At 34.2% G+C, this 72,089-nt stretch overlaps 1 protein-coding gene and 2 long non-coding RNA genes across 8 annotated transcripts; all 3 read right to left on the bottom strand.

Annotated features, from left to right (window-relative positions):
• Positions 1–54,496: 54,496 nt before the first annotated feature.
• On the bottom strand, positions 54,497–59,147 carry LOC139839982 (uncharacterized). 4 transcript variants are annotated; one of them, XM_071830204.1, is made up of 5 exons: positions 57,948–59,146; positions 56,605–56,686; positions 56,315–56,445; positions 56,134–56,205; positions 54,497–54,824 (listed from the first exon to the last, which is right to left on the bottom strand). In XM_071830204.1, the coding sequence occupies exons 2-5, from the start codon at positions 56,636–56,638 to the stop codon at positions 54,807–54,809; spliced, it is 255 nt and encodes an 84-aa protein (XP_071686305.1). In that variant the 5' UTR covers positions 56,639–56,686; positions 57,948–59,146; the 3' UTR covers positions 54,497–54,806. The 4 variants fall into 4 exon arrangements, with proteins under 4 accessions (XP_071686305.1, XP_071686306.1, XP_071686304.1 ...); XM_071830205.1 differs by lacking the exon at positions 54,497–54,824 and adding an exon at positions 54,915–54,949 and having other exon boundaries at positions 57,948–59,147; XM_071830203.1 differs by lacking the exon at positions 54,497–54,824 and adding an exon at positions 54,987–55,315 and having other exon boundaries at positions 56,601–56,686; positions 57,948–59,147.
• A 191-nt stretch (positions 59,148–59,338) lies between these two features.
• LOC139841174 (uncharacterized) lies at positions 59,339–63,265 on the bottom strand. 3 transcript variants are annotated; one of them, XR_011757396.1, is made up of 4 exons: positions 62,164–63,265; positions 61,613–62,056; positions 60,635–60,890; positions 59,339–60,531 (listed from the first exon to the last, which is right to left on the bottom strand). It is a non-coding gene; the product is annotated as an uncharacterized lncRNA (long non-coding RNA). The 3 variants fall into 3 exon arrangements; XR_011757397.1 differs by having other exon boundaries at positions 59,339–60,890; positions 61,613–61,690; positions 61,930–62,056; XR_011757395.1 differs by having other exon boundaries at positions 59,339–60,890.
• A 96-nt stretch (positions 63,266–63,361) lies between these two features.
• LOC139841175 (uncharacterized) lies at positions 63,362–64,694 on the bottom strand. The gene is made up of 3 exons (XR_011757398.1): positions 64,391–64,694; positions 64,192–64,288; positions 63,362–63,834 (listed from the first exon to the last, which is right to left on the bottom strand). It is a non-coding gene; the product is annotated as an uncharacterized lncRNA (long non-coding RNA).
• Between the last annotated feature and the right edge of the window lie 7,395 nt (positions 64,695–72,089).

Raw genomic sequence — 72,089 nt, 5'->3', positions numbered from 1 at the left:
CTTGCATTAGTGAGTCTGATTAATAATCGTAAGAATGCATTAGCAAGTCTGGACTTCGACCTTAGCTGCATGTTATAAGTTTTGCTTATCATTCCTAGTAGAAAATTTTCTGCTTATCATTCCTAAGTATAGACACGTCTTTCTGCATTTATTGCATAGATAGGGCATAGACAGATTCATATCTTAGCATATCTGTTACTATAAACTTTGTCTGACAGCTTCTGAAGATTCCTCCGTAATCTAAGGGATTTTGGTATTGGATATACATATGTAAGTTATGTATTGAAGCGTACCAAACTAAATCCTATAACCTATTTCTTATCAAAAATACTTTATCTGACCGTGCAAGATGAAACTCGCAACTAGTTCAAATTCCTCGAATTCTGATAGCTATTCCGATATGGATTTCCACTCGAACTCCGAAAGCAGTGTAACCGGAATGGATCAACCAATTAGCTATCATCAATTCTGGATGAATTGGGGATGGATTCATAGTCGACTTAATCAATGGAGACGCGAAGAAGGAGATCCTTTCCACCCAACATATTGCCCTATTGGCGAAGAACCTGAAGCACTTACCGGCGAACCAATCCGAAACACCATTTCGCCCTCATTTCCAGAATAGCTCGCGATGATTACATAATATCTACAATTCTAAACCTTATTCATCCGTTTGTTCAAACCGCCAATCATTCCGGAATAATAAGAGAAGTCAACGAACTCCGTGCCCGAGTTGTAGCCTTGGAAAATATTGTGCAAAACGTACCAGCTTCAGCAACATCACCGGCACCAACAGTAGCATCAGCATCGGCACCCATACCATCAACATCACATGCCTCAATATCACCATCTGTACTTCGAGCATGATCTTCGTTCTACATATCATTCTACATCGATTATCTTCGTTTTACGTATCGTTCTACCTCATTTATCTTCGTTCAACATGGCGATTATGTAATCTCTAATGTTTTAGAGATTATGTACTATAGTTCTAACTGTAAATCATATAAGTTTAATATCATATTGACTCATTTAAATCCATGATTTCATCTGAAGAAAATATACATGTAGGTATATTTTCATAAAGATTGTAATTAAAAATTTCCTTGTACAAACTGTTAATCATGAAAATATTTTAACGGGTAGGTAATACCCGAGGAATATTTAGACTTCATATTAACATATTATATTGTACATTCTTTGATTCTGATTCAACAATCATGAACTATTCTATTTGCATTCGCAGATATACCTATCCGTTCACCGCAGAATAACCATTTTTATTCAATTTCATATTTGGATTTTGACCTATCAGAATCCAACAAGTGGCATAATGAAGAAAACATTTGACAAAATAAAATTTGTAAGAAACAAAAAAATTAACTATGAGAAATTTTGTTAAGAATCCACGCTAACAAAATCCTAGCTAACTGTTCCTAGCTAACTGTTAATTTCTTATTACATTTTATTTATCGCATTTTATTTATCGCAATTTTAATTCTCGTAATTTTTTTTATCGTCATTTAATTTCTGTTATTTATTTTATGCACTTTAAATATCGTCGGATAAATCGGGACACGTATACAATGTTTTGACATATCATATCGACATCATATATATATATATATATATATATATATATATATTATTTGGAATAATCATAGACACTCTATATGCGGTAATGTTCGAGTTAGCTATAAAGGGTTGAGATTGATTCTCAAATAATATATATACTTTGAGTTGTGATCGAGTCTGAGACTTGTATACAATGGGTCACGACATGTATTAATTAATTCAAATATAATATATTAAACTATATATGAATTATTGAACTGCTAACTGTGGACTACTAACATTGAACAATTAAAATGAATTAAAATATTGATTATAACATATGAAACTAAACATTTCTTCAAGTTTGCCACTTGATTTCATCTTAAACAATCTTTTGTATCTTGACGATTACAATCTGCGTTCAAATCCTTCGAAATTCTTGAAACACCCCGGATTGATAACCAATGATTCAGTTATGATAACTTTGAATTCCGATGAAGCAGCAAAACTATAGATGGTCTTAATGGCCAAAAGTTTGATGATAAAGAATGGAGTGTTGGGAACGCTCGATAGAAAATTTGGTACTGAAAAACGGTTTGAGCAAACCACGAAGGAGACCGAGAACTAATACAAGGACCAAACTCTGTATTCAAAGAATCCAGATAATTATGTATCCGATGAAATCTTTAGAGAATATCTTGCTCCGTACTCATGTTAAATCTTGTGGAAAATCTTTCTTCATTAACCTTCGATCTTAGAAATTCTAAAAATATCATCATAAATATCTTCGATATTTCTGAGGATATTTTCATAAATATTCTTGTCCGAAATTATCTATCTCTTCGTGCTATCTGTGTTACATCATAAAAGAAACTGTGTTAGTTTCTATCCTTCTGTAAAATTTGAGTTTAATTTATGAATGATTCTTGGAGAAGTGTTGGAAATTGAAGCATGAGTTAGTATAATATAATGACACTTGGCTAACGTGATTATATTACAGTAAGTCATGTTAAATTTCTAATGGAACGTGATAATTCACAGACAATACCGTCATCATGTGTCATTTTACATAACTCTTTCATTCTAATTAACCTCTGAACATATCAAGAAAATATATTCTTGATAGTTCTATCCTAAGTGATACTGGTAATTTAACAAATCAAATCGTGCTATTACTTTTCCTTTCTGCCTATAAACTTAGTTATGTTCTTTCAAACTTCATACCTACAAACCAAGATGTCTTGATCTCTTTACTTCAGGTCGGGAAGAGGAAACAAATTCATGAAGCTTCTAGTATAAATCATAGCAAATAGAATAGATTATTAACTGTGGATTCCAATAATTATGGAAAGACAGATGCAAGAAAAGATTATGAAAACCACTACCCCAATAGGGAGGTAGAAGTAAACAAATTCCTTCGATGGGAGTTGGAATAGAAGGATGATTGCTGCGATACTCAGAATGAGGTCAATGATCAAAACTGGATTAAGCATTCTCACAATCTTTTGGAAGTATGAAGTGAGGAAGAAAATATAGAAGTGGTAAAAATAATGGGATGGAAGAGAAATATCAGACGTAGTAATTGAGGCAGATTACCGTAAAATAATAGAAGTGGTAAAAATTTATAGCGAAATATCAGACGTAGTAATTGAGGCAGATTACCGCATTTAATTAAAGAGGATCCTAAATTTCCTTAATTACCGAAAAATCAAATCTTATATAGATTTCGAAGATTATCTCTAAATTCCTTGAATTCTGGAATTCAACCATGACTACGTCAAAAGTTAATACGAAACTTTTCACTCTTTTGTGATAGCTTCACTCGTACGCTTCACATGATCGAATCGTTTTTTCTATATTAATCAATAATGATAAAACTCTATTTTACAACTCATATTCGTCATGAAAAACATTTTTATTGTTAGTCATGACAACCTCTATCAAATTTCGGGACGAAATTTCTTTAACGGGTAGGTACTGTGACGACCCAAAAAATTTCGACTAATTTTAAACCAAACTCTCAATACGATTTTGTATTTTTGACACGATAAGAAAAGTCTGTTAGGTTAAGTCTCAAAATTTTTGAACCGTTTCATATATTCAATTGACCTTCGACCATTCTCGACGATTCACGAACAACTATTTGTAATTAGATATGTGTGTGTGTATATATATATATATATAAATAATAACTGGAAATATAATTTGAAATATTATATGTTGTTGTAATTAAATGTAATTATGTAAAATAAAATAAAAATATGATATTATGAAAATTATTATTTAAAACGTATCTATATATATAAATAAGGTATATTAAATATATATATTGTGATTTCGAATCTATTCAGTAAACGACAGTAACGCTCAATTGTCATTCGATTGATATTAAGCAAGTTAAATTCAAACTTATATAATTTTTAAATAAACGGTGATCCGAAAATGAGTTATATGAATCATAGGCCTATTAAAAAAATATTTAGAAGCTAAATAATAAATTTTAACACTTTTTGTATTTTACCCAGAATTGAGAGGGACAGTTGATGTAATTTTTATTTAATAAATTAATGATCAAATTTTATACCATAATAACTAAAATAAATAAATATAATTACTGTAAAAATTTGGGATTTTTCGGAATACTTTTATTCGTCACTGATTAACAACGGAGCTTGAAATCCATTCTGTAAAAGAATAATTGAGGGCGGCTAAGGGTTATAAACGTTTTAAATTTCTAATTGATTAGTAATAATATTATACTCTTATTATTAAACTAAAGGGTTTGTATGTTTATCATCACATATACTTTATATAATATGCCAATCTGAATTATACGCACGCATCCAATCTATTACTGTATATGATTGTTATATGATTGATACTCCATTATTCTATGTCTACTACATCTTTAAGATTCCATCTATATAGCATATGGATACAGAGATATATAAAGTGATGTCTCCTCCTTTTCATTTTTTTTTTCTTTTTTTGTAAACCCCACAACACCAATCATGAATCATAAAATTTCTAATTATTCGATTACAAGCCACCCCACTTGTTTCATTTGATAAATTGTATCCGGTGCAATTCCAATTGAAATATATATATATATATATATATATATATATATATATATATATATATATATATATATATATATTACTGTATAATTAATGACTTTCAATCTATATTTATATTATTTATTATTATTCACCCGTAAAAAGAAAGGAAGCACGATATTGATATTATTGAATGAAGTTACTGTGCTTAATTGAATTATATCATTGAGTTTACTATTTCAAATGCTTCTTTTTCAATTGCACATCACTATCAATATATATAAATATAGATAGCATACTTCTATATAAAGATTTAGAATACAGAGATTAAAACCAACACCCCACCTTCTTTCTACTTATATTTACCAAAAAGTATCCCCACCATCAACATTTTCTCAGGGACTATCGGCTAATTATGTCCTTTCTTTTAGTTTTCTTTCTTTTATCACATGAGTAGGGATTTTTCAATGAATGCAACAAAACTATAAATTATATTTAATGAGATTTACTGTACATGCTTTTCCTTTCTCAATTATCTCTATATATATTTACATACATAGGAGTTATATAAAACTCACAACCGATCAAGCTTTCCACTTGGCTTTCTTCTTCTACTTCACCACCTTACACCACCATGATTATTATCACCTTCATAAATCACCTCCATAAATCACCTCCAAAAACTACCACCAAAACCCGATCACCATCAACCACCTCTCTATCTCATTATGATCCTAGTTGGAGCAACCAAAGCTTCATCACCACCCTCGATCAACAAAACGCTACACTCCTGTTTTAACCACGATAACCACGTGCCATCGTGAACCCATTAGAACTACCATCACCTAATCACCACCACTATACCTATCATTATATTTTTTCCTTTTACGTGACCACACCAAAACCCACTTCAACTATTATACTTGCTCGGTGTGGTTGATCAAGTAGAAACCACCCAAGAACGCTAACCATTACTGCCACCACCACTCGCGTATAATTACTTCTGTTTAAAAAAAACCCTCAAACCACCTTGAAAATAGTCCCTATCATCTACGCGTTTTCTGTTTACAATCATCACAACATCACGATCATTACTATTTGTTTCTGTTTCTTCGAATACCGCTGCTGCACCTGCTTGTGTTCGATGAAAATGATGATGATTTCAATGATAAGTGACGATGAGATTATAATACTGATGATGATAGTTGGTGATTAACGAAGAATGATGATTATGGTGATTCGATGTGAAGATGAACAGTGGAAGACGATGAATAATTATGAAATAGCGATGATGAAGGTTTGTTGCAGTTGCTGTTCATACTCCCGTTTTATGTTACATCGACGATAGTGATGATGGTGATGATTGTTGACATACGATGTTAAAGATAAGAAAGTGATGTGTGAAGCTGTTAAACGAAAAAAAAAGACGACGATGATGCTGCAATTATCATGAAGAAGATGATAACAACGATGATGGAGATGATTGGGTCTGTGAGTTTAATAATGAAGGAGAAGAAGTAGCAGCAGGAGATTTAGGATAAAATGATTTAGGGTGTTAAATAAAACAGAAATGAATAATCACCGTAATGGTTAGGGGTATTTCTCTTGAACGAGAGGTCCTGAGTTTGAACCTGTGCTACTGCATTTTTTTTAATCATCAAATAGCTGCACAAGTTGGGCCAAGTATGTTGGGCTGTGTTCTTATTCCTATTGGGCAGAGGACTAGAAATCCTGTTGGGCCGAGATTTTATTTCAGTTGGGTCGAATATGATGTTGGGCCGATGACAGACTAGACATAGAATCAGAATTACGGTGTAAATGATTTTGCGTATGAGATTTCATTAGATAAATGGAACGGACGAGTGGTTTAAGGGTGTTTCGGGTGAACGAGAGGTCTCGGGTTTGAGCCCGGGCATAGGCATTTATTTTGGAACTTTTTCTTCTTGAGAGGTAGTTATTATTATTACTCTTATTATTATTATTATTATTATTATTATTATTATTATTATTATTATTATTATTATTATTATTATTATTATTATTATTATTATTATTATTATTATTATTATTATTATTATTATGTTTATTGATATCATGATTTTTATTATTATTATTAGTATAATTTACATTATTATCATTTATATAAGTATTATAAGTATTATCATAGTTATTATTATTATTAGTATTAACATGATTTTAAGATTATTATTAACATTAGTATTAGTAGTACCATTAAGAATTAATATAAGGATTATCATTATTATTATTAACTTATAACATTCTATTTATTTTTACTAGTATTATCATTATTATTAGTATTATAAGTATTTTCATTTTTATTAACATTATCATTATCAGGGTTATTATTACTATAATTATTATTATTAAAAAAATATTTTCTATTATTATTATTAAAAGATAATACCACTTTTTATTTAATATTATTAATTTATCAAATAACTATTAAAACTATACTCAATACATATAACTTAACAATATTAATATTGTTTTTTATCAAGGAAACCTATAATTTTTTAATATATAAATCATATCCCTAATTATATATAAATTTGTCCGATTACAACTATACGTGTTAATATATATTTACTTGATATAGGTTCGTGAATTCAAGGCCAACCCTGCATTGTTCAGTTCAGTCGTATGCATATTTTTACTACAAGATATCGTATTGTGAGTTTCATTTGCTCCCTTTTTCAATACTTTTGCAATATATATTTTTGGGACTGAGAATACATGCGTTGTTTTTACAATTGTTTTACGAAATAGACACAAGTACTTAAAACTACATTCTATGATTGAATTATCTTATTGAATATCACCCTTTTGCTTGGTAATCTAAGAATTAGTGAACGCCACTAATTGACGCGAATCCTGCAGATAGATCTATGGGCCTAACGAACCCCATCCAGGTTATGTATGCTTTAGTACTTCGATTTTTATATACAGATGAGTGTACCTGTATATTTGGGGATATTCTATATGCATTTGTTAATGTCGGTTACCAGGTGTTCTTCATATGAATGATTTTTATACAGATGAGTGTTCCTGTATTATATTTTTTTGCAGATGAGTGTTCCTGCAGTTAATTATGAAAGATGAAATCTTGTGGTCTATTAAGATATTGAAATGATTGTTATGATAAACCTATGAACTCACCAACCTTTTGGTTGACACTTTTAAGCATGTTTATTCTCAGGTATGAAAGAAATCTTCTGCTGTGCATTTACTCATTTTAAAGACATTACTTGGAGTCGATCATCGCAATGGGACCAAATGTTGATGACTTCGTCCAGATGGATTAGGACGGGGCTTGACACTTACGATGAATGTTACTTAAACATGATGTTTACAAACTTGAAACTAGACATGGCAATGTCTATAAACAGATGAAATAAAAAGAACTTTTTGATGTCACTCACAGTTGAAGCTTGACATCTTACAAACAGTTTATTACTTAGCATTTGATATACGCAAACTTTTGTATAAGACCCTAATATTTATTATGCGGACGTGTAATTATGCTACATAGAGTGCAGGAAGTATTGCATAATTAAACCAAGCTCAGATTCTGCCCAGACATGGGTGCGCGCCGCGCACTAGCCCAGCGACAGAATCTGTCTTTTTCTAATTTTGAGTTTAATGAGGGGCTTTTTGGTCTTTTCACTTAAGGCCGGATCTGTGGGATTTATCAGTTGGTTTGGATCTAACTTTGGATCATTTTTACATCCATTCATCACTCTCATCTTCAAACCCTAGAGAGAGAAGAGTTTTAGAGAGAGGAAGCTTCATTTGGAGAAGAAAGAGTTGGATTCTCACCAAAGCTCGGGTTTTTAAAGTTGTTCACCTCGTTCCTAGCTACGTTTTGGTTGTTGTGGTAAGTTCTAACTCCGAATTTCATTGTTTGATTTGATATTCAAAGTTAGGGTTTGAACTTAAATTGTTAAGAAACCCATTTAAACTCATGGAGTGGGTTTAGTGATGCTAGTAATCGGGTTTATTGTTATTGTTGGTGGATTATGGGTTGGTGAACCAATTGGTTATGATTGGAACTTGTAATTGGGTTTAATCACTAGGTTTAGTGATTATGGATGTGTTAGAACCCATTTGTGCATTTGAAAGATTAATTTTGGAATTGGGTCAAAATTAGGGTTCATGGGTGATTATGAGAATTATAAGTGTTTTACACTTATGATTGGGTTAACTTGGCATATTAGGACCATTGTCACTAGTGTTAGTGATTATTGGTTAGTTTGAGCGCGTTTTGTGCTTGGAAGTGCTTTTGGGTCGAAATTGCACTAAGTGTCGAATTGGGTTGGTTTGTAAGTCAACCCTAATTGTGTTGCTTGTTTCGTGATAATGGAATAGGTAATTTCCATTGACGTGTTGCGGATTACTTGGAAGCATTCATCAAGGCGACAAGGTGAGTGTTAATATCCTATGTGCATATGTATGTGTAGGATGGGTGCGGGTTGGGTGAAGCGGTTCTCGGTTATAGAGATCACTTCACATATAGGTTCATGATGGCTCGGTTTGCACGATCATCTTATTGTTAAGTTGTGAATTTCAGTTAGAGCGGATTCATGGTGACTCGATTTATACGGTCATCTTATTATTAAGGTTAAGTGTTTAGCCTTGGGTTGTAGGTTCGGGGATATTATATTATCTTATGTTTTGATATTGATGTGTTGTAGCTAACCCTTCGGGTGTAGCTTGGTAGTGTTGTTCATAACGTTGTGAGTGAACTTACATTGATGTTGTAGCTAGTGGTATCACAATTGTACGGTAAGCTTAGTTTTGCTTGCTATATGCTCGGATGATCCGGTATGTGTTATTTGATATTGTGTGGCGTGTCCATTTTATGCATATATATATATATATGTAGTATATTCTCACTCACTAAGCGTTAGCTTACCCTCTCGTTGTTTACTTTTTTTTATAGATTTGCTTGGATGCGGTGGCTCGAGTAAGCGTGGGAACTAGTGGCTCGCGTAGTTGCTTTAGAAGATCTTGCTTTTGGATTGGATAGGATTGGGTAGCGTATCCCCAATCACCATGCTCGGTTTTATTTTGTATTAGAAGTTGTGTGGTTGAAAACTTGTATTTTGTACGAAAGTCGTAGAACGGCCAATGTGGGCCCGGTCTCGTAAAACTCATTTTATTATTGGAACGTGATAGTTAACTATTATAATATGTTGTGAAAAGCCTTTGGTCTAAATGTGTCGGGAAGTCGAAGATCTTTTCGCGTAAAATGGAAAAAGTGGACAGAAGCTGCCAGGCACCAGTGCACGCCGCGCACTTGGTGTGGTGCGCTCGGCGCACCCTTCTGCCCAGTTTTAATTTTTTTTTATTCCGCGATTTTGGTTGGTTAACGGGTTAGGATGTTACAAGTGGTATCAGAGCATGGTCTAAGGGATTTAGGTGACTTGAGATATGTGCCTAGACTTAGACTTTTGTGTGTGCTTATTTGTTGCGGGACTTGTAGGATTACGGGTAGGAATGGGTTATAGTTAGTGCCTTGTTTGTAAGTGGACTAACGTTTATATTAGTAATGCGAATATTATTAATATATTATTGTGTTGTGATAATAATTCTCGCGTGTGTTGTTGTCGCGTGGAATTTGTTTGTGTTTGTTTATGACATCAAGCGAGGCGGTCATTGTACTAACAAGTTGATACGCCGTGTAGGCGTAATAAGGACTTGCAAACCTTATTATGGGTGCAAATCATGTCTAACAAGTGATGTACGACGAGTGTTTAGCAAGATGGGACGGTGTTGTGCGTGTGGTTTATACGTTCGTGATCTAATCGTTTGCATTCCTTAGAATGAAAACGGAAGATGGATGCGGAACGAGTGAGCCTATTCACGAAGAGAAGGATGAGTTAACGTTAAAGATTGAGGCCGTGTTTGAACAATATGTCTCGGTTTTCACCGGCAAAGTTTGGGAAGTAACCAAGGAGTTGGTCGAAGGACAAATGACGGAAATGGTCCGAGACCAAGTGACAAATGTTGTAAAGGAAGAGTTTGAAAAGAGGTTTCCCAAACCTTAAGGTAGTGATGATGAAGATGTACTTGCAAGGTTAGGATTACATGGTGCTCATGGTAAGAGGGCACGAAGTACGCCTGAAGGCGTCGGGAATGTGAAGAAGAAGAGTAAGAAGGGTTACAAGCTCACGTGCTTTAAGTGTGGGGAACGGGGTCATTTGGCACAAGATTGTAAGGTGGTGCCTTTAGGCTCAATCAGGTGTTTCATTTGCCGGATGGAGGGACACCGGAAGTCAGAGTGTTTCGAATCGCATGACGATCGGGTTAGGAGGTTAGAGCGCGAATACATGATGGGTAGTGGAGCACGGAAGCCCAACAGCGCTACATCAGGTACCTTTAGTACGAAATTATATGTTGTTCGTTTGTAATAACATGCGGTATGTGGGTAAGTCTTAGCTAAACTTTATTCTTCGTTGGAGATAATTCGTAGCAAGCGCGCAGTTTACGTTTATGGCTCCGGTTTGCTCTCAGTAGAGCGTATAAGTGGTGTGTTGTGCCTTGATCCTATGGTGCGAATCCTTGGGTGCTTAAGCATTTTGGTTGGTATCGGGTCATTAAGCTCGTTTGAGTGAGACCCTTAAAGTCTCAATGGTGTTGTGCATGTTATTGATATGGGTGACGTTCCTAATGGAAGTACCCTATGGTGACGTTTGATTGTCGGGCGAAGGGCGTAAGACTTGGTGCAACCAAGCATTCCTTAGTATTTGGGAAATGTTTCTACCAAACCATGGAAATGGGTTTTGGTGTTCGGTCGTTAAGTGCGTGTTCGCTTTCGTGTTGAAGTTGATGAACCATGAGGTTCGTCGGGTGGATTGAAACTCTTGAAATCGAGTGTTGATCTCGATGCATGTTGGTAAAGGAGTCTACGTGACGCGACATTAGGTGCCTTTTTATACCTACTAGCATGGTGTTCGACTCCGATTGTGTTGCGGTTACATTGTACTTAGGGTACCGAAGTGAAACCCTTAGGTTCATGAGCGATCGGGTGAAATTCGACAAACTAAAACAATTGGATGATTGCGAGTGTATAGTTCGTGTAATTTGTGGTACACTTTTTGTTCGAAGTGTTTAACGACAGGTTAGGATCCTTGGTATACTCAAAGTTGAAGCAAGACGTGGTGATGGGCCGTGTGAACCCAATTATTGGTAAAGTCTACCTTTGGTAGCATTGTGCGGGTGTACGAGATGCGGTTATGGAACGTAGTTCCAAGTGGGGGAGTTACACTCCCGCACGAGGAGGTTTTAGTGTGAGATTTTGGACAATGCTTTTGGTAGATCCGAAATTTGTGTCGGGACCTAGATTTGGTCGATTTGTGGTAGGGTACAATTTCGGTTAAATTGTACTTAGGCTTTTGGATTTGAAATATCACCAAGGTAGTAATGTGGTAAATCTCGTTGAGAGATAATGGACGGGTATGGTGAGCAAGGTGAAATCCCTTGGTTATGGGATGTGCATATCGGATCCTCTTTTAGAGAATTATTGTTTTGTGCCTATGTTTGATATAGGCAGTTCTTGCTCGATTGTGTGAATGGTTAGTGGTATCCGTTAGGATTCACTATGGGGTAGCAGAGCGCGATGTTACGCGAGGCCAAAAGGGGTCGTTGATTGGTGGAGCATGACCTTCGGGGTCCTCTGACTTCATCATGAGATCATTGATTGGTGAAGCATGACCTTCGGGGTCCGCTGACTTCATCATGGGATCGTAGATTGGTGGAGCATGACCTTCGGGGTCCTCTGACTTCATCATGAGTTCATTGATTGGTGAAGCATGACCTTCGGGGTCCGCTGACTTCATCATGGGATCGTGGATTTGTGGAGCATGACCTTCGGGGTCCTCTGACTTCATCATGAGATCATTGATTGGTGAAGCATGACCTTCGGGGTCCGCTGACTTCATCATGGGATCGTTGATTGGTGGAGCATGACCTTCGGGGTCCTCTGACTTCATCATGAGATCATTGATTGGTGAAGCATGACCTTCGGGGTCCGCTGACTTCATCATGGGATTGTTGATTGGTGGAGCATGACCTTCGGGGTCCTCTGACTTCATCATGAGATCATTGATTGGTGAAACATGACCTTCGGGGTCCGCTGACTTCATTATGGGATCGTGGATTGGTGGAGCATGACCTTCGGGGTCCTCTGACTTCATCATGAGATCATTGATTGGTGAAGCATGACCTTCGGGGTCCGCTGACTTCATCATGGGATCGTTGATTGGTGGAGCATGACCTTCGGGGTCCGCTGACTTCATCATGAGATCGTTGATTGGTGAAGCATGACCTTCGGGGTCCGCTGACTTCATCATGGGTGTAGTGTTATATCGGTGAAGCATGACCGTTGACGGGGTCTGCTGACTTCATTCGGTGTTGAGATTTGGGAAGTGGGTCGCGTGTAGTTTTCTGCCAGCATTCTTGTTGTTGGATGTGTGATCTATTGGTTGTTTTATACGCCAATGGCGGGGTCGTAAGGACCACGTTGTGTGAACTAACGGTGGTTTTATACGCCGATGGTGGGGTCGTGGGGACCATGTCGTGGGATTAGTGAGGCGATAGCCGTGTTTCGCTCACATGTTGTTACGGGTGTAACAATAGTCGATTTTTGTGCACCTTGGGTTTAGCATTGCGATAGTCGTTTTGGACGCTTTCGGTCGTAGCCGTTGCTTATGATGTTAGGATAGTGGCGTATTGGTTGTATTTCGCGCTACAAAGGATGTTTAGTGGTAAGTGTACTCCGTAAGGATTTTTGTGGTTCGATCTTCAATGTTCGGATTGTTGACTTTAGGTTGAGACTTGGTCGCTTTTAGCGTTGTCCTTGGTAAAGGTACGTTAAGGAATTGATATCTCGGTTCGAGATTTGCTGAGTTTTCCCGATGTGAGGGATTGAGTAAGGTTTAGTGCACGGATTGTGACTTGATAAATCGCGTGTGACGATTTTGGTTGTTAAAAGCGATTCGTTGGAAAGAATTGCCTAGGAAAGTCGGTTTGGGACTTATGTTTGAGGACCGTGGAGTGTCGTCCGTTCGGTTAAGTGACGAGGATCACGAGGACGTGATCGATTCTAAGTGGGGGAGAGTTGTAAGACCCTAATATTTATTATGCGGACGTGTAATTATGCTACATAGAGTGCGGGAAGTATTGCATAATTAAACCAAGCTCAGATTCTGCCCAGACATGGGTGCGCGCCGCGCACTAGCCCAGCGACAGACTCTGTCTTTTTCTAATTTTGAGTTTAATGAGGGGCTTTTTGGTCTTTTCACTTAAGGCCGGATCTGTGGGCTTTATCAGTTGGTTTGGATCTAACTTTGGATCATTTTCACATCCATTCATCACTCTCATCTTCAAACCCTAGAGAGAGAAGAGTTTTAGAGAGAGGAAGCTTCATTTGGAGAAGAAAGAGTTGGATTCTCACCAAAGCTCGGGTTTTTAAAGTTGTTCACCTCGTTCCTAGCTACGTTTTGGTTGTTGTGGTAAGTTCTAACTCCGAATTTCATTGTTTGATTTGATATTCAAAGTTAGGGTTTGAACTTAAATTGTTAAGAAACCCATTTAAACTCATGGAGTGGGTTTAGTGATGCTAGTAATCGGGTTTATTGTTATTGTTGGTGGATTATGGGTTGGTGAACCAATTGGTTATGATTGGAACTTGTAATTGGGTTTAATCACTAGGTTTAGTGATTATGGATGTGTTAGAACCCATTTGTGTATTTGAAAGATTAATTTTGGAATTGGGTCAAAATTAGGGTTCGTGGGTGATTATGAGAATTATAAGTGTTTTACACTTATGATTGGGTTAACTTGGCATATTAGGACCATTGTCACTAGTGTTAGTGATTATTGGTTAGTTTGAGCGCGTTTTGTGCTTGGAAGTGCTTTTGGGTCGAAATTGCACTAAGTGTCGAATTGGGTTGGTTTGTAAGTCAACCCTAATTGTGTTGCTTGTTTCGTGATAATGGAATAGGTACTTTCCATTGACTTGTTGCGGATTACTTGGAAGCATTCATCAAGGCGACAAGGTGAGTGTTAATATCCTATGTGCATATGTATGTGTAGGATGGGTGCGGGTTGGGTGAAGCGGTTCTCGGTTATAGAGATCACTTCACATATAGGTTCATGATGGCTCGGTTTGCACGATCATCTTATTGTTAAGTTGTGAATTTCGGTTAGAGCGGATTCATGGTGACTCGGTTTATACGGTCATCTTATTGTTAAGGTTAAGTGTTTAGCCTTGGGTTGTAGGTTCGGGGATATTATATTATCTTATGTTTTGATATTGATGTGTTGTAGCTAGCCCTTCGGGTGTAGCTTGGTAGTGTTGTTCATAACGTTGTGAGTGAACTTACATTGATGTTGTAGCTAGTGGTATCACAATTGTACGGTAAGCTTAGCTTTGCTTGCTATATGCTCGGATGATCCGGTATGTGTTATTTGATATTGTGTGGCATGTCCATTTTATGCATATATATGTATGTAGTATATTCTCACTCACTAAGCGTTAGCTTACCCTCTCGTTGTTTACTTTTTTTTTATAGATTTGCTTGGATGCGGTGGCTCGGGTAAGCGTGGGAACTAGTGGCTCGCGTAGTTGCTTTAGAAGATCTTGCTTTTGGATTGGATAGGATTGGGTAGCGTATCCCCAATCACCATGCTCGGTTTTATTTTGTATTAGAAGTCGTGTGGTTGAAAACTTGTATTTTGTACGAAAGTCGTAGAACGGCCAATGTGGGTCCGGTCTCGTAAAACTCATTTTATTATTGGAACGTGATAGTTTTAACTATTATAATATGTTGTGAAAAGCCTTTGGTCTAAATGTGTCGGGAAGTCGAAGATCTTTTCGCATAAAATGGAAAAAGTGGACAGAAGCTGCCAGGCACCAGTGCGCGCCGCGCACTTGGTGTTGTGCGCTTGGCGCACCCTTCTGCCTAGTTTTAATTTTTTTTTTATTCCGCGATTTTGGTTGGTTAACGGGTTGGGATGTTACATTTTGAGATTAAACCTTAGCGGTTTATTCAGATAAACGATTTTGAGAAATGATTTTCGACAAACGATTTATGGAAACTGTTTTATGAAACATACGAGAACTATTTACTCAAACCTGTAGATTCACTCAACTTTATGTTGATACGTGACCCGGGAATTTCCGACCAAATTTAAACTTTGTTTTTTGATTTCGACACGATAAGCAAAGTCTGAAATGTTGAGTCTCAAAAAGTTTGAACTGTGCAATTGACCTTCGACCATTCCCGACGATTCACGAACAAATGTTTGTAAATAAATATGTATATATAAATACATATATTTATAAATATAAATATAAGTGTGTATATAATATATTAAATTAATAAAATACACTTTAATCAATTGGAATTAAAAATGTAAAATAATATATAGAATAGTTAAGTTGCAATATATATATATATATATATATATATATATATATATATATATATATATATATATATATATATATATATATATGAATTCTATACATAAGTCATAATATATATCTTGTAATATATATAAAAATTATAATTATTAAATAGTCAATATATGTTATTGTATAATGTATATTATACAATTAGTAAATATAATGTAAATAATAAATTGTAATATTAATATATTAAATGTAATTACAAGTTGAAATATTGTTGTTATAGTAATATCTTTATTACTTTCATTATTACTATTTATATTAATATTAATATCGATATCAATATTATAACTATTATTAAAAATGAAAACATGTAGCTTGTTATATCTTCATTATTACTGGTATCATTATTAGATATTATTATTATTAAAAATCATTAATTTAGCTATCATTTTAATTATTATAAAAATGATACAAATTATTATTATCATTAATATTATTAATATCAGTATTAACATTTTTATTAATAACTATTATTATACTTGATATTAACATTATTATCATTATTATCTTAATATTATTAATAATATTAAAAGTATTAATATTATTAATATATTTACTAATTAATTATGTATTACATATATGAAATCAAATAACAAAATCCAATCAGTTTAACTTATCTATCGAATTATATATGATTTGATTCCCTGCCTCTAAATTATTATCTATCAATTTCAACTCAATTACCAAACAAAGTGGTTACACATTGCTGTCATCTAACAAACACCTTTATCTATAATATCTATTCTATATTATGCACATCTTGGATATATACAAAATACAGCTCGATTAATCAACAACACCCACTTGATAACAACTCCATTACCATAACATTATACTGATAGTATTCTGTCTCTGTCCCATTTGAAATTGATATGGTTAGTCGAGAACAAACCAATACAACACCATGAGGCACCATCAAGCTTCTTCAACCATTCGAACCTAAGTACTTCTCGTATCCTTGTTCTTGATTGCTACAACAACTCCACACTCGTACCTCACCGGAGAGCCACCATTTCCTGCTATTCACCCACATACCATCGTGAACACCACAACTACAGACCATCATAACAAACTCATGAATTAACAAACTCATTACCTTTCTTTCCTTCTTTCTTTCTTTCCATGCTATTTTTCTGTTGCTCATCCAGAAAGACACTACCATCAAACGTTTTAAATAGCTGCTAAACTGCAACCTTTCCTTAACTGATGTGCTGCTCTCTTTCTTTTTCTTCTCTGCATAATCAAATAACACATACCATTAAATCTCCTATTAAACCACTGCAATGTTTTATATTTCTGTATCACCAATGAAGTCTGCATTCACCTCAACACCAATCTCTTTCATATAATGGTCATCAGGAACATTACCAAAGATTTTAATATAGTTAATGAAAGCAATCTTAGGCAAAGGTTTAGTTGCAACACATACCTTTAATTTATTTGTTGTAGCTCTAGTCTTGATGATAACGAAGATTAGAACCAAACCACCACTTCTGTTGCTGTTTCCAACCTGTTTTCTATTTTAGTAAACCTAAAACCGAACCCAATTGTCAAATTATCATCATCAATTGAGGTTACTGATTCTGTTTCTTTTGACCAACCGAAAACAACCAAAACAAACACCCCATTCTTCCTTCTACTTGTTTCTTCCTATTTTACAACCTAACCCAAATTATATATGTACTATTACTAGATTTTTTTTACTTTTCTGTTTCAATCGAGCCCCAAATCCAAACCCTTCGAGTAACCCTAGTAACTACTACTCGTGTTCAAGTCATTTAAAAATACAGGATATATTTAAATGGATAAAGAAATTAGGAGAATAACAATGAACCAATTACCTAATTGATCGATTGATGAAGCGATTACACGATCGATTGGTGAAGGATGATGAGTAACGATGATGATGAAGCCCGATGATGGTATTGAACGATGATGATGAAGACCTATTAAACATTTATGAATCTTGATTTGATTTATCTGTTGAAGAATCAAAGAAACCCTAAATTGTGATACGTTTTCCTGCACTCCACCTCTACTATGCTCGATCCACTTTGATGACCGACAACTGACATATTTGGAGTATAAATGAATCGGGTAACCCGATTAATGTACTGATCGTGGGCCTAATTTGTCTGTTGGGCTAGAATTAATCATGGGTTATTGTTGTTGGGCCATGTTTTCATTTGGGTCGTGATTATTTATCTGAGCCGAGTCCTTCTGCTGTTGTTGTGTAGAAGATAAATGAAAACAGAATATAACAGTTAAATAAAATTAACTATGATTATAATCAGAATAAGGGAAGGCAGAGGGACAGTTGGAGTGTGGTTGTTGAAGCGAGAGGTCACGGGTTCGAGCCCTGCAGGGGGTCTTTTCTTTTTAGGATCCGTTTTTATGAGGTAGTTCTCAAAATTATTATTATTATTATTATTATTATTATTATTATTATTATTATTATTATTATTATTATTATTATTATTATTATTATTATTATTATTATTATTATTATTATTATTATTATTAGCTATTGTTATTAGGATTAGTATTGTAATTATTATCATTATTATTACTAATAAAAGTTACCATTTGTTATTATTAACCTAATTAAAATTTCAATTATAATTACTATTATTATTGTTATTGCTAATATTATTATTGTTATTAGTATTATTAGAAAGTAATATTATTAATATTATCATTAGTATTATGTTATAAATATTAGTATTATTAGGATTAACACAAGTATTATTATTAATGTTAGCATTTTCATTAATATAATTATCATAACCGGTATTATATTATTAAAGATTAACATAACTATTATTAAAAGTATCATTACTTTTAATCTATCATTTTGTTAAAACTACTATTAATACTATCATTATTTTTGCTATAACTATTAAAATTATTTTGTATTATCATTATACTTATTTTGGTACTATTATAACTGGTACTTTGTAAACAAAAGTTTAATTATATAAAAATATATTTAATGCTCATATTTTAAATATATAAATATTTTCATATATAAAATGAATATATAATGAAGTAGCTAAATTAGTAATATAAAAATTTTATCACGACTAATAATATATATATAATTATTCGATTACAATTACGTGTGTTAATATATATACGAATGATATAGGTTCATGAATCCGAGGCCAACCTTGCATCATTTAGTTGTTCAATGTCGTTATATGTATTTTTACTACAAAATACAATACGGTGAGTTTCATTTGCTCCCTTTTACTCTTTACATTTTTGGGACTGAGAATACATGCGCTGTTTTTACAACTGCTTTATTAAATGCTTTTGAAATATGTTTTGAACTGCGAATACATGAAATGCTTTTATAAATGTTTGACGAGATGGACACAAGCAAAACATTCCTCGAATGAATTATTATGCAGATAGAAGTTCTGCGGATTATTATTGAATTATGTGGACATGATAATTGCCACCGTTGAATTATTTGAACATGATAATTGCCACCGTTGAATTATGTGGACATGATAATTGCCACTATTGAATTATGTGGACATGATAATTGCCACCAATTGATATGAATGTTATGTATCGAGAGAATGATTTTTATACACAGGTTATATGTATTAGTTTTTGTGCACGAGATATGTGTACGGTTACTAAGATTTATGAAAGATGATTTCGTACACAAGAAAGGTGTACTATATTTAAAAGATATCGCATGTACATTACAGGTGGGTTTAGGATTCTGGCCCATTTGTACCATGCAGGATTTAAATCTTGTGGTCTATCAAAATGTTGAATTTTTTTGTTTTATGATAAACTTATGAACTCACCAACCTTTTGGTTGACACTTGAAAGCATGTTTATTCTCAGGTATGAAAGAAATCTTCCGCTATGCATTTGCTCATTTTAGAGATATTACTTGGAGTCATTCATGGACATATTTCAAAAGACGTTGCATTCGAGTCATTGAGTTCATCAAGATTATTATCAAGTCATTTATAGTTGGATATATTAGGAAATGGTATGCATGCCGTCAACTTTTGATGTAATGAAAGTTTGTCTTTTCAAAAACGAATGCAATGTTTGTAAAATGTATCATATAGAGGTCAAGTACCTCGCAATGTAATCAACTGTTGTGAATCGTTTATAATCAATATGGACTTTGTCCGGATGGATTAGGACGGGTTCCTACAGTTGGTATCAGAGCGGTGGTCTTAGCGAACGAGGTCTTGCATTAGTGTGTCAAACTGATAGTTGTTTAGATGCATTAGTGGGTCTGGACTTCGACCGTGTCTGCATTTCAAAAGTTTTGCTTATCATTTCTAGTCGGAAATCATCTGCTTATCATCCTTAGGAAAATTACCTGCTTATCATTCTTAGTCTAGACATGTCTTACTGCCTCTATTGCATAGACAGTGTATTGATAAATTCATATATTAGCGTATCTGTTATTGTTACCTTTGCCTGACAGCTTCCGTAGATTCCTCCGTAATTTATGGGATTTTAGTATTATATATGCATATGTAAATTATGTATTGTAGAGTACTAATCTACATCCTATAATCTATTTCTTATCGAAAATCCTTCATCTGATCGTACGAGATGAATCCATCCACCAGTTCGAGTCCCTCAGATTTCGATAGCTATCCCGATAGTTATTCCGACAGCTATTCCGACATGGATATTCACCTAAACTTCGAAAGCGGTGTCACCAGAATGAATCAATCAATCAGCCATCCCCAAATCATCTGATGGGTTCGTAGTCGATTTTAATCAATGGAGATGCGAAGAAGGCGATCCTTTTCACCAACCGTATTTACCTCTTGGTGAAGAACCTGAAGCACTTACCGGCGAACTCATTCGAAACACCATTTTCACACTAATTTTCCGAATATCTCGCCACGATTATATACTATCTCAAATTCAAAACCTTATTCATCCACTCGTTCCGACTGACCATCATCCCAGAATAATAGAAGAAGTCAACGAACTTCGCGCTCGAGAAATAAATTTGGAGAATATGGTGCAAAATTTACCAGCTTCAGCAACATCACCGGTACCAACAGTACCATCAGCAACAGCACTAGTATCATCAACAATCCATGCCTCAACATCTCATTCTGTACCTCAAGTATAATCATCGTTCTACGAATCGTTCTACATCAATTATCTTCGTTCGACATAGCGATTAAGTAATCTCTAATGTTTTAGAGATTGTATATATTCTTGTTCTAACGGTAAAGTAAATGAGATTAGTATCATATTAACTCATTAAATCCATGATTACATCTGAAGAAAATATATATGTATATATGTTTTCATAAAGATTGTAATTAAAAATTCTTTTGTACAAACTGTTAATGATGAAAATATTTTAACGGGTAGGTAATACCCGAGGAATATTTAGATTTCACAGTAATAAGTTACACTGTACATTCTTCCAATCTGAATCAACAGTCATTCACTATCCTACTTACAACCATCGATATACGTATCCGTTCACCGCAGAATAACCATTTTCATCCAATTTCATATTTAGATTTTGATTTACCAGAATCCAACAAGTGGCTTAATGAAGAAAACATGAGACAAAATAAAATTTGTTAGAAACAAACAAATTAACTATGAGAAATTCTATTAAGAATCCACGCTAACTGTTCCTAGCTAACTGTTCCTAGCTAACTGGTTATATTTTTATTTATCGCAATTTATATTCTCGCAATTTTATTTATCGTCATTTAATTTCTGTTATTTACTTTACGCACTTTATTTATCGTTATTTAAATACTGTTATTTACGCATTTTAAATATCGGGACACGTATACAAGGTTTTGACATATCATATCGACGCATCTATATATATTATTTGGAATCACCATAGACACTCTATATGCAGTAATGACCGAGTTCTCTATACAGGGTTGATGTTGATTCTACAATAATATATATAGTTTGAGTTGTGATCGAGTCTGAGACATGTACACGGGTCACGATACGTATTAATTAATTCGAATATTATATATTAAATTCTATATGAATTATTGGACTGTTAATTGTGGACTATCGACTGTGGACTAATTACAATAGACAATTAAAATGAAATAAAATATTGATTATAACATATGAAACTAAACAATTCTTCAAGTTTACCACTTGATTTCATCTTAAACCTCAGTTGTATCTTGACGATTACAATTTGCGTTCAAACCTTTCATGATTCTTGAAAACACCTCAATCGAGAGGATGAACCAACCGCACTTCATCTACGGAAGAAAAGATCGATGCATATAGTTATGCACCTAAAAACTCTCAAAAACTGAGTAAACGTTTAACGTGTAGCTGTGCTAATTCCTTTAGCGTTATTATTATCGAAAGTAACTTTGCAATCTATTTCCAAATTAGCCAATTTTGTCACAGCTCTAGCAAGCCAACTTCGACTTTTCGTTCGAAACAATCTTATTGTAACCTTGATATATATGCGTGCTCTTTTATTATTACCGGGGAACCTTTTATATTTCACCATATTACCATCCGCGTTTAATCATCTAAAAATACAATTCTCTTGAAAACAACTCGGATTGATAATCGATGATTCAGATATCGTAGCATTAAATGCAGAGGAAACAGAAAAATTGTAGATGGTCTAAACGGTCAAAAGTTTGATGATAAAGAAGAGAGTGTTGGGAACGCTCGATAGAAAATTTGGTACTGAAAAATAGATTGAGAAAACCATGAAGGAGACAAAGGCCAAATACCAGGACCATACCATATATTCAAGGAATCTAGGTAATTCTGGATCCGATGAAACCTTCAACGAATATCTTGCTCCGTACTCATGTTAAAATCTTGCGTAAAATCTTTCTTCATCAACCATCGAACTTAGAAATCCCAAAATATCATCATAAATATCTTCGATATTTCTGAGGATATTTTCATAACTTTTCTTGTCCGAAATTAGTTATCTCTTCGTGCTATCCGTATTACATCATAAAGGAAACCATTTTAATTTCTAAATTTCTTTAAAATTCGAGTTTAAATTATGAATGACTTCTGGAGTAGTGTTGGAAATTGATGCATGAGTTAGTATAATATAATCACACTTGATCAACGTGATTATATTACAGTAAGTCATGCTGAGTTTCTTATGGGACGTGATGATTCACAGACCATAACGTCATCACGTGCCATGTTACATAACTTTTTCATTCTGCTTAACTTCTGAACATATCAAGAAAGTATGTTCTTGATAGTTCTATTCTCAGTGACTCAGGTAATTTGACAAATCAAATCGTGCTATTACGTTCTTTCTTGTTTAGAACATTAAGATCATTTGAAAATCCATATTTACGAATTCTAGACCGTTACTCGCTTTACTAGAGGTCGAGAAGACAATAAAAAGGCAAAGAGATCCAAAATATAAGAGAAAATATAAAGTCCAATAACAACTCGAAGGTTACAACCTGTGGATATTAATACGAATAGCAATATAAAGACACGGTAGAATTAAGAATAGTATCACCCCAAGGTAGTAGTAGGAGTAAACAGATTTTTCTGATGGAAGATTGAAAAGAAGAATGACAGAAATGATAATTAGGAAAATATCAAGAATCAGAAATGGATGGAGCATTTCCACAATATTTTGGAGGTAGGAATAGGAAGAAAGTATAGAAAATGGTGAAAACAATGAAACAGAAGAGTTTAATTTATAATGGAAATATCAGACATAGCAATCGAGGCAGATCACCGCATTTAATTGAAGAGATCTTAATCTCCTTATTCACCGAAGAATCATATCTTACTCAGATTTCAAAGATTTCTTTAAATCCCTTGAATTCCGGAATTCAACCCTGACTAGTCAAAAGTTATGATGAAACTTGTCTTTCTCACTTCACCATTTTGTGATAGCTTCACTCGTACGCTTCACATGATCGAATCGTTTTATCTATATTACCCACTGATGATAAAACTCTAATTTCCAGCTCATATGCGTCATGAAAACATACTTATTGTCAGTCATGACCATCCCAATCAAATTTCGGGACGAAATTTCTTTAACGGGTAGGTACTGTGACGACCCGGGAATTTTCGACCAAATTTAAACTTTGTTTTTTGATTTCGACACGATAAGCAAAGTCTGAAATGTTGAGTCTCAAAAAGTTTGAACTGTGCAATTGACCTTCGACCATTCCCGACGATTCACGAACAAATGTTTGTAAATAAATATGTATATATAAATACATATATTTATAAATATAAATATAAGTGTGTGTATATAATATATTAAATTAATAAAATACACTTTAATCAATTGGAATTAAAAATGTAAAATAATATATAGAATGTATGAATTCTATACATAAGTCATAATATATATATATTGTAATATATATAAAAATTATAATTATTAAATATTCAAAATATATGTTATTGTATAATGTATATTATACAATTAGTAAATATTATGTAAATAATAAATTATAATATTAATATATTAAATGTAATTACAAGTTGAAATATTGTTGTTATAGTAATATCTTTATTACTTTCATTATTACTATTTATATTAATTTTAATATCGATATCAATATTATAACTATTATTAAAAATGAAAACATGTAGCTTGTTATATCTTCATTATTACTGGTATCATTATTAGATATTATTATTATTATTATTATTAAAAATCATTAATTTAGCTATCATTTTTATTTTTATAAAAATGATACAAATTATTATTATCATTAATATTATTATTAATATCAGTATTAACATTTTTATTAATAACTATTATTATACTTGATATTAACATTATTATTATTATTATCTTAATATTATTAATAATATTAAAAGTATTAATATTATTAATATATTTACTAATTAATTATGTATTACATATATGAAATCAAATAACAAAATCCAATCAGTTTAACTTATCTATCGAATTATATATGATTTGATTCCCTGCCTCTAAATTATTATCTATCAATTTCAACTCAATTACCAAACAAAGTGGTTACACATTGCTGTCATCTAACAAACACCTTTATCTATAATATCTATTCTATATTATGCACATCTTGGATATATACAAAATACAGCTCGATTAATCAACAACACCCACTTGATAACAACTCCATTACCATAACATTATACTGATAGTATTTTGTCTCTGTCCCATTTGAAATTGATATGGTTAGTCGAGAACAAACCAATACAACACCATGAGGCACCATCAAGCTTCTTCAACCATTCGAACCTAAGTACTTCTCGTATCCTTGTTCTTGATTGCTACAACAACTCCACACTCGTACCTCACCGGAGAGCCACCATTTCCTGCTATTCACCTACATACCATCATGAACACCACAACTACAGACCATCATAACAAACTCACGAATTAACAAACTCATTACCTTTCTTTCCTTCTTTCTTTCTTTCCATGCTGTTTTTCTGTTGCTCATCCAGAAAGACACTACCATCAAACGTTTTAAATAGCTGCTAAACTGCAACCTTTCCTTAACTGATGTGCTGCTCTCTTTCTTTTTCTTCTATGCATAATCAAATAACACATACCATTAAATCTCCTATTAAACCACTGCAATGTTTTATATTTCTGTATCACCAACGAAGTCTGCATTCACCTCAACACCAATCTCTTTCATATAATGGTCATCAGGAACATTACCAAAGATTTTAATATTATTAATGAAAGCAATCTTAGGCAAAGGTTTAGTTGCAACACATACCTTTAATTTATTTGTTGTAGCTCTAGTCTTGATGATAACGAAGATTAGAACCAAACCACCACTTCTGTTGCTGTTTCCAACCTGTTTTCTGTTTTAGTAAACCTAAAACCGAACCCAATTGTCAAATTATCATCATCAATTGAGGTTACTGATTCCGTTTCTTTTGACCAACCGAAAACAACCAAAACAAACACCCCATTCTTCCTTCTACTTGTTTCGTCCTGTTTTACAACCTAACCCAAATTATATATGTACTATTACTAGATTTTTTTTTTACTTTTCTGTTTCAATCGAGCCCTAAATCCAAACCCTTCGAGTAACCCTAGTAACTACTACTCGTGTTCAAGTCATTTAAAAATACAGGATATATTTAAATGGATAAGGAAATTAGGAGAATAACAATGAACCAATTACCTAATTGATCGATTGATGAAGCAATTACAAGACCAATTGGTGAAGGATGATGAGTAACGATGATGATGAAGACCGATGATGGTATTGAACGATGATGATGATGAAGACCTATTAAACATTTATGAATCTTGATTTGATTTATCTATTGAAGAATCAAAGAAACCCTAAATTGTGATACGTTTTCCTGCACTCCACCTCTACTATGCTCGATCCACTTTGATGTAAGACCCGTGTATTTATTGTAAATAGTGTATACATGTTAACAAAGTGACGGGGTACGTTTTATATTTAAAAAGGAGCAAGGAATCAGAATTTGCCCAGGTGCGCACCGCGCGGCCTGGGGGCACACCGCGCAAGTACGCTCAGACAGCTCCTTTTGTTTTATTTAATTATAAATGAGGGCATTTTGGTAAAAACACATTAAGGCCGGATTTAATGCTTGGGATCTGATATTGGAGTGTCATTTACTCCAAAATCCACCAACCTTATCCCTCCAATTCAAATTTAGAGCGAGAGTGATTGTAGAGTGAGAAAGCTCACTTTGAAGGAGAAGAAGTTGCTCTCGGGTTTTATCGCAAGCTTTAAAGTTGTTCATCTCGTCATTTGCTACGTTTTGATAGTTGTGGTATGTCCTAACTTTAATTTCTTACTTTGATTTTGTGTATGGGTTAGGGTTTGTGTTGAAGATGAACACTAAGACCCATTTGTAGGTAAATTGTTTGTTCTTGAGTAAATTGGGTCATGTAGACTCAATAATGGGTTAGCTAGGGTTTTAAAAGTGATAATTGTTGTTAATGAACCCTAATTGGCTAATAAATTGTTAGAACACTTTAATGATGTGTAAATGGGTGTTATTTGGGTGTAGATGACCCAAATGGGTGTATTGACTTTTAATTGGGTCAAATGGGTCAAAATAGACCAAGGTTGGTTAAGGTTAATGATTAGTGTTAAAACCTAGTGATTTAATGTGTATGAAGGCCTTGAGTGCCAAGGGTTAGGGTTTTTGGTGAAGATGACCCAATTTAGGGTTAAGTGTCCAAATGGGTCGAGATGATCTAGGAATGGTGTGTAATGTGGGTTTGGATCAAGTTGATTGATTTATTATATGCTTGTGAAATAGGTACGTTACCTTGGAGTTCAAGCGTGGTCTAATAATCACCAAAGGTGTAAGGTGAGTGGAATAATTATGCGTTCATGTATATGGCGTATTTATTTGTAAATGTTATGGTATGAACCATGTGCCAGTAGTACCATAACATGTGTGTGATGTGGATTGTGAGTGTGAACCACGTGCCGGTAGCACTATGATGATAATGATGTGAACCACGTACCGGTAGCATCGAGTGTGAACCACGTGCCGGTAGCACTATAAAATGAGGCGTGAACCACGTGCCGGTAGCGTCGAAGTGTGAACCATGTGCCGGTAGCACTATAAACGAGTGAGACTCAAATGCGTATGGTGTGAACCACGTGCCGGTAGCACCATAGCGTTATGGTTAACCATATTGTGTTGTGATTGTATAGCATGTTATATATATATTGTGATGAGTACATGCTAATGTGGTTTTGGGATGGTGTACGACTTGTTAGTATTTACGAGTATGTTGATATACTAATTGTGTTACAAGTTCGTATGAGGTATTTGGTATTGTGAATGCGGATAGATAGGTTATATATATGTATGTATAATTATTGCATTTACTAAGCTTTGCTTACCCTCTCGTTGTTTACCATTTTATAGGTTCCGGTGTGGATAAAGGTAAGGGCATTGCTTTGGTTTAGAGATCCCGTCGTTGACTAGGGATGCTTTTGGGACGCGTTGAGTTTTGGAGTTTGACCGATAGATGGGTAGTTTAATCCCAAACGCCATGCTCGTAGTGTAGTTTGGAACTTAAACTTTTGTGGTCGAAATTCTTGTAATTTGTATTAACTTGGTATTTTGGGTCGTGTGGGCCCCACTTGTGAAACTTCATTTTTATGTTTGAAACGTACTAGTTTTACTTATATGAACGCGTGACTAAAAGCGTTTTGGCTAAAAATGCCGGGAACCACCCGATCTTTTTCGCATTTAAAGTAACCGGGGACAGCCGGCTTTTGCGCGCCGCTCAGTCCCCAGCGCGCGCCGCGCGGGTATGGCAAACAACAAAAAAAAAAATTGTTGCAAATTAACGGGGTTTTGTCGGGTGTGGTTTGGGTTGTTACAAGTGGTATCAGAGCATGGTCTAAGGGATTTAGGTGAAATGTCCCGTTCTTATTGATTAAAAACGTTCCATATTAATTGATTTCGTTGCGAAGTTTTGACCTCTATATGAGACGTTTTTCAAAGACTGCATTCATTTTTAAAACAAACCATAACCTTTATTTCATAAATAAACGTTTAAAAAGCTTTACGTAGATTATCAAATAATGATAATCTAAAAGATCCTGTTTACACACGACCATTACATAATGGTTTACAATACAAATATGTTACATCGAAATTAGTTTCTTGAATGCAGTTTTTACACAATATCATACAAACATGGACTCCAAATCTTGTCCTTATTTTAGTATGCAACAGCGGAAGCTCTTAGTATTCACCTGATAATAAACATGCTTTAAACGTCAACAAAAATGTTGGTGAGTTATAGGTTTAACCTATATATATCAAATCGTAACAATAGACCACAAGATTTCATATTTCAATACACATCCCATACATAGAGATAAAAATCATTCATATGGTGAACACCTGGTAACCGACATTAACAAGATGCATATATAAGAATATCCCCATCATTCCGGGACACCCTTCGGATATGATATAAATTTCGAAGTACTAAAGCATCCGGTACTTTGGATGGGGTTTGTTAGGCCCAATAGATCTATCTTTAGGATTCGCGTCAATTAGGGTGTCTGTTCCCTAATTCTTAGATTACCAGACTTAATAAAAAGGGGCATATTCGATTTCGATAATTCAACCATAGAATGTAGTTTCACGTACTTGTGTCTATTTTGTAAATCATTTATAAAACCTGCATGTATTCTCATCCCAAAAATATTAGATTTTAAAAGTGGGACTATAACTCACTTTCACAGATTTTTACTTCGTCGGGAAGTAATACTTGGCCAATGGTTGATTCACGAACCTATAACAATATATACATATATATCAAAGTATGTTCAAAATATCTTTACAACACTTTTAATATATTTTGATGTTTTAAGTTTATTAAGTCAGCTGTCCTCGTTAGTATCCTACAACTAGTTATCCACAGTTAGATGTACAGAAATAAATCGATAAATATTATCTTGAATCAATCCACGACCCAGTGTATACGTATCTCAGTATTGATCACAACTCAAACTATATATATTTTGGAATCAACCTCAACCCTGTATAGCTAACTCCAACATTCACATATAGAGTGTCTATGGTTGTTCCGAAATATATATAGATGTGTCGACATGATAGGTCGAAACATTGTATACGTGTCTATGGTATCTCAAGATTACATAATATACAATACAAGTTGATTAAGTTATGGTTGGAATAGATTTGTTACCAATTTTCACGTAGCTAAAATGAGAAAAATTATCCAATCTTGTTTTACCCATAACTTCTTCATTTTAAATCCGTTTTGAGTGAATCAAATTGCTATGGTTTCATATTGAACTCTATTTTATGAATCTAAATAGAAAAAGTATAGGTTTATAGTCGGAAAAATAAGTTACAAGTCGTTTTTGTAAAGGTAGTCATTTCAGTCGAAAGAACGACGTCTAGATGACCATTTTAGAAAACATACTTCCACTTTGAGTTTAACCATAATTTTTGGATATAGTTTCATGTTCATAATAAAAATCATTTTCTCATAATAACAACTTTTAAATCAAAGTTTATCATAGTTTTTAATTAACTAACCCAAAACAGCCCGCGGTGTTACTACGACGGCGTAAATCCGGTTTTACGGTGTTTTTCGTGTTTCCAGGTTTTAAATCATTAAGTTAGCATATCATATAGATATAGAACATGTGTTTAGTTGATTTTAAAAGTCAAGTTATAAGGATTAACTTTTGTTTGCGAACAAGTTTAGAATTAACTAAACTATGTTGTAGTGATTACAAGTTTAAACCTTCGAGATAGAACTAGAACTTGTAGAATTTATGAAGAACACTTAGAACTTGAAGATAGAACTTGAGAGAGATCAATTAGATGAAGAAAATTGAAGAATGAAAGTGTTTGTAGGTGTTTTTGGTCGTTGGTGTGTGGATTAGATATAAAGGATATGTAATTTTGTTTTTATGTAAATAAGTCATGAATGATTACTCATATTTTTGTAATTTTATGAGATATTTCATGCTAGTTGCCAAATGATGGTTCCCACATGTGTTAGGTGAATCACATGGGCTGCTAAGAGCTGATCATTGGAGTGTATATACCAATAGTACATACATCTAAAAGCTGTGTATTGTACGAGTACGAATACGGGTGCATACGAGTAGAATTGTTGATGAAACTGAACGAGGATGTAATTGTAAGAATTTTTGTTAAGTAGAAGTATTTTAATAAGTGTATTGAAGTCTTTCAAAAGTGTATAAATACATATTAAAACACTACATGTATATACATTTTAACTGAGTCGTTAAGTCATCGTTAGTCGTTACATGTAAGTGTTGTTTTGAAACCTTTAGGTTAGCGATCTTGTTAAATGTTGTTAACCCAATGTTTATAATATCAAATGAGATTTTAAATTATTATATTATCATGATATTATCATGTATGAATATCTCTTAATATGATATATATATATACATTAAATGTCTTTACAACGATAATCGTTACATATATGTCTCGTTTAAAAATCATTAAGTTAGTAGTCTTGTTTTTACATATGTAGTTCATTGTTAATATACTTAATGATATGTTTACTTATCATAGTATCATGTTAACTATATATATATCCATATATATGTCATCATATAGTTTTTACAAGTTTTAACGTTCGTGAATCACCGGTCAACTTGGGTGGTCAATTATCTATATGAAACATATTTCAATTAATCAAGTCTTAACAAGTTTGATTGCTTAACATGTTGGAAATATTTAATCATGTAAATATCAATCTCAATTAATATATATAAACATGGAAAAGTTCGGGTCACTACAGTACCTACCCGTTAAATAAATTTCGTCCCGAAATTTTAAGCTGTTGAAGGTGTTGACGAATCTTCTGGAAATAGATGCGGGTATTTCTTCTTCATCTGATCTTCACGCTCCCAGGAGAACTCGGGTCCTCTACGAGCATTCCATCGAACCTTAACAATCGGTATCTTGTTTTGTTTAAGTCTCTTAACCTCACGATCCATTATTTCGACGGGTTCTTTAATGAATTGAAGTTTTTCATTGATTTGGATTTCGTCCAACGGAATAGTGAGATCTTCTTTAGCAAAACATTTCTTCAAATTTGAGACGTGGAAAGTGTTATGTACAGCCGCGAGTTGTTGAGGTAGCTCCATTTGGTAAGCTACTGGTCCGACACGATCTATAATCTTGAATGGTCCAATGTACCTTGGATTTAGTTTCTCCCGTTTACCAAATCGAACAACGCCTTTCCAAGGTGAAACCTTAAGCATGACCATTTCTCCAATTTCAAACTCTATATCTTTTCTTTTACTGTCCGCGTAGCTCTTTTGTCGACTCTGGGCGGTTTTCAATCTTTGTTGAATTTGGATGATCTTCTCGGTAGTTTCTTGTATTATCTCCGGACCCGTAATCTGTCTATCCCCCACTTCACTCCAACAAATCGGAGACCTGCACTTTCTACCATAAAGTGCTTCAAACGGCGCCATCTCAATGCTTGAATGGTAGCTGTTGTTGTAGGAAAATTCTGCTAATGGTAGATGTCGATCCCAACTATTTCCGAAATCAATAACACATGCTCATAGCATGTCTTCAAGCGTTTGTATCGTCCTTTTGCTCTGCCCATCAGTTTGTGGATGATAGGCAGTACTCATGTCTAGACGAGTTCCCAATGCTTGCTGTAATGTCTGCCAGAATCTTGAAATAAATCTGCCATCTCTATCAGAGATAATAGAGATTGGTATTCCATGTCTGGAGACGACTTCCTTCAAATACAGTCGTGCTAACTTCTCCATCTTGTCATCTTCTCTTATTGGCAGGAAGTGTGCTGATTTGGTGAGACGATCAACTATTACCCAAATAGTATCATAATCACTTGCAGTCCTTGGCAATTTAGTGATGAAATCCATGGTAATGTTTTCCCATTTCCATTCCGGAATTTCGGGTTGTTGAAGTAGACCTGATGGTTTCTGATGCTCAGCTTTGACCTTAGAACACGTCAAACATTCTCCTACGTATTTAGCAATATCGGCTTTCATACCCGGCCACCAAAAATGTTTCTTGAGATCCTTGTACATCTTCCCCGTTCCAGGATGTATTGAGTATCTGGTTTTATGAGCTTCTCTAAGTACCATTTCTCTCATATCTCCAAATTTTGGTACCCAAATCCTTTCAGCCCTATACCGGGTTCCGTCTTCCCGAATATTAAGATGCTTCTCCGATCCTTTGGGTATTTCATCCTTTAAATTTCCCTCTTTTAAAACTCCTTGTTGCGCCTCCTTTATTTGAGTAGTAAGGTCATTATGAATCATTATATTCATAGATTTTACTCGGATGGGTTCTCTGTCCTTCCTGCTCAAGGCATCGGCTACCACATTTGCCTTCCCTGAGTGGTAACGAATCTCAAAGTCGTAATCATTCAACAATTCAATCCACCTACGCTGCCTCATATTCAGTTGTTTCTGATTAAATATGTGTTGAAAACTTTTGTGGTCGGTATATATAATACTTTTGACCCCATATAAGTAGTGCCTCCAAGTCTTTAATGCAAAAACAACCGCCCCTAATTCCAAATCATGCGTCGTATAATTTTGCTCGTGAATCTTCAATTGTCTAGACGCATAAGCAATCACCTTCGTCCGTTGCATTAATACACAACCGAGACCTTGCTTTGATGCGTCACAATAAATCACAAAATCATCATTCCCTTCAGGCAATGACAATATAGGTGCCGTAGTTAGCTTTTTCTTCAATAACTGAAACGCTTTCTCTTGTTCATCATTCCATTCAAATTTCTTCCCTTTTTGCGTTAATGCAGTCAAGGGTTTTGCTATTCTGGAAAAGTCTTGGATGAACCTTCTGTAGTAACCAGCTAGTCCTAAAAACTGGCGTATGTGTTTCGGAGTTTTTGAGGTTTCCCACTTTTCAACAGTTTCTATCTTTGCCGGATCCACCTTAATACCTTCTTTGTTCACTATGTGACCGAGGAATTGAACTTCTTCCAACCAAAATGCACACTTTGAAAACTTAGCGTACAGTTTTTCTTTCCTCAATACTTCTAGCACTTTTCTCAAATGTTCTTGGTGCTCTTGATCATTCTTTGAGTAAATAAGTATGTCATCGATGAAAACAATGACAAACTTGTCAAGATATGGCCCACACACTCGGTTCATAAGGTCCATGAACACAGCTGGTGCGTTAGTCAATCCAAACGGCATAACCATAAACTCGTAATGACCATAACGCGTCCTAAAAGCAGTTTTTGGAATATCATCCTCCTTTACTCGCATTTGATGATATCCAGAACGTAAATCGATCTTCGAATAAACCGACGAGCCTTGTAGTTGATCAAATAAGTCGTCAATTCTCGGCAGTGGATAACGGTTCTTGATTGTAAGTTTGTTCAACTCTCTGTAGTCAATACACAACCTAAATGTACCATCCTTCTTCTTGACAAACAAAACAGGAGCTCCCCACGGTGATGTGCTTGGTCGAATGAAACCACGCTCTAAAAGTTCTTGTAATTGGCATTGCAGTTCTTTCATCTCGCTGGGTACGAGTCTGTAAGGAGCACGAGCTATTGGTGCAGCTCCTGGTACCAGATCTATTTGAAATTCAACGGATCGATGTGGGGGTAATCCCGGTAATTCTTTCGGAAATACATCGGGAAATTCTTTTGCAATGGGAACATCATTGATGCTCTTTTCTTCAGTTTGTACTTTCTCGACGTGTGCTAGAACAGCATAGCAACCTTTTCTTATTAGTTTTTGTGCCTTCAAATTACTAATAAGATGTAGCTTCGTGTTGCCCTTTTCTCCGTACACCATTAAGGGTTTTCCTTTTTCTCGTATAATGCGAATTGCATTTTTGTAATAAACGATCTCTGCTTTCACTTCTTTCAACCAGTCCATACCGATTATCACATCAAAACTCCCTAACTCTACTGGTATCAAATCAATCTTAAATGTTTCGCTAACCAGTTTAATTTCTCGATTCCGACATATATTATCTGCTGAAATTAATTTACCATTTGCTAATTCGAGTAAAAATTTACTATCCAAAGGCGTCAATGGACAACTTAATTTAGCACAAAAATCTCTACTCGTATAGCTTCTATCCGCACCTGAATCAAATAAAACGTAAGCAGATTTATTGTCAATAAGAAACGTACCCGTAACAAGCTCCGGGTCTTCCTGTGCCTCTGCCGCATTAATATTGAAAACTCTTCCGCGGCCTTGTCCATTCGTGTTCTCCTGGTTCGGGCAATTTCTAATAATGTGGCCCGGTTTTCCACATTTATAACAAACTACATTGGCATAACTTGCTCCGACACTACTTGCTCCACCATTACTCGTTCTGACACCATTTGTTCCTTTCGTTCTATTAACCCCTGGTCCGTAGACCTCACACTTCGCCGCGCTATGACCATTTCTTTTACACTTGTTGCAGAATTTAGTGCAGAACCCCGAGTGATACTTTTCACACCTTTGGCATAGCTGCTTCTGATTGTTGTTGTTGTTGCGGTTATTATTGTTGTTGGGATGATTGTTGTAGTTGCTGTTGTTGTTGTTGTTGTTGTTGTTGTTGTTGTTGTTGGGCTGTTTGTTGTAGTTGCGATTGATGTTGCGATTATTGGGATAATTGTTGTGATTATTGTTGTAATTGATGTTGTTGTTGTATTGGTGATTCTTATCACCGTTTTCCTCCCACTTTCTTTTGACTTGCTTCACATTGGCCTCTTCAGCAGTCTGTTCTTTAATTCTTTCTTCAATCTGGTTCACTAGTTTGTGAGCCATTCTACATGCCTGTTGTATGGAGGCGGGCTCGTGTGAACTTATATCTTCTTGGATTCTTTCCGGTAATCCTTTCACAAACGTGTCGATCTTCTCTTCCTCATCTTCGAACGCTCCCGGACACAATAGGCACAATTCTGTGAATCGTCTTTCGTACGTGGTAATATCAAATCCTTGGGTTCGTAACCCTCTAAGTTCTGTCTTGAGCTTATTGACCTCGGTTCTGGGACGGTACTTCTCGTTCATCAAGTGCTTGAATGCTGACCACGGTAGTGCGTACGCATCGTCTTGTCCCACTTGCTCTAGATAGGTATTCCACCATGTTAACGCAGAACCTGTGAAGGTATGCGTAGCGTACTTCACTTTGTCCTCTTCAGTACACTTACTTATGGCAAACACCGATTTGACCTTCTCGGTCCACCGTTTTAATCCGATCGGTCCTTCGGTTCCATCAAATTCCAAAGGTTTGCAGGCAGTGAATTCTTTGTAGGTGCATCCTACACGATTTCCTGTACTGCTAGATCCAAGGTTATTGTTGGTATGTAGCGCAGCCTGTACTGCGGCTATGTTTAAAGCTAGAAAAGTACGGAATTCCTCTTCATTTGTATTCACGGTGTGTCGAGTAGTCGGTGCCATTTCCTTCAAAATAGTCAAATGGAACAAGTTAATCATACAGAATATTAAGAGTAGTTAATAGTATTTCGTAGCATAATATGAACTCATTTATAAAAGCTTTTTCTTCATATTAGCGTTTTATAAGTTTAAATTCGGGTAGTACCTACCCGTTAAGTTCATACTTAGTAGCTAATATACAATTCAACTACTACAATTCTATATGAAAAACTGATTATAATAATATTTCGCGTTCAAACTTTTACACAATATTTTACAAACTTACAATACCGCTTATTTTACATATAGCATGAAATATAGCACACAATAAATTTGATACAAGATGGTTGTGAAGATAATTCTAGCTAGTACACAAGTCGTTCAGCAAAGGCAATAAAGACACGTAATTCATACGTCCAGAAACAAGTCATGCATTCTGGTTTTACTAGGATTACTTCCCATCCTTGGTCTTGTGGAACATAACTGTTATGGTCGTTGATAAGACAACGTGTTGTAACGTCGTCAAAGGGACGTGGGTTACGCAATGTCCAAAAGTCCCGTAACAATCTAAAAACCTCATTTCTTACCCCAATTACCTACTCCATCACTTGTGGGAACGTTTTGTTTAATAGTTGTAGCCCGATGTTCTTGTTCTCACTTTGGTGAGAAGCGAACATTACTAATCCGTAAGCATAACATGCTTCTTTATGTTGCATGTTAGCCGCTTTTTCTGAATCATGAAGTCCAATATTCGGATATATTGAGTCAAAATAATTTCTTAACCCATTGCGTAAAATAGCATATAGGTTCCCCGCAATATATGCGTCAAAGTAAACACATCGTAACTTATGGATTTCCCAATGTGATATCCCCCATCTTTCGAACGAAAGCCTTTTATAAACCAAGGCATTCTTGGAACGTTCTTCGAATGTCTTACAAACTGATCTCGCCTTAAATAGTTGTGCCGAAGAATTCTGACCGACTCTAGACAAGATTTCATCAATCATGTCTCCGGGTAGGTCTCTTAAAATATTGGGTTGTCTATCCATTTTGTGTTTTTATACTGTAAAATAGACAAGAGTTAGATTCATACAAAAAAAATACTTATTAATACAAGCAATTTTTACATATATCATAAAGCATAAGCACACTATATTACATATATTACACCACACGAATATAACTATCTTATTCCGACTCGCTAGTTTCTTCTTCTTCTTCGGTTTTGGTTCGTTTTGCCAAGTTTCTAGGGATATATGATGTTCCCCTAATACGAGCCGTCGTTTTCCACATTGGTTTAGAAAAACCTGGTGGTTTAGAGGTTCCCGGGTCATTGTTACAACTTAAGGATTCCGGGGGTTGACGATACATATAAAGTTCATCGGGGTTGGAATTAGATTTCTCTATTTTTATGCCCTTTCTCTTATTATTTTCTTTTGCCTTTTTAAATTCAGTTGGGGTAATTTCTATAACATCATCGGAATTCTCGTCGGAATCCGATTCATCGGAGAATTGGTAATCCTCCCAATATTTTGCTTCCTTGGCGGAAACACCATTGACCATAATTAACCTTAGTCGGTTGGTTGAGGATTTTCTTTTACTTAACCGTTTTATTATTTCCCCCACCGGTTCTATTTCTTCATCCGGTTCCGATTCTTCTTCCGGTTCCGATTCTTCTTCCGGTTCCGACTCTTCTTCCGGTTCCTCTTCGGGAACTTGTGAATCAGTCCACGAATCATTCCAATTTACATTTGACTCTTCATTATTATTAGGTGAGTCAATCTGACTTGTTCTATAGGTAGACATCTATCACATAATATCAAACGCGTTAAGAGATTAATATATCACATAATATTCACATGTTAAAAATATATAGTTTCTAACAAAATTTGTTAAGCAATCATTTTTCAAGTAAACACGGTCGAAGTCCAGACTCACTAATGCATCCTAACAAACTCGATAAGACACACTAATGCAAAATTCTGGTTCTCTAAGACCAACGCTCGGATACCAACTGAAATGTCCCGTTCTTATTGATTAAAAACGTTCCATATTAATTGATTTCGTTGCGAGGTTTTGACCTCTATATGAGACGTTTTTCAAAGACTGCATTCATTTTTAAAACAAACCATAACCTTTATTTCATAAATAAAGGTTTAAAAAGCTTTACGTAGATTATCAAATAATGATAATCTAAAAGATCCTGTTTACACACGACCATTACATAATGGTTTACAATACAAATATGTTACATCGAAATCAGTTTCTTGAATGCAGTTTTTACACAATATCATACAAACATGGACTCCAAATCTTGTCCTTATTTTAGTATGCAATAGCGGAAGCTCTTAGTATTCACCTGAGAATAAACATGCTTTAAACATCAACAAAAATGTTGGTGAGTTATAGGTTTAACCTATATATATCAAATCGTAACAATAGACCACAAGATTTCATATTTCAATACACATCCCATACATAGAGATAAAAATCATTCATATGGTGAACACCTGGTAACCGACATTAACAAGATGCATATATAAGAATATCCCCATCATTTTGGGACACCCTTCGGATATGATATAAATTTCGAAGTACTAAAGCATCTGGTACTTTGGATGGGGTTTGTTAGGCCCAATAGATCTATCTTTAGGATTCGCGTCAATTAGGGTGTCTGTTCCCTAATTCTTAGATTACCAGACTTAATAAAAAGGGGCATATTCGATTTCGATAATTCAACCATAGAATGTAGTTTCACGTACTTGTGTCTATTTTGTAAATCATTTATAAAACCTGCATGTATTCTCATCCCAAAAATATTAGATTTTAAAAGTGGGACTATAACTCACTTTCACAGATTTTTACTTCGTCGGGAAGTAAGACTTGGCCACTGGTTGATTCACGAACCTATAACAATATATACATATATATCAAAGTATGTTCAAAATATATTTACAACACTTTTAATATATTTTGATGTTTTAAGTTTATTAAGTCAGTTGTCCTCGTTAGTATCCTACAACTAGTTATCCACAGTTAGATGTACAGAAATAAATCGATAAATATTATCGTGAATCAATCCACGACCCAGTGTATACGTATCTCAGTATTGATCACAACTAAAACTATATATATTTTGGAATCAACCTCAACCCTGTATAGCTAACTCCAACATTCACATATAGAGTGTCTATGGTTGTTCCGAAATATATATAGATGTGTCGACATGATAGGTCGAAACATTGTATACGTGTCTATGGTATCTCAAGATTACATAATATACAATACAAGTTGATTAAGTTATGGTTGGAATAGTTTTGTTACCAATTTTCACGTAGCTAAAATGAGAAAAATTATCCAATCTTGTTTTACCCATAACTTCTTCATTTTAAATCCGTTTTGAGTGAATCAAATTGCTATGGTTTCATATTGAACTCTATTTTATGAATCTAAACAGAAAAGTATAGGTTTATAGTCGGAAAAATAAGTTACAAGTCGTTTTTGTAAAGGTAGTCATTTCAGTCGAAAGAACGACGTCTAGATGACCATTTTAGAAAACATACTTCCACTTTGAGTTTAACCATAATTTTTGGATATAGTTTAATGTTCATAATAAAAATCATTTTCTCAGAATAACAACTTTTAAATCAAAGTTTATCATAGTTTTTAATTTACTAACCCAAAACAGCCCGCGGTGTTACTACGACGGCGTAAATCCGGTTTTACGGTGTTTTTCGTGTTTCCAGGTTTTAAATCATTAAGTTAGCATATCATATAGATATAGAACATGTGTTTAATTGATTTTAAAAGTCAAGTTAGAAGGATTAACTTTTGTTTGCGAACAAGTTTAGAATTAACTAAACTATGTTCTAGTGATTACAAGTTTAAACCTTCGAATAAGATAGCTTTATATGTATGAATCGAATGATGTTATGAAAATCATTACTACCTTAAGTTCCTTGGATAAACCTACTGGAAAAGAGAAAAATGGATCTAGCTTCAACGGATCCTTGGATGGCTCGAAGTTCTTGAAGCAGAATCATGACAAGAAAACAAGTTCAAGTAAGATCATCACTTGAAATAAGATTGTTATAGTTATAGAAATTGAACCAAAGTTTGAATATGATTATTACCTTGTATTAGAATGATAACCTACTGCAAGAAACAAAGATTTCTTGAGGTTGGATGATCACCTTACAAGATTGGAAGTGAGCTAGCAAACTTGAAAGTATTCTTGATTTTATGTAACTAGAACTTGTAGAATTTATGAAGAACACTTAGAACTTGAAGATAGAACTTGAGAGAGATCAATTAGATGAAGAAAATTGAAGAATGAAAGTGTTTGTAGGTGTTTTTGGTTGTTGGTGTATGGATTAGATATAAAGGATATGTAATTTTGTTTTCATGTAAATAAGTCATGAATGATTACTCATATTTTTGTAATTTTATGAGATATTTCATGCTAGTTGCCAAATGATGGTTCCCACATGTGTTAGGTGACTCACATGGGCTGCTAAGATCTGATCATTGGAGTGTATATACCAATAGTACATACATCTAAAAGCTGTGTATTGTACGAGTACGAATACGGGTGCATACGAGTAGAATTGTTGATGAAACTGAACGAGGATGTAATTGTAAGCATTTTTGTTAAGTAGAAGTATTTTGATAAGTGTATTGAAGTCTTTCAAAAGTGTATAAATACATATTAAAACACTACATGTATATACATTTTAACTGAGTCGTTAAGTCATCGTTAGTCGTTACATGTAAGTGTTGTTTTGAAACCTTTAGGTTAACGATCTTGTTAAATGTTGTTAACCCAATGTTTATAATATCAAATGAGATTTTAAATTATTATATTATCATGATATTATCATGTATGAATATCTCTTAATATGATACATATACATTAAATGTCTTTACAACGATAATCGTTACATATATGTCTCGTTTAAAAATCATTAAGTTAGTAGTCTTGTTTTTACATATGTAGTTCATTGTTAATATACTTAATGATATGTTTACTTATCATAGTATCATGTTAACTATATATATATATATATATATATATATATATATATATATATATATATATATATATATATATATATATATATATATATATATATATATATATCCATATATATGTCATCATATAGTTTTTACAAGTTTTAACGTTCGTGAATCACCGGTCAACTTGGGTGGTCAATTGTCTATATGAAACATATTTCAATTAATCAAGTCTTAACAAGTTTGATTTCTTAACATGTTGGAAACATTTAATCATGTAAATATCAATCTCAATTAATATATATAAACATGGAAAAGTTCGGGTCACTACATTAGGTGACTTGAGATAGGCGCCTAGACTTAGACTTTTTGTGTGCGCATTTTGTGCAGGACTTGTAGGACTTTGGGTCGGACCGGGACTTGGTTAGTGCATAGGTTTATGTGAACTAATCATGCGTTATTTGTTTGTGTTGTGTAGCAATCATCAAGCGAGATGGACGTTGTACTAGCGAGTTAACGCGACGTGCTCGCGTAGTAATGACTAGCTACCATTACTACGGGTGCAAATCGTGTCAAACAAGCAATGTACGACGATTGTTGAGCGAGATGGGGTAGTGTGGGGCGTGTGTATATTTATGTGTTGTGTGTTTTTGTTTCGACGTTTAATCTCTTCCGTTTTATAGAATGAAGATGCGAAACGGACATGACACCGAACATGATAATGGGGGTACAAGTGAGGACCCCAAGTTCACGGCCAAGGTTGAGGCCATCTTTAAACGCCAAAAGGCGGAGTTTCTCGTAGATGTTAAGAAGTTGTTTCTAGACACGATTGACGAACAAGTCGTTGATATGGTTAAGGAACAAATAAAGATTGTTCTTCAAGAAGAAAATGTGGGGAGGCGAGACTTTTTCTTTAAGAACTTCAAGGATGCTCAACCTCCTACCTTTGAGGGCGAACGAGACCCACTCAAGAGTGCCCGATTCATCTCCGATATGGAGGGGGCTTTTCGTACTTGTGAGTGCCCTCCCGATAAAAAGACTAGGTATGGTTGTAGCATGTTAAGGGGTGATGCGAAATTGTGGTGGGATGCAAAGATCCAACTTTATGGTGAAGAACAATGTATGGACTTCACTTGGGATGAATTTAAAGCGGATTTCTTAGATGAGTACCGAACTTCGGCCGATCTTACAAGGCTTAAGGACGAGCTACGTACCTTGAGGCAAGGGTCGATGGACTTGAACACTCTCAAATCCGTGTTTTTGTCCAAGACTCAATTTTGCCCGGAGTATGTCGGGAATGAAAAGATGTTGAAGGAAGATTTCTATCGAACTTTGAATGATAGTTATCAAGAAAAGATTAGTGTGAATGTGGTGAAGAGCTTCGATGAATTATTTAATATGGCGAAGGGTTTTGAAGCACTTGTGTTGAGAAAGAGAAAGTTTGAAGGTTCAAGTCATTCGAATTTTTCAAACAAGAAGTCAAAGAAAGGCACCGAAAGCGTGAATAGTGTAAATAAGAGTACTTTCGGGAATTTCGGGCCCACGTGTTTTAATTGTAAACAAAGGGGACACATGGCCCGTGATTGTACCAATGGCCCGAACAAATTTACTTGCTATAATTGTGGTAAGGAAGGACACAAGAAGAAGGAGTGTCCCGACTTAAATAATGATAATGTTAAGCGGATCGAGAAGGCGGCGGGTACGGCTAGGGGTGGTAATTATTTGATGACCAATGAAGAGGCTAAACAATCCAATGAAGTCGTTTCAGGTACTTTCATGGTTAATTCTAATCCGGCTCGGATACTTTTTGATAGTGGTGCTAATTTGTCTTTCGTATCTCCAAGATTTATGCCTAAGTTAAATAAACCGCTAGTAAAGTTGAGTCGTCCAGTAGAAGTTGAAATAGCGGATGGCAAGACGGCGCTAGTGGTTGATGTGTGTAAAAGTTGTAATGTTGTGTTTGGTGCCGAAAGTTTTGAAATTGATCTTATCCCGATGACCTTGGGTGATTTTGATGTTGTCGTTGGTATGGATTGGCTCGATCGTTATAGAGCCGATATCGCATGCCACGATAAGTTTATTCTTGTGAAGACCCCAAGTGGGGGAGAGATGATTATTCATGGTGATAAGCGAAGGAGACCAGTGCCGATATGCACTTTTGCACGGGCATGTCGTCACGTTGTTACCGGTGGTGTGGCTTTTCTTGCTCATGTTGTCGATACTCGTAATGAGCCACCACCTATTCGTGAAATTCCGGTGGTTAATGAGTTTGAAGATGTTTTTTCGGATGAGTTACCGGGTGTTTCGGCGGAAAGACAAGTTGAGTTTCGCATTGAGTTGGTTCCGGGGGCTACCCCCATTGCTAAAACTCCTTATCGTTTAGCACCAACGGAAATGCAAGAGTTGTTGAATCAAATTCAAGAGTTGCTTGAGAAAAGTTTTATACGACCGAGTGCTTCGCCATGGGGCGCTCCGGTTTTATTTGTGAAGAAGAAAGATGGTAGTATGCGTATGTGCATCGATTACCGTGAGTTGAATAAAGTGACGATCAAGAATCGTTATCCATTACCTAGGATTGACGATTTGTTTGATCAACTTCAAGGTGCAACATATTTCTCTAAGATCGACCTACGGTCCGGCTATCATCAAATGCGGGTCCGTGAGGAAGACATTGAGAAAACGGCTTTTCGAACGCATTATGGGCATTTTGAGTTTGTGGTGATGCCTTTTGGTCTTACGAATGCACCGGCGGCATTCATGGATCTTATGAACCGAGTGTGCCAACCTATGTTGGACAAGTCGGTTATTGTGTTCATTGACGACATACTAGTCTACTCAAAAAGTATGCACGAACATGAACGTCACTTGCGTGAAGTTTTGAAGACGCTAAGAAAAGAGAAGTTGTATGTAAAGTTCTCTAAATGTGAATTTTGGCTAAGGGAGGTTCAATTCCTTGGTCATATTGTGAACGAAAGCGGTATCCAAGTAGATCCGGGGAAGATCGAGACGGTGAAAAGTTGGGGACGACCGACTATGCCTACAGAAATCCGAAGTTTTCTCGGATTGGCCGGTTATTATCGTCGGTTTATCCAAGACTTTTCTAAGATTGCTTCTCCGTTAACGAAATTGACAAGAAAGAGTGCTAAGTTTAATTGGGAGAACGAGCAAGAAATTGCTTTTCAATTGTTGAAAGAGAAGTTGTGTCAAGCTCCGGTGTTAGTGTTGCCGGAAGGTGTTGAATATATGGTGGTTTATTGTGATGCTTCCTTAAATGGGCTCGGGTGTGTTCTTATGCAAAGGGGTAAAGTCATCGCTTATGCCTCTCGTCAATTAAAGGAACACGAAACGAGATACCCGACTCATGATCTCGAGATGGCGGCGGTCGTGCATGCGTTGAAAATTTGGCGCCATTACTTGTATGGTGTCAAGTGTACGATATATTCGGATCATAAGAATTTGAAACATCTTTTCACTCAAAGAGATTTGAATTATCGTCAACGTAGATGGATGGATGTGGTGAAAGACTATGATTGTGAGATACTTTATCATCCGGGTAAGGCTAATGTGGTTGCGGACGCGTTAAGTCGAAAGACTCAACATCCGGCGATACGTGTAGCATCGTTACGTTTGATTATTACAAATGATTTTCTTGAGAAGCTTGGTGAGATTCAAATCGAGGCTTATGTTCACAATAAACATGCGGAACGAATTGTGGGCCAAACGGAGTTCATTACCATGGGCCCGCGGGGTTTATTGTCTTTCCAAGGAAGGGTGTGGTTGCCTAAGATGGGTGATTATCGACGGGTGCTACTTGATGAAGCACATAAGTCAAGATATTCCATTCATCCGGGCGCGACGAAAATGTATCATGACTTGAAGAAAGATTATTGGTGGCCGGGCATGAAGCGCGATGTTGTAAAATATGTTGAACAATGTGTTACTTGTTTGCAAGTAAAGGCCGAGCACCAAAAGCCGTATGGTAAGTTGCAACCGTTAGAAATCCCGAAATGGAAATGGGAGCACATTACCATGGATTTCATAACAAAATTACCTAAGACGGCGAGAACTCAATATGATACGATTTGGGTGATTGTGGACCGGTTGACGAAAAGTGCTTTGTTTCTTCCCATTAAAGAAGCAATATCGTCGGAGGCCTTGGCTAAGTTGTTTATCAAGGAAGTGGTCTCGCGACATGGCGTTCCTATATCTATTATTTTGGATCGAGATACCCGTTTTACATCTCGGTTTTGGGAGAAGTTTCATGAAGATATGGGTACACAATTAAAGTTGATCACGGCGTACCATCCTCAAACGGACGGTCAAACCGAACGTACGAACCAAACTTTGGAAGATATGCTACGGGCGTGCATTATTGACTTCGGTGGTAGTTGGGATAAGCACTTGCCTTTGGTGGAATTCTCGTACAATAATAGTTATCATACTAGTATTGGGATGCCACCATATGAGATGCTTTATGGGCGTAGGTGTCGAACTCCCGTTTGTTGGGGAGAAGTGGGTCAAAGGGAAATCGGGAGTACCGATTTGGTTTTGGAGACGAATAACAAGATCGATATTATTCGGGAACATTTGAAAAAGGCTCAAGATAGACAAAAGTCGTATGCCGACAAACGTAGACGAACGATCGAATTTCAAGAAGGCGACATGGTAATGCTTAAGGTTTCGCCATGGAAGGGTATTATTCGATTTCGAAAACGAGGAAAGTTGGCTCCTCGGTTTATTGGGCCGTTCAAGGTTTTAGCTCGTGTTGGTGAAGTTGCATATCGATTGGAATTACCCGAAGAGCTTGCGGGGATCCATAACACGTTTCATGTTTCCCATCTTCGTAAGTGTCTTGCGGATGATTCTTCATGGATGCCATTAGACGAAATTGAGCTAAACAATAAGTTGGAGTATGTGGAAGAGCCGATTGCTATACTCGATGAGAAGGTCAAAATTTTGAGGCATAAAGAGGTTAGGACCTATAAGGTTCAATGGCGACGGAATAAGGGTTCTGAGTTTACATGGGAACCCGAAGAGTTTGTGTTGGTTTATCTTCCCGCTTGTCATGCGGCTTGGATTGCGAGGACGCAATCCGAATAAGTGGGGGAGAGTTGTAAGACCCGTGTATTTATTGTAAATAGTGTATATATGTTAACAAAGTGACGGGGTACGTTTTATATTTAAAAAGGAGCAAGGAATCAGAATTTGCCCAGGTGCGCGCCGCGCGGCCTGGGGGCGCGCTGCGCAAGTACGCGCAGACAGCTCCTTTTGTTTTATTTAATTATAAATGAGGGCATTTTGATAAAAACACATTAAGGCCGGATTTAATGCTTGGGATCTGATATTGGAGTGTCATTTACTCCAAAATCCACCAACCTTATCCCTCCAATTCAATTTTAGAGAGAGAGTGATTGTAGAGTGAGAAAGCTCGCTTTGAAGGAGAAGAAGTTGCTCTCGGGTTTTATCGCAAGCTTTAAAGTTGTTCATCTCGTCATTTGCTACGTTTTGATAGTTGTGGTATGTCCTAACTTTAATTTCTTACTTTGATTTTGTGTATGGGTTAGGGTTTGTGTTGAAGATGAACACTAAGACCCATTTATAGGTAAATTGGGTGCTCTTGAGTAAATTGGGTCATGTAGACTCAATAATGGGTTAGCTAGGGTTTTAAAAGTGATAATTGTTGTTAATGAACCCTAATTGGCTAATAAATTGTTAGAACACTTTAATGATGTGTAAATGGGTGTTATTTGGGTGTAGATGACCCAAATGGGTGTATTGACTTTTAATTGGGTCAAATGGGTCAAAATAGACCAAGGTTGGTTAAGGTTAGTGATTAGTGTTAAAACCTAGTGATTTAATGTGTATGAAGGCCTTGAGTGCCAAGGGTTAGGGTTTTTGGTGAAGATGACTCAATTTAGGGTTAAGTGTCCAAATGGGTCGAGATGACCTAGGAATGGTGTGTAATGTGGGTTTGGATCAAGTTGATTGATTTATTATATGCTTGTGAAATAGGTACGTTACCTTGGAGTTCAAGCTTGGTCTAATAATCACCAAAGGCGTAAGATGAGTGGAATAATTATGCGTTCACGTATATGGCGTATTTATTTGTAAATGTTATGGTATGAACCACATGCCGGTAGTACCATAACATGTGTGTGATGTGGATTGTGAGTGTGAACCACATGCCGGTAGCACTATGATGATAATGATGTGAACCACGTGCCGGTAGCATCGAGTGTGAACCACGTGCCGGTAGCACTATAAAATGAGGCGTGAACCACGTGCCGGTAGCGTCGAAGTGTGAACCATGTGCCGGTAGCACTATAAACGAGTGAGACTCAAATGCGTATGGTGTGAACCACGTGCCGGTAGCACCATAGCGTTATGGTTAACCATATTGTGTTGTGATTGTATAGCATGTTATATATATATATATTGTGATGAGTACATGCTAATGTGGTTTTGGGATGGTGTACGACTTGTTAGTATTTACGAGTATGTTGATATACTAATTGTGTTACAAGTTCGTATGAGGTATTTGGTATTATGAATGCGGATAGATAGGTTATATATATGTATGTATAATTATTGCATTCACTAAGCTTTGCTTACCCTCTCGTTGTTTACCATTTTATAGGTTCCGGTGTGGATAAAGGTAAGGGCATTGCTTTGGTTTAGAGATCCCGTCGTTGACTAGGGATGCTTTTGGGACGCGTTGAGTTTTGGAGTTCGACCGATAGATGGGTAGTTTAATCCCAAACGCCATGCTCATAGTGTAGTTTGGAACTTAAACTTTTGTGGTCGAAACTCTTGTAATTTGTATTAACTTGGTATTTTGGGTCGTGTGGGCCCCACTTGTGAAACTTCATTTTTATGTTTGAAACGTACTAGTTTTACTTATATGAACGCGTGACTAAAAGCGTTTTGGCTAAAAATGTCGGGAACCACCCGATCTTTTTCGCATTTAAAGTAACCGGGGACAGCCAGCTTTTGCGCGCCGTGCAGTCCCCAGCGCGCGCCGCGCGGGTATGGCAAACAGCAAAAAAAAAAAAATTGTTGCAAATTAACGGGGTTTTGTCGGGTGTGGTTTGGGTTGTTACATTTGATGACCGACAACTGACATATACGGAGTATAAATGAATCGGGTAACCCGATTTATGTACTGATCGTGGGCCTAATTTGTCTGTTGGGCTAGAATTAATCATGGGATATTGTTGTTGGGCCATGTTTTCATTTGGGTCGTGATTATTTATCTGAGCCGAGTCCTTCTGCTGTTGTTGTGTAGAAGATAAATGAAAACAGAATATAACAGTTAAATAAAATTAACTATGATTATAATCAGAATAAGGGAAGGCAGAGGGACGGTTGGAGTGTGGTTGTTGAAGCGAGAGGTCACGGGTTCGAGCCCTGCAGGGGGTCTTTTTTTTTTAGGATCCGTTTTTATGAGGTAGTTCTCAAAATTATTATTATTATTATTATTATTATTATTATTATTATTATTATTATTATTATTATTATTATTATTAGCTATTGTTATTAGGATTAGTATTGTAATTATTATCATTATTATTACTAATAAAAGTTACCATTTGTTATTATTAACCTAATTAAAATTTCAATTATAATTACTATTATTATTGTTATTACTAATATTATTATTGTTATTAGTATTATTAGAAAGTAATATTATTAATATTATCATTAGTATTATGTTATAAATATTAGTATTATTAGGATTGACACAAGTATTATTATTAATGTTAGCATTTTCATTAATATAATTATCATAACCGGTATTATATTATTAAAGATTAACATAACTATTATTAAAAGTATCATTACTTTTAATCTATCATTTTGTTAAAACTACTATTAATACTATCATTATTTTTACTAGAACTATTAAAATTATTTTTTATTATCATTATACTTATTTTGGTACTATTATAACTGGTACTTTGTAAACAAAAGATTAATTATATAAAAATATATTTAATGCTCATATTTTAAATATATAAATATTTTCATATATAAAATGAATATATAATGAAGTAGCTAAATTAGTAATATAAATTTTTTATCACGACTAATAATATATATATAATTATTCGATTACAATTACGTGTGTTAATATATATACGAATGATATAGGTTCGTGAATCCGAGGCCAACCTTGCATCGTTTAGTTGTTCAATGTCGTTATATGTATTTTTACTACAAAATACAATACGGTGAGTTTCATTTGCTCCCTTTTACTCTTTACATTTTTGGGACTGAGAATACATGCGTCGTTTTTACAACTGCTTTATTAAATGCTTTTGAAATATGTTTTGAACTGCGAATACAAGAAATGCTTTTATAAATATTTGACGAGATAGACACAAGCAAAACATTCCTCGAATGAATTATTATGCAGACAGAAGTTCTGCGGATTATTATTGAATTATGTGGACATGATAATTGCCACCGTTGAATTATGTGGACATGATAATTGCCACCGTTGAATTATGTGGACATGATAATTGCCACCAATTGATATGAATGTTATGTATCGAGAGAATGATTTTTATACACAGGTTATGTGTATTAGTTTTTGTGCACGAGATATGTGTACGGTTACTAAGATTTATGAAAGATGATTTCGTACACGAGAAAGGTGTATTGTATTTAAAAGATATCGCATGTACATTACAGGTGAGTATAGGATTCGGGCCTATTTGTACCATGCAGGATTTAAATCTTGTGGTCTATCAAAATGTTGAATTTTTTTGTTTTATGATAAACTTATGAACTCACCAACCTTTTGGTTGACACTTGAAAGCATGTTTATTCTCAGGTATGAAAGAAATCTTCCGCTGTGCATTTGCTCATTTTAGAGATATTACTTGGAGTCATTCATGGACATATTTCAAAAGACGTTGCATTCGAGTCATTGAGTTCATCAAGATTATTATCAAGTCATTTATAGTTGGATATATTAGGAAATGGTATGCATGCCGTCAACTTTTGATGTAATGAAAGTTTGTCTTTTCAAAAACGAATGCAATGTTTGTAAAATGTATCATACAGAGGTCAAGTACCTCGCAATGTAATCAACTGTTGTGAATCGTTTATAATCAATATGGACTTTGTCCGGATGGATTAGGATGGGTTCCTACAATCCGTTTTGCATGTTTTATCTCAGGTATTAGTTGCTTCCGCTGTAGATAATTGCTGTTATGTAGAAGTCAAGCCAAACATTGGGACCAGAGTTAATACGCCGTCAGTGAATTCTGACGGGGTATTACATCTAAAATGTCTAAACTGCTCTTAATGATACACTTGCACAAACATTTTAAAATAATTTAATATAATTTAATAAGGGATACTTTGGGGGGGGGGGGGGGGGGGGCATGAAATGATGATGGAAAAAGTAAAAGTCATGTTAAAAATATCATCTCCCTTTGAATATGAGACGTTGTGTTGTAGTCTCTTTCTAATAAGATCAGATTACTCTACCATGACATATTTTTTAAAAAATTGGTTGTCATATTAGCGTCAATTTAATATTTTTGAGAATGAAAAAAAAATATTTAATAATAGTGATCATGACATACTCTTTCATAAAAATTGAGATTCAATATCTATTAAATTAAAAAGGGTTTGGCATACATTCAATGTCGGAACTTACTTAGGGCAGGAAAAGGCTATAGACACTCCAAAATTTTAAGCAATTAATGTAATATATGTGATGGTGTTCGAGTAAATTAGAGTAATTTGTATCAGATTTGTTTTAAAAAGAGTAAGTATAGAGATGGTTGAAGAAAGGTAAGTATACTGAAGGTGAATAAGAAGATGCAAGGGAGTTGTTTTTATTTACTAAAATAAATAAATAATATTAAATTTAATGGATAAAATTGCTCAAATGGTCCCTGTGGTTTGTACCAAAATGCTGGTTTCGTCCCTATACTTTTTTTTTGATGGATTTGGTCCCAGTGATTTGAAAACGTTGCTGATTTAGTCCCTCTGAATGACGGCCGTCAAAAAATTCAGTTAACTTCAGTCATGTGCCAAACATGTGAGGGTATTTTCGTCCGTTTCTTTTATTTATTGATAAAATTGTTGAAATCGTCCTTGTTGTTTTTATCAAAATTGCTTAAATGATCCTTGTGATTTCTTCAATTCTTTCTTCCTCTTCTCTAAACCTTCTTCTCCACCCAAAAAACAAAAAAATGATGAACCCTAATATTGTACATCAATTAAATCGCACCACCTTCAAAATAAATTGCAGGACTCTCAAATTAAATAACATAAATCATCTTGTTCCTACAATATTTCACTAGCCCTAATTTTTTCAACACCAACATAAATCAAACCACTTCTAATTCATCAAAATCAATAATTTTGTCAACACTAAAATTAAAACTCAATCAAACCCACTGCAGGTGGTTGAAGTTTGAGCACTCATCATATGTGATACTGTATATGTTTATCCACAATTATGGTAATCCTTTTACATCAAACTAATTAATAAAAACTACAAAACTCTATCAGGTGATGCACGAGATCTATAAAACTCAACACACGAGATCTATAAAACTCAACACTTTTGTTACTTTGGTAATCATAAACTTACCAGCAAAACCTTTAATCGTGAAGCCCACAACCACCCTTAATCACAAGGAGGAACCGGTGCCGCTGTCTGCAACAACCACCGCTGTCGTCGTCTTCACCAAATCGATGCAAGCTTGGAGTTTGTAGAAGGTCATCGGAGAACCACCGTTAAACACCGAAATCAAAATCCTTCATATCTGAATCATGTAGTAGATTTGAAAGTGTTTTTAGAGGATTTGAAGCTAATCGAAGGTGATTGAGGAAGAAGGCGACCTAATCAATGGTGATTGAGGAAGCGAATCGAAGAAGAAGAAGAGATGTCATGCTTCAATGGTGTTGACACGTCCTCTATATACGTATATCACTTATTTGTATGTGTATGGTTTTGGATTTGGTGCTCTGTTTGTTATTGAAGTATTGGACACAAGTAAGAAAAAGATATGTACTTCTTGTTATCCCCTTATGTTTTTATCCACGAATAACAAAAGACAGTGAACTGAGAATAGTTGGTGGAGACCAACTTGTAAATGGGTGTTTGTTAATTTAAGTGAAATATTCATATGTTTGAGTTTTTAAATTGTGATAAGTTTTTAAATTTTATTTTGATTTGAGTTTTTGATTTTGATTTGATATTTTGATTTTGATCTTGGGTTTTTGATTTTGATATAAAGTTGCAGGTTATACTTAATTTGGGAAGAAGAAAAAGGTAAAGAAAATTGAGGAAAGGTGAGAGTAATAATCAAATGACTGAAATACCCTCACATGTTTTGCACATGACCCAATTTAACGGAAATATCTGACGGCCGTCACTCAAAAGGACTAAATCAGCAACGTTTGCAAATCACTGGGACCAAATCCATCAAAATAAAGTATAGGGACGAAACCAACATTTTTATACAAACCACAGGGACCATTTCAGTAATTTTGTCAATTTAATGAGTAACTCAAGCATGTGATAGACTATTTTAATGTTTCTTTTTTGAAAAGTGTGTTAAATACATGTTTTATGTCTTAACGATTTTAGATACCATTTTTTTTTTTTTTTTAATTTGTACTTGTGTCATTACATGTTTTTTGTCTTTATATCTTGACAAAAATTCTTCGTTGGTCCTTCGATTTTGTACCAAACAGCGTAGGTGACCTTAAACTATTATTTTTTCTTCGTTAACCTCGAACTATTAAGATATCTCACGGATGACCTTGGAGTTAACGCGTCAGTATTTTTCTGTTAAGTGGTGGCATGTGAGGGTATTTTTGTCAATTCACATTTCCTTTTCACCTCTCTTTCATCTCCATCTTCATCATTTAATTTAAAACCCTAACTTCATCCTCAATACCCGATTATTAATACATCACATTAATAAATTCTTTATCGTTCAGTGTTTTAAGCAAGCTGCAAATTGTAATTTTTAAGTTTGGGAGACATAAGAAGCGATCTGGCACAATTGCAGCGATGTGGTTGTGTTAGCTCTTTGTAGTTGCTACCCACAAAACACCATATATGTGTTGTGTATGTCTCCTTATTTTATTTTATTTTTTAAAAAATTATACTTATTGGCCGAAGGTCCACATGAAAGTAATCTCTTTATCCGTCGAATAGAGAGAGATAGCTTTCTCTACTTTTGAGAGTGTTTTCACTCTGGACGAAGAAATGACTTGTCTTTATTCTCGGATATGGAAAGGATTGTCCACATCTCACCTCCCACATACACCACTTATATGGTAGTGGGTTTTGTTGTTGTTTTTGTTGCTATTTGCTTAAAAGGTTGATCAAATATAATATATTTTTCTTGTGTTATTCATGCACCTTCATTACCGATTACACAACAATTTGACGCACATTCACATTTGGTGAGTCTATTCACCATGCTAACTTTTGTTCTTCATTTGAGATGGGTTGTCAATGACACTTTGGTTCAGCAAGTTAATGTTGTAATCGAAGTTTTTCATTGAGATGTGTTGTCTAGAAAAACCTGTTCCAACCCGGATCCGAACCCGTCGGGTCCCCATTTAATTATTAAATAGCGGGTAATCGGATTTTTCCACGGGTATTCGGGTCCCCGTTTACTTAAGAACTATTGGATAAATGAGTTATCCCACGGTTATTCAAGTCTTTTTCCGAGTATACGAGCCGGATAATTGGATATACGGGTCGAATAATCGGATAAACGGGCCGAATAATCGGGTATATGGGGCTATCTTACACACCATTTGATATCATTTTAATAAAACATGTATATATAATGGTTTTTATTTAAGATTTTAGGCATTAAAAAAAAAATTGTAATTGCCTACCTTACACATCATTTAAGACGCCCCTGGCCTCCTGCTTAGGGCATGTTTGACAAATAGCTTTTAGGAGATTTTAGCTTTTATGAAAAACCTCTTATTTAATAAAAAGTTTCGTTTGATTATAAGACCTTAAAGTTTTTTGAAAATTGGAAAAAGCTCCTAATTCAAACGCTTCTTCATCTAGCGTTTAGGGATAAAAAAGATTCTCGACATACAAATTGCATGAAAGTCCACGAATTATCATCAAGTATTATCCTCAAGATACGGAGTATTAATTTAATTATCCTTATGCCCTCATGTATTATCATTAGACATCTTCCATGTATTAGTCCATGTATTAGTACTCTAATTTAATTATGAGTTTTGCTATATGCAGCCCTATAGGAAATAGTTAATGTTTCTTTTTTTAAAATGATTCCATCATTTATTACCTAATTCCATGCTAAATGAGAATCCACCTCACTTCAAATTTAAGGAGATAACTCATAACCGACACTTTTCATATATGATTCATAGCACTATTAAATAAAATAATTTTAGAATATTATCTATATATCTAATTGACAAAATACTGTAGCACTATTCACCAATAGTAACCAGCGGTATTTTCGTCATTTCACTCTTTTTTTTCCTTTTTCCTTTTTTTTCTTTTTCAGCTCATCTAACTCTAACTTGAAAAGGGTTTCATGAATAAGTCCAGATAACATCAATCCAAAATCAAACAAAATTAATAAAAAAAACATTAAAAGTTATAAAGGGTTAACCTTTAATGAAGCCAAGAGAAAGTAGACCAATGAAATAAGGCAGGAAAAGAATGAACTGCCCTAATGTTTTCCAAACCCCAGTTGGAGGTTCCATTGAAGTTGCAGGTTTTCTTCTTCAGATCTCAAACAATTTACATCAGGATCCGACCCGAATCTTCAAACACCAACCCAAAATTATTTGTCAAGAAAAAAAGAAAAAAAAATAAAAATAAAAATAAAAATAAAAATAACAAAAAAAAAACTCAACTTGGTATATGTCTGGATGACAACTTAATCTTTCTTGCAAGAAATGAAATTATACAATAATTAATCATTCTAATTCAAAGTTTGAAGTACACACATACACCCTTCATCAATTATATATTTTGTGGAGTATACTCCGGAATATAAATTAAATAAATAAAAATAAATAAATACTAAAATACTATGATGTAGCCATGTAGGTCTCCCAGAATAGTAGAACGAATTTAATAATACTAGTGTAATACCCGCGACTTCGCGGGATCATGATAGTAAAGTTAATTACATGGTGTAATTAAATTGTTATCACTACTATTTGAGATTCTCTTATTCTCGCTATAAAACAATGAAGTTGTCATCCAATTTACAACATGTTCGCGATACTGTCATGACACCCATTGATGTCTGAACCAAGTAGAACAATATAACAATTAAAATTTTCAAATCCTATAAATGCTTTTACAATGATCAATTATGTATACAACAATATTTGGAGGAAACAATGCAATCTGAATTGATTGATATTTTGATAACTTACTATGCTTATGTCAAAAACTGAATTAAGTGTGAACATAAATGAGTGTAGATTAATCATACTGAGTTATATAATTCATAGTATTGCAAATATAACACAACTCAATAACTATTGCGTGACTAACGTTTAAGTTTGGCTTTACACATTAGAATCCATTTCGCATAAAGACATAATGTGAGCAGATTATTATAAATAGTACTGTAGTTTGTTTGTTCATTAGCAGACTTTTAGTCATCTTATAACCATTTTCATTAAGTAGTATGCTGAACACAAGAAATGAAATTAGTATTAAAAAAGTTTTCACAACAAGAAATGAGATTACTACTTAAAGTGTTTTCGCAAGTCTGTTTATATTAATCAAAATTTTCTGTTGTGAAAATTTTCACATGAAATCACATAGGAAAGTGATGGGTCGAACTTTGAACAAAATGCTAATTCGTTTTATTCCAGGATGAGTAGGCTGGTTAATATGAATTTGGCTTAATATGTACCACAATATCCCTTTGATAAAATATAATAAAGATATCAACTAAACTATCCAACTTTCAGATCTTTCAAGAACAACATCTATAGTTCTATGTTGTAAACATATACTATCGATAAAAATTACTACATAATATTACGGTTTTCAGTTTTCTTAAACTTAGATACAAGTAATACTACATAGAATTATAGAATTGATACTTACAAGAGTTATTTCTGTTTCATCCAACTCCATCTCAATTTCAAACAGCTTGTCTGGCTCAGCAATACTCTTACTCTATAACATTGAAAAAACAGAAAAAGAACCAACACTGTATAAGCAATTGTATTAGTTAGGCAGTACTAATGGGGGAAAATTGAGGCTATAAAGTAAGCCTGACTTAAACCTTTTTAACCATCTCATCAGAACGTATGCTTTTTATCCGCTTCCACTTTCGAATTCCATCTGAGCAATCTTCCCTGAGCAGCAAACTGATTCTCTTAGTCTGTTGGATTTCATCCACAATTTCCTTCATTTCTTGATAAGAAGACAGATAATAAATTCAAGTAATAAAAAATATATAATCAAATTTTAACCCTATTTTTATGTAGTATCTCACAAAAAGTAAGCACAATAGATTAAAAAAAAAAAAAACAGACTAAAATTTAGCAAGCATGGTATATACATGTTACCTACTTTTAAGAGGTATGTAATACCCTCTCTTGCTCATCCAGAGACTCTCTGGTCCTTCGTACGACTGCTTTGGCACTCTCAATTTCTGCACAAGCAAAAGACCTATTAGCAACCTTTTAGTATCTTCCAAAGCGTACAAATAATTAATAAAATCCTTATCTCATATTGTGACAATATTATTAGAGCATCATAATGAATTTGAAATGTTTCAAACAAAAAGAAAAAACAGTGAGAGAATTTGATAAAAGGTATTCACATATTACACCAATTACACCAACTATGAAATATTGATAACCCAATCTCCAAAATGTAATAATCATAAAGTTGGATTAAGTATATCAACGTTCCTTATTTCCAAGTGATGAAATGATCAACTTTTACCTGTAACGCCCATATTTTTGACACATTTTTTTTTTAATAAGAACAGTCAATCTCGACTGATTTTCGGGTCCCACAGAGATGAAATGATCAACTTTTACCTGTAACGCCCATATTTATGGCTTAATATCAGCACATAATCAGCAACAACGTCTCAATTTTATACTTGTTTTAAACCTCTTTAGACTCGACAAACCCATACATATCCTATACCATTAGCTCGTCGGGTCTACTTTCTATCCCAATTATTAGTATTCACCAAAACCTAATCATTTTCAACTTGCTAGCCCGCAAAGTAGGCCCGAGAGTCATTTTTGACACTTTTACTAAAATAGTAAATTTTTCCATTCACAACTCAAATTCCCAACCACAATTCCTGGGCATGCCAAGTTCTTGTTACAAGTGCAAAATGACATTTTAGATGTGATAGTCGCTTCCGTTACTTAAAATCACGCATGTGGGTCAAAATGGGCACATATGACCCAATTGGCTCACAAATTCCTATGATAACCAAATTATGCTCAAAACTCATTTTCAAGATACCAAAACCTTCAGTTTCACTTATTGAGGACGTGTCAAAATCAACAATTGCTCAATTCGACACCAAATAGCCCAAATGGGTCAAGGGTCAAAATGGACGATTAACACTCTTTTAAATATATAAACTTCAAACGACTACTATTTCCTTTCTCAAAAACAACTCTTGACATATTTTTATTTGCAAATCATTATTTTGACCCGTATTCATATTATTTATAACTAAACGGGTCAAATTACCCAAATTTCATTTTATACCATTTTCAACACTTTTACATAGGCCTAATCCATCAAACGGGTCAATAACCCATACAGACTCATTTCACTTGACGAAACAATATATTCCGTTTACTTTACATATTTAACTAAAACTTGGGTGACTTACACAAATCAAGAATCAATTCGGTTATTTAATAGAAACACTTGCGTACCTACATAGCAAGTGAGTTCCACATTTAGCCGATTTCCTTTTTTCATTTCTAGCTTGACTTTAACATCCAAGAACCTGGTACCTTGAGCTTTAAGAATGCAACACTACTTTGATGCAAGTGCAACAACATGGAGTTGATTACGGGACTCCCCTCAATTAATGAAAGAAGCATTCACAAATATAATTCCAAGAAACTTGAAAGATATATGCAAGTGAAAAAATATGACCCGAGAAAGAAAGAGAAGAACACCAAACCTTATATGGCATCTCTGCGACAATATTAGCCTTCATAAAATAACTAAAAATATTAAACAATGTTAAGTTATTTATAGTATTTAAAATATACTATCATCTAGATTGGAATCATGGCAATACAGAAGTGTTCATTGACCCAAATTGCCCATTTTGACACGTACCATAGAACAAAATGAATTATTTGCAACTCACCAACCCAACAAAAGGCTAGAAAGGAGTTATCAACTAATAAAAAAATGTTGACAACAGATTCCTAACTACAAATCAGTGAAACCGACCATCTTAAAAATCTTGTATATGTATTTGTTCCAATTTACCCATTGCAAATCAAACATGTACCCTGTTTGTGATAGTTATAGGTATAAATAAATAAATCGTATTGCGAACAAATTACTAACTACTGTAAATACAATGGTGTTCTCCTTGACTTTTTAAAATGGTAAGCTTACTAACTATTGTAAATACAATGGTGTTTACCCTGACTTTACTTAACAGTAAGCTTACTAACTACTGTAAATACAATGGTGTTACCCTGACTTAATTTTATGGTAAATATTAGTCCATAGCATGTGCAATAACATTTGACAATGAAGCAAGAACACTATATATAACTAAATATATGTGACCTATATATCTGACCTATTTTTATCTTCCTCGTGCTTTATATCTCTTTGATTTCAGTTAATTGTTAATGATGACTGTATGTGATAACTGACCTCTATCTTTATAGCCTAGTTTCATGAATTTTAAAAATATTTAAATAAGAGGAGAGAATTTCTACTCATGCAAAAATCTTTTCAATGATTTGAATGACAAAGTTAGAAGCGGGACAACTGCAAGTTAAGATAAAAACGGATTAGCAACTGACATTGACATTTAAGTAAGTCGAGCATTGATATGTAACATATCCTTAAATTCAGCATATGTTATGAGTAAGTTACACATATTAGTAACTTTCTATTTATATACTTAAATACTAATACTAACATATAATATGAAAATCATATGTTATATGAACGAATCTATGATACTAAGATTCACATAAGCCATTGATACCTTTAAAATGTCCACCATGACAGAATAGTAGAACTAATAGTTCCTGTGTACAAAAATCATTAGTAATAGACGTAGCATGAAGACAAAATATGAAATTGAACCCTTAACGACAAACAAAATATTAAACTTACAGATTTGAAACCCATGTATATATTAAAAAATTAAATTACTCCGTGTTGATCACAGAATAACAAAAAACTGACATAACTATTAATGGATCATGATGAAACATAAAATTAAGAGGGTGCTTTGGTTTAATATTATGCCAACAAAAAAAATAAGTTTCTATGGTTGTAGATACTATGTTTACAAACATAGACTCGTATTCCAGCAGTTAGTAGATTCAAATGAACCCATATTTGAGTTGTGTATTTGTGAAACACTATACTAATAAATATAGCATACAATTATCGACATATGGTATTTTTAGAGTAGTTACGACATTGGTGATGAACCTTTACCACTTATGAATTTCACAAGGAGTATAAGCATAGGATAATTATTTCCCCATATACCAAAGAAGCAGTGCTTCAACGGTACCCGTCCCTTTGAAGCTGGGGCCCCATGTTTGGAAGCTTTACACAAAATGGCGCAGGTTCGAGTCCCGGGGGGAGCAATTCCCTCGGAGTATGCCTTCGGGTTAGGCTCGTGCTTGCCACTCATGGGGTATTCGGTGGAGGTGATTTACAGGCATCCGGCTATTACGGGGTTGGCTTGGTGGGTTGCCAAAGGCAACACAGGGTTAAGGTGTCCCTGCCAATCTACACTTTTTTTACACAATTATTTCCCCATATCAAAATCTGATACATATTACCTTTAGGCTGCAGAAGTAGCAGTCATACCCAGTACTATGTAATTTCGTTACTTTAACGATTATAGTATAACCTGAAGCACTTTCAACTGTTAGAGTATGTATTGTATCCTTTGTCAGTACACATTCATCCCAAGTGCTACATAATAAAAAATAGTTGCCGCAATCTAAAACATCAGATTAAGCAGAAAAGGCAATAAATATAATACTCTACGTAGTGGACTTACCCGGTACCATTGACATCTGATATGAACTTTATCGTCAATTCCCGTTATTATTTACAAGGATTGGACATCTCCATCGGCAATTGAACCCCTCCATCTCTATAAAATGGCTAGATACACATATGAACTTTCACATCCATTTCTATGTAATAGGAGGATTTCTTAGTTAGATGTAACATATTATATTGTGATAATAGTTACACATCTGAACTTTCACACCACTGGATTTAGTGTACCACCTATCACATCAGCTAATGTTTTAGGTGTTAGCTGCCAAATTAAAAATCTCAAGCAAGACGCACAAAGTGGATAAAAATGGTAAATAAGCAACACTTAAATTACCTCCATGATGTAGCCATTCTTGTTTTTCTTCGAGTGATTCAACAACAAAAACAATAAGTTGCATATCCCCGATGTGCTATAAATGGTCACGAATATGAACTAGTATAACACAAAGAAGAGCTCCAAACATGTATCACATTTAACACCAGCAGCCCTAAATATTAAAGACAATGAAGGTAACCCTCGCCATCTTACATGACATGTTATTGGTGTAGTAAATCCACCATATCTGCAACCTTATTGCATTGCACACTACCTACAAACCAATATATAGATTTTAAGTTGCATTTCATTACTGAATCAAGATAAAATCAACGTCATCTTCTGATGGTGATTCAAGTTCAACCATTGACCAATTATTTGGATTTTCCATTTTTACCACCACCGATGTTCCTCGGTGTGTTTCTTTACGACACCAAAACGACATTTTTATGAAACAGGATCTGATATATCTTCAAGATTTTGGTGAGTGAGTGATGGGTTTTAGGAATTATGAAATGGGTTAGTTTAAAATCGAATCTTGATGAGAAAAAATGAAGCTTTACTGCAGCAGCATTGTGAATTGAGTGCGTGAGTTTTCATGTTTGTGTGCAGAATTTGAGTTTAAGAGAGAGAATGAAGTGACGGTGTTGGTAGTACTACAAGATTAAAAGTAGGTTCTTTTATTTGTTTTTACAGCTTGCACTAATTTCTAATTTCTAATTTTGTATGTAATTTCTTTAAAAGAGAAAAGATTATGATAAATACTCATTTGATTTAGTATTATGAACATGATTAATTCATGATGGTAACTAAAACCGAATTTGTTTATCCATACACAATGAATCCGGTTACAAGTAGATATCAGTTCTTTTCAGCACATATAAACAACCCTAAGTGTCATAAATTTACATCACAGGGTGGCAGTGATAAGTGATAACTACAAATTCAACATATCTTTATTCTTATCTTTAAGTGAAAAACTAAAACTGTAGTTACCAGTGAAAGAGGTAGACAGTCTTGATATTATGAGTGAAACTGAAGCTGCAGCAACAAATATCCGTGAAACTGAATGTGCTGAAAAGATAAGGCAAGTAAATGGACAGACATAATGTGCTGAAAAAGATAAGGCAAGTAAATGGTCCAAAAATAAGATCAGTTCTATTAGGGACATGTTTTATTGATGACCAAGAAGACTCTGAAGAAGAAGCAATGCAACCCTCCCCAAGACAACAGAGCCATCATTGTGGGGAGGGTAAACAGTGTCATAAAGGCAATGGACATGTTATAATAGAGAAAGTAAAAAGGTTAGTAACTTTGATCGTCTTCCTATAGTTCTTGGGATTTTCTTCATCTTTAAAGGATATATGCTCCCACGGGCATCACGTAAAGCGTTACTTCACAAGACCACATGTCCTCCGAATTAAAAATCTTATACACAATCTGTGAATAGCACACATTAAGAAATCCAAATTCAACTTTGAATTTTAACATAAAAGATATACCATTAACAACGATTACAAAATTCTGTAAATAAACATCCTAATTACCGGTGATATAATTGCAAGATACGATTGAATCTGAATATAATAGTCGAAATGTTGTACCCTTCCATCATATTATTAACGAAGAAGAACCTCAGAAGCAATGTATGGAGGGGTGCCAACTATGGATTTAGGTCTCGCCTGCAGCAGATATGACTGCAAAATAACTAATACAATTAGTAAATTGAGTTATATCATTGACATAAAGTCAACCATAATAACATGTTAAACACATTCGTATAACTAAAATAATATATATTTAGCCGTAGTGCAGGGCTCCGTGTCCTCAATCTTCATATCTCACTGGCAAATAACACGAACGTTAACCAAATCATATAAAACAAATACTTAGGTATACCCTAGCAATATGAATAAGAACCATTGAATCTATTATAGAAATGGCAGTAGTGAACTTGTGATATAAGTTTTAAAAGAAGTACCTGGCATAAAATATTAACAAATAACTATCATCAATAAAAATCATTTAAAGCAAAACTTCTATAACATAGATCTATATTTCCACATAGAACTTATATCACAAGTTCACTACTGTAAAAACACCATAAATTTAGCATAAGAATGCAATTCATAACATCACACCAATCACCCACTTATGAGCTGTTACCCAACCCGACCATTGGCCGTATATATTTACAGGATCCCTATCAGCAACAACAACAAAGTCTTAATGGAATCAGTTCACCTAGAGAACAACCTTACTGAAATCACCAGCGGTCAACTTCAAATTAAGAGTGTTCACTAAGACAAAAGTAACTGAAATGCTCAGGGAAAGCAATGTAACAGTCTTATGATGAGACTTCAACAAATTTATGTAAAAGATGCCTTTCGTGTAGAAGTCTTTACCCTGCATCACCATATAGAGCAAGCTTAAGAACCAAAACAGTTATACGATGATTTTTGGTGAGCTGCTCATTGAACCTGAACTTAACGACCCATACCCAATGATCACTTGAGGCAAATCTTTATTCACATAATACTGCTAATTCATACACTTTTCTCCAAATGTGCTAGAATTTAACCCTAACAAATTCAGTTACAAATTATTGACCGACTTCAATATGTTGATTTGGAACAACTGAATTATTGAATTACATATATCAAATTCCTAATCACCCAAATCAAAATAACAAACAATCATGTATCAGGTAACAAATAAACATACATTGTATGAATATTGATCAAATAACACATAAATGAAAAGACGATTAGGCAAACCCGATAACAAAGGTTGTCAGTTTTATCGACCAGTAGTTCAATCTTCTATCCAAGATCAAGACCTACACAAACCTCACTTTTAACTATGTTGATTTCAAAAAGGAGTTTACCATTTGTTTGCAATCGATAAAAAAATATTATGAACAAATTCCTAATAAGAAGTTTACTATTTATATTCAATCGTTGAAATTTTCACTTGGTCAAATTACAAGAAATTATAAGAATTTGATGAATAATTACTATTTATAATCACCTGGTTTGTGCACATATATCTGAAAGTGGATTTTGAAGTATGTCTTTTTCCAAGTAACAAACACCTTAACACGCACTTGAGTTTCAGGTGTGACTTGATTGTTGAGCAGGTTTAGAGGTATGAATTCTCAAGCGTCATCCATTTTTTGAATGATATTTTGTTGTGCAAAACTGTTTTCTTAATGACAACTGCTGATGTATATATTTATAATCAGTTTCCAATATTTCGTATTTTAAACCATGGAGGGAAATAATAGCAGTTAAGATAATACAGTCAATTGGAATGTATCAGTAACCTCCAGCTGGAGATAAAACTATAACTGTATTGTTATAAGTAACCTCCATTGTACGAAATTAATGCTTATATACATATATATGTTGTATCCAATATCCAAAAAATGTATTATAAAGTTTTAATATCTAATCTACCTGCCTATGTAACAGAATATGATAAATAAATAAATAAACGTGCATAATGTAAACTTTAAATTAAAGTTAGTTCGGTATTATAAAAAATTAAGAATCACCAGTAACATGAAACCATACCTTTACTATGAATCTGCTTTTTATGCTTGTATGCAACAGTCCACCTTCTGATGACATAGGACAATATCCATAAATCAACGTATTGAGAATCCATAATCTGGAAGAAAAAAAAATTGTTCCATAGTAAGGTATATAATTATCGATTGTGAGTTGATCATTATTACATACAGCTAATTCATATTAATAATAATCAACTCACGGTTAACGAATTGTTTCGATTGAACGAAATTGAATGCGAGGGAGCTAATCATTATTGGATAAAATGATTGTCTGCAACCTTGTCGATTGAACACGTTCTGAGTTGAAGACGAATTGGAAACGTAAATACCGATTGACACAAATATCAAGCATAATAATCAAAAAATTAGGGTTTATGTCGTTTGAACAAATTGACGAAAGTGTATTGAAGGTACTGTATTATGAATTTATATAATATAGCTTCTTTGAAATTGATCGATATAGCTAGGGTTCTTGGGGATTATTTTTAGTCGATGGAATGGAACGATCGGGGAGAGAGAGTGTAGATTGGATGGATACGTTTCAGGTTTTAGAGGGGTATTTTAGAGACAACATTTAAATCTAACATCAGACAGACACTGAATTCTGACATAATGAGCTTTGGATCAATCAAGAATATTCTTTTTTAAGGGTGGGAGGGTGGGGATCTGTTTTTGTCATGCTATATTTTAAAAAAATCTGACTCAATTAAAGCTTTGCTTTAATTGCTTTATAATTAATGTAGATATAAAAATATAGAATATAGAATATAGAATATAGATAGATATAGATATAGATATAGATATAGAATATAGATAGAATATAGAATATAGAATATAGAATAGAATATAGATATAGATATAGATAGATATATATATATATATATATATGTAGAATGTAGATGTGTAGATGTAGATAGATGTAGATGTAGATGTAGATGTAGAAGTGTAGATGTAGATGTAGATGGTTTTACTTTCATGGAAGTTTGATTATTGATTATTTTTTTGAAAAGCAACAATTTTTATTCATATAAACAACATTTACAGAGTATGACAAAGGAGCTTGATTATTGATTATTATCTATATATCTAATAGACAAAAAAACGTAGCACTATTCACCAATAGTAACAATAGTAACCAGATGTATTTTCGTCATTTCACTTTTTCTTGTCTCAAACGATAAAAGAAGCAACTTTCATAAAAGAACCAACCCTTCAATGTTACCAAAAGATGTCGAAAAAAAAAAATTTTTTCAAAAAAAAAAAAAAAAACTAACTTTTTTTTTCTCTCTCTTTTCTTCCTCAACGATAAAAGAGGCAACTTTCATAAAATGAACAACCCTTCAATGCTATCAAAAGATGTCGAAAAAAATTCTTTTTTTACAAAATGGATCAAGATTTTTTTTTTAACTCGCATTCAAAACGGAGCCCCCAGCGTGAAGCGAGGGCTCAACTAGTTTTATCTAAATAACACACAATCGTTTGTAATAAATAGTCAAATATAATTGACATAGAACTTTGATACGTAAATAAAATATTTTATTTTGTGAATTTTCGTTTTTTATTATATTATTCTTATTTTTAATACTAAATCAACACTAGTAAATATAAGAATCAAACACAAATTTTATTTCCTCAATATATTGCCTTCTAACTAGTTATATATACACGTTCAACCTTATCACCACAAGAATGTATTGCTGATTGTAAAGTAAATTTTAAATCAAAGCCGTTTCAAAGTAATGATATGTGTGAATTGAATTGCTAACTGCATCTGCTTGTGGATTCTGATCGATCTCATCGTTGACGGTAAAGTTCAAAACTCCAAGTCAATTACTGTTCGGATATAAGTGTATATTGATAACTATGTTTATAGTTATGATGTTAAACTGTAGTTGTGCATGACTACATGATAATTTACTTTCACGCATTTAAATAGTATACATTTTGATTTAGATTAGATGCTTTTCAAGACAACTCTGTTTATATAAGAATAATAAAAGTTGATTTGTTTATTAACAATACTATTAATTTTTAATATAAATAATCAAGAGAACTTTTATTCTAATTAACATAAGAATAAGAATAAAATCGAAGTTGATAATTTATTAACAAGACTATTAATGAAAGTTGATATTTCTTTATACATTTTGGTGGTGTTGTAGATTATTATATCATGATTAATGTGGATTTGAACGAATTCCCAAATGAAGAAGATTTGGATTTGAACGAATTCCCAAATGAAGAAGATGAGGAATTTTTTTTTTTTTTTTTTTTTTTGAAAGATCAATTAACATTTATTAAAGATAAGAAAAATACAAAGAAGCTCTAAGAGCTATACAGCGAGAATACATAAGCCACGAAATGACAAAAGAAAAATAAGAATGTAGAACTATACAAGGTTAATCTAATCAATGGCTAAGAAAGAATCGACTCGACGAGGGGCAGGAAAAAACTCAAATCCTCAAGTCGTAGCCGTGCAAGAACTACTTGAAGATTCAAACCGAGGAGAGAGCAGAGTAACAGTGCTGAAATACAGCGATAAAGCAACCTGCCAACTCATGAGGAAATATTACATGATGAGCCTTTCGTTGGTCAAGCTTTCTCGAACTTTGAAGAAGCACATTTTTTCTATAAGAACTATGTATTACTGTTTAATTTTTGTTTGATCGGTGAATTAGCCATGTCCCCAAATAAACGTTCATCGAAGAGGAAGGTAAAAATACCGATCAGATTTGATGATTCTGTTTTGATGTTTGCTAATAAGAATATAAATCGATCTGTGGTAGAGGAAACTAATGATGATCCTAAGGTGGATTCATCCAATTTGGAGGAACTATCTGATAGGGATCAGGAAGGTGATAAAGTGAGCTGTAACGAGGAGAGTCATCATGTGGATTCTGATAAAGTTGGAGATGCTTCTATGGATAGAGAAGGTACAGGTAAGACTATTAATGATGAAGATATACATCTTGCGTCTGTAAGTAGTTCTACTTTTGTTAAGGAAGCCTCTGATATTTTGAAGAATAAGGATGTTAAACTGTCTTATGCTAATGTTGTTAATAGCAATAAGGATAATATCGATAAAATGTTGAACTATGTTCCTCCTACAGTCGATAAGGATGGTAATGAGTTTGTGATTTTTGATGAGGAACTTGTTAATGAAGGAAGTTTGAAATGGAATGCTACTGCTTGTGGTTATATGATAGGTTGTTCCATGTCTTATAATGCATTGCAGTATAATCTTAGAAGGATGTGGGGTAAATTTGGATTGAAAGATATCATTATGGATGATAAACAGATTTGCTACTTTAAGTTTGCTAATGAGGAGGGTATGAACAAAGTGGTAGAAAGTAGTCCTTGGTTAGTTAATGGTAAACCTCTATTGGTCTGTAAGTGGGATCCTGAAGTGAATTTGGAGAAAATTGACCCAAGTAAGATGCCTGTTTGGGTCAAACTGACAAAGGTTCCACTAAAGGCTTGGAGTGTTAAAGGTATTAGTACCATTGCAAGTAGAATTGGCAAACCTATACTGATGGACACTACTACTGCTAATATGTGCCATAGAGGGAATGGTAGGGCTGGTTATGCAAGGGTCATGATTGAAATGGAAGCTAGTAAAGGTTGTGTTGAAAGTGTAGATATTCATTATCATGATTCTGAGCATAAAATCAAAACTGTCAAGAAGGTTAATGTTGAGTATGCCTGGAAACCTAAAGTGTGCTCTCATTGTGCTGTGTTTGGGCATGAGCATAAAGAATGCAAGAGCAGACTGATAAGGCTAAAAAGGAACATGTATTTCATAGCAATATCCCTCCTAAATAATAGGTTTTCATATGTAATTGTATTATATTTTCATTGTAATTGTTTAAATAAATAAGTGCGAAGACAAAAGGCGAAAACGAAGATTTGAAGACACAAACTTCCAAAAAGCTCAAATGTACAAGATACAATTCAAAAGGTTCAATTTATTGATGAAAAACGTCTAAAAATGACAAGAGTACAAGTTACAAAACGCAAAGTACAAGATATTAAATTGTACGCAAGGACGTTCGAAAATCCGGAACCGGTACCCGAGCCAACTATCAACGCCCGGCGCAATGGACCAAAAATTACAAGTCTACTATGTACAAGAATATAATATAATATATAAATAATTATATTAATTATTTATATTTTATATTTATATAAAAATATGTCGACAAGCAAGGTTCCAAAATTATGTGAGCTGGATTTTCAAACTCCACGACTCGCGGAGTTTGCAGGCTTAAAACTCCACGACTCGCGGAGCTGCAAAAATCAGAAATGCCTATAAAAGGCCATGCATTCTGCCGAGTTTAAAAATATAAAAATAATAATAATAATACTCTGTAATAAATATATATATATATATATATATATATATATATATATATATATATATATATAATATAGTATATGGTAGTTTTATATTAGATTAGTTCGGGTTATGTAAAGATTATTTTACGGGTTTTAAAGTCGGAGCTCTGTCCGTGTAACACTACGCGATAAATAATCAATGTAAGCTATGTTCTCCTTTTTAAATTAATGTCTCGTACTTAAGTTATTATTATGCTTATTTGAGCCAAAGTAATCATGATGTTGGACTAAATATTAAAGACGGGGTAGTTGGGCTTTGTACCTTAATTGGGGTTTGGACAAAAGAACGACACTTGTGGAAATTAGACTATGGGCTATTAATGGGCTTTATATTTGTTTAACTAAATGATAGTTTGTTAATTTTAATATAAAGATTCACAATTGGACGTCCCTATAAATAACCATATACACTCGATCGGACACGATGGGCGGGATATTGATATGTACGAATAATCGTTCATTTAACCGGACACGGGAATGGATTAATAGTCTATGAAATTATTAAAACAGGGGTGAAATTATGTACAAGGACACTTGGCATAATTGATAACAAAGTATTAAAACCTTGGGTTACACGCAGTCGATATCCTGGTGTAATTATTAAACAAAGTATTAAAACCTTGTTACAGTTTAAGTCCCCAATTAGTTGGAATATTTGACTTCGGGTATAAGGATAATTTGACGAGGACACTCGCACTTTAAATTTATGACCGATGGACTGTTATGGACAAAAACCAGACGGACATATTAAATAATCCAGGACAAAGGACAATTAACCCATGGACATAAAATTAAAATCAACACGTCAACCATCATGGTTACGGAAGTTTAAATAAGCATAATATATTTTATTTCATATTTCATCGTACTTTTATTTACTCGCTATTTTATTTAACGTTATTTATTTATTGTCATTTATTTTTCGCTACTTTAATTATCGTCATTTATATTTTGCATTAGGTTTTAATTGTAACTTAAAATATAAAATCGACAAACCAGTCATTAAACGGTAAACCCCCTTTTATATATTATCAATATAATATATTTTGTACAAATATAATTGTTTAAAATATAGTGTGAAATAAGCCAGCTCCCTGTGAAACGAACCGGACTTACTAAAAACTACACTACTCTACGATTAGGTACACTGCCTATAGTGTTGTAGCAAGGTTTAGGTATATCCATTTTGTAAATAAATAATTAAAACTTGTGTAATATTTCGTCGTATTTCGTATTTAAATTAATATTATTTCGTACACCCCGCTGCACACATTAAGTTTTTGGCGCCGCTGCAGGGGACTCGGCGAAACACTATATATTTAATTTATTTTTGTATAAATATATTTATATATATTTTTAGAAAAACAATATAAAATTATATAAAAAAAACGAAAATGCAAACTCCGCGACTTGCGGAATTTTAGGGCACGTGGCAACGCGACTCGCGGAGCCGCCCTGACGCGCTGACAGAAACCCTATTTTCGCTTTAATTACGGAGTAATATTATTTATTATTATTTTTAAACCCTAATTACTTTATTAGTTTAATATAATTAGTTTTAATTTTTAATTAAATTGTATTTTAAATTTTAATTAGTTTTATTTATATATATAAATTAATACTTTTATAAAATAAATATATAAAAATAATATTTTTATAAAAATAAATAATTTTATCAAAATTTAAGCTTATTTTTATTTTTGTATCTTTTTAATCGGTTAATCGTAATATTTGTATTTTTATCGTTCATATCTAGTTTTAAGCTTAGTATTTTGCCGTACCTTATTTTTATTTCTAGATTTTTAGGCTTTGCCGTAAAATCCCTTAAGTGCTTATTCCTTAGACTAAGATTTAGGTGCTTTAGAATTTTGCGACGCCATTTTTTCGCGCTATCTTTCTTGTTTTTATTTTTCGACGTTTTTCGACGCGCACTCTTTTTCTTTCTTATTTCTCGACACGCTAGTTTTTAGGACTTAGAAATTTTCTCTATTTTTTCTCTAAAATTTCAAAACGAAAAATTATTTTAAGCGGTTAAATTGATAGACATCCAAATTTTCTGCTTCGTAGTAATAGTTGGATTTGTTAGTGGCTGAGTTGTGAGCTTCCGATTTAAAGGGTTCTAGCTCCCTGCTGCATCTATTGGCTATTCGAAACGTGGGCAAAAGCAGAAAAGTCTATTAGTTGGACAACTTATATAAGTTTTTCTATTTTTATAACTAATATGATAATTAAAATTTGGTAATAAGCGCATTATGAAAAGTCTCGAAGATATTTTGGAAACTCTTTATGAAATACAAAATCAATACTCTCAACCGAGTGTTGATGACAATTCGATCAGTCAATCTTGGATCACGAACGACGAAACAATAACTGGTTGTGAAATCTGTGGAGATTATCACTCAACATGGGAATGTTACTATTACGTTCCTATGGAAACTTACGCACCCACGGAACCTGAATGGAATGATTATGAAGAATACAATTTAAATTGGGATTATTCCCAAGAATATTTCCAAAATCAACAACCAGTAGACGAGGAAAATTACGTGTCTGAAAATTTATTAGACAATATGAAAATCAAACTTGAAGAACTCAATGCTCAAAATGAACAAATGAGAGAGTTTGTAAACCGGCAAGCTGAAACTCTATCAGACTACACACCTGTTGATCTGAGGAGTAGTGTGCAAGAAAATCTCATATCATCGAATTTTGATGAATTCGAGAGCTCCGAAATCACCAACTATCCCGATGATACTTTTTATTCAGTCTTACCAATTTCACAACATATCGACACATTAGCCTCTACCTACGAAATCATCGATCCATCTATGGATGAAGAAGAAATAAGGAAGACAAATTTGTACTCTTGGGAAAACGATAACGTTGAAAATTTTACCCCCAATACCAAAGTGGTGGGACCGATAAGTACCGTTAATGAAGAAGAATCTACTTCGATCCCGAAATTCACCATTCCACAACCATCCAACCCAATATTCTCAATAGATAAGTCATCTATCGAAGATGAACTACGAGCTGTAATAGATAATGACACCTCAGATTTCACCCAATTGGGTAATAGATGTGAAACCTTTAATCCCGATAATAAAAGGAAGGAAATGTTAGGAATTGTCCACCCTATAATATGTATGTCGGTGTATATCGATCCATTTGACCAAGAACCAGAAAAGAGACATATCCATTTACTAAAAGCTACACTTAAAAAAGAATTAAGTAGTGACGATCGGGTGAGTCTAAACTTTAAACCCATTGATATATTATACACCACCCGAGATGTAAATAACTGGCTCACTATTTTAATTCGTGGAACTTATTCTACCGACTTCACATGTCGTCAGCTAAGTGTGGGGAAGTCTAACCCCACTTAACGTTAAATTAGGGGTTCGGGTTAGTGCATAACTAGTTAATAAAAATGCACTATTAGGGTAAAAGACGCATTTTCAAAAATTAGCAAACAGTCCAGAAAAGCAACCGTTTTTGAAGAAA

This window comes from Rutidosis leptorrhynchoides, chromosome 4 (genome assembly GCF_046630445.1).
Source record: "Rutidosis leptorrhynchoides isolate AG116_Rl617_1_P2 chromosome 4, CSIRO_AGI_Rlap_v1, whole genome shotgun sequence".
Classification (NCBI taxonomy): Eukaryota; Viridiplantae; Streptophyta; class Magnoliopsida; order Asterales; family Asteraceae; genus Rutidosis; species Rutidosis leptorrhynchoides.
Note: the sequence above shows the minus strand (reverse complement) of the source record. Positions and strands in the feature narration are given on the sequence as shown.

Bases quoted from the DNA above. Each gene is read 5' to 3' on its own strand.
- LOC139839982 (XM_071830202.1), bottom strand. From the start codon at position 56,638: ATGAGCAAGAGAGGGTATTACATACCTCTTAAAA. The intron at 56,446-56,604 runs GTAGGTAACATG...CTTCTTATCAAG, and splicing joins GTATTACATACCTCTTAAAA to AAATGAAGGAAATTGTGGAT. The intron at 56,206-56,314 runs GTTTAAGTCAGG...TCAATGTTATAG, and splicing joins CTGATGAGATGGTTAAAAAG to AGTAAGAGTATTGCTGAGCC.